This window comes from Plectropomus leopardus, chromosome 5, assembly GCF_008729295.1.
Source record: "Plectropomus leopardus isolate mb chromosome 5, YSFRI_Pleo_2.0, whole genome shotgun sequence".
Lineage (NCBI taxonomy): Eukaryota > Metazoa > Chordata > Actinopteri > Perciformes > Serranidae > Plectropomus > Plectropomus leopardus.
In genome coordinates this window covers 14,539,394-14,611,482 of record NC_056467.1, presented here as the reverse complement: position 1 = coordinate 14,611,482, position 72,089 = coordinate 14,539,394, and the positions used below count along the sequence as shown (strand labels likewise).

General features: G+C 40.2%; 2 protein-coding genes across 2 annotated transcripts in view; both read left to right on the top strand.

The window, feature by feature from the left end:
• Positions 1-4,365, top strand: part of cwf19l2 (CWF19 like cell cycle control factor 2) — a 28,621-nt gene extending 24,256 nt beyond the window's left edge. Inside the window, 6 exon segments of the mRNA XM_042487245.1 lie at positions 1,334-1,546; positions 2,151-2,267; positions 2,445-2,600; positions 2,708-2,788; positions 2,912-3,013; positions 3,606-4,365. Of these exon segments, the coding sequence (XP_042343179.1) occupies positions 1,334-1,546; positions 2,151-2,267; positions 2,445-2,600; positions 2,708-2,788; positions 2,912-3,013; positions 3,606-3,746 (810 nt within the window). The 3' untranslated portion in view covers positions 3,747-4,365.
• A 7,680-nt stretch (positions 4,366-12,045) lies between these two features.
• gucy1a2 (guanylate cyclase 1, soluble, alpha 2) lies at positions 12,046-59,367 on the top strand. Its single transcript, XM_042486715.1, has 9 exons — positions 12,046-12,841; positions 22,158-22,219; positions 24,667-24,791; positions 28,734-29,644; positions 44,287-44,499; positions 46,380-46,652; positions 50,466-50,609; positions 57,444-57,598; positions 57,711-59,367. The coding sequence occupies exons 1-9, from the start codon at positions 12,530-12,532 to the stop codon at positions 57,928-57,930; spliced, it is 2,415 nt and encodes an 804-aa protein (XP_042342649.1). The 5' UTR covers positions 12,046-12,529; the 3' UTR covers positions 57,931-59,367.
• Positions 59,368-72,089: the final 12,722 nt, after the last annotated feature.

The window sequence follows — 72,089 nt, the reverse complement described above, 5'->3', positions numbered from 1 at the left end:
TTGCGTACACATGCATGCGTATAAAAATATAGATATGTACTGCACCTCCAAAGAGGGACACTAAAAATACATCTACAGTTACCATGGCAGGGCTTCTATAAATACCAGTTTTATCCATTGGTCAGAGACAAAGTCTGTTAGCAGACTAGCATTGTCTGGAGATTTATTGTATCCTATTTTTTTCATAAAACATGAATACTAAGCCAGACATGTCAAGCCCTTCGACTCTCCTGCTACGTGCTGAATTCACACTCTAAAATTTAAATTGCATTTAGCACGTGTCAATCGAACATATAGTTGGACAGCACAGATGTTTTTTACAGCCATATTTTGTCTAATTAATCCACATGTATGTGCGATGCTTTGTGGGTGTGCATGAAAATAAACCTGTCTGCTCTCAGACAAATGCAGCATGTGCTGCTGTACACTTAGGTGCAGTCCAATTGCGCACCCTCACTCCTACACACACACACACACACACACACACACACACACACACACACACACACACACACACACACACACACACACACACACACACACCCCCCCACTCCCTCCCTCCTACACTGTCACTAAACTAATCCAAATTTCACTCTCACTCACACACTCACTCCTACACAGCGAGTCATGCACACACACTTCAGCCTTGCTTGCCTCTCGCTCTCTCACATGCACACAGATTCCAACCTGTTGCCTGGTCGCCATGGTGACAAGACTCAGACGTAGAAACACCAGAGTCGATACTCGGCATCCTGCCTTACTCTGTTAACACACACCAGAGACACACTTGCATACAGGGCAGTTGAGTGCATCTCTCTCTCTCTCTCTCTCTCTCTCTCTCTTCTCTCATCTCTCTCTCTCTCTCTCTCTCTCTCTCTCTCTCTCTCTCTCTCTCTCTCTCTCTCTCTCTCTCTCTCTCACACTCACACACACACAAAATATGGCATGGAAACGGCACAGACGGTAACATTGCGTCAGCACCTACATACACCATTTAATAGAGCTACCACCCAGTTTCTAAGGACAGTCAATATTTGCAGTGGATTTCTTTCCTGTTTTGAGATGTGCCAGTGCAGACACCTTTTTGTTTTATGCCCGGAATAAAAAGTGAAAGCTACATTTAGTCTCGTTATCAATAAACAGTATCCATAACATACTTGAATACGCCACGTATACATACAAGCGTGTTCCCTAATCATTTTTTTGGGAGAAAATCCACCAGTTTTGGCCAAGAATGATAACACACTACTCACAATTTCTCTCTTCTTCCCTGTCTCCTCTTTTGTCCCCCTCGTCTCCGTCATCACCACTTCCACTCCACACAATTCTCCAGATGATGGGGAAGACAGACGGTGACAACTACACGCTGGATGACATGTTTGTGTCGAGTGCAGCGCAGCGGGAGGGCGAGGGCAGGGAGGAGGAGAGGATGAGGAGCAGAGCCATCGTGGAGAGTAGGAGGCTGGCTGCCTCCATGGATAAATGCCAGCACTGCTTCAGCAGCCAACAGCTCCAGAAGCACCTCATTGTGGCAATAGGGAGCAAGGTAAGGCCTCCTGAATTTTACGACATGGAAGTCACTTGTTGCTTCATTTATTATTATGTCAACAATTTTGTCAATCAAAGTAATTTGTCAAGCAGAAATGCAAATCATATACTGTTTCATGCCTCTCAAATATGGTATTTGCAGATTTTCTCCTAAAATAGGGCTGATTGGACTGATTATTATTTTTAATATCACCTCACCTTTTTGCAATTAGCTGATTGATCATGTAGTCTATAAAATGTCAGACAATTGACAGTTTGAAATTAGTACATTTTTCCTAAAAGTGTTGTCTTTACCCAAATCCCAAATATATTCAGTTTACAGTCATAGAAGAAAAGGACATAAAAAATACAGTTTATAAGTTGAAAACAGAGATTTTTTTTTTTTGGAAAGACTCTAAATGAATGATTATTAAAATGGTTGCCAATTGAATTTTCTGTCAATTGCAAAAATAGATTGATGGACTAATTATTGCAACTACAAATTGATAAACTTTAGGTTTTAGACTGTTGGTCAGAAAACAAAAAAAACTTTAAAAAAAAATAGATTGATGCAATCCTGAATTTTCTCAGTACAGTGTGTATGTTTGCCATCTTGTGTCCAGGTGTATCTTAGCCTGCCTGCGGGAGTGTCGATGACAGAGGGCCACTGTCACATCTGTCCTCTCCAGCATCACTGCTCTGCCACAGGACTGGATGAGGATGTGTGGTCAGAAATGCAGGTTAGCGCTCTAAGTCTGAAGTCTGAAGTGACAGCTTCCAACTATATGGCTGTTGTTTAACAGCAGTGGTAGATATAATCAGCACCACACGCTGCTTTCATCTTCAGTATTAACCTCAAACAAAAATGATGAAAATTTACATTTGGGTTCACTTCTGTGCTACTTTGCTGTCCTCAGCTGTTCCGCCGTACTTTGGTGCGTATGTTTGAGTCCCAGGAGCTGGACTGTGTGTTCATGGAAACTCACATGAACCCACGCAAAAGACAACACATGGTCCTAGAGTGCATCCCACTACCCAGAGAACTGGGCGATATGGCACCTATTTACTTTAAGGTCTGTCTGTGACTATATGTTGACTCATCATTCTGATTAAGTTCATTTTTTAAGTTCAAAGTATTTTAGGGACAGATTTGAGCTGTGTGGTGTCTGTGTGCCTTCAGAAAGCTATCATGGAGTGTGATGAGGAATGGGCCATGAACAAGAAGGTTGTCGACCTCTCTTCGAAAGACATCCGCCATGCTGTATGCCCTCTTTTTACTGTCTTTCTATCAGTCATTTTTTCACTCATTTCTGTAATATTTCTGGTTTTGTCTGGCTCTCTGATCCTTGTAAATTGGTGTTAATTGTTTGTGAATGCCTTATAGGTTCCTCGAGGTCTCCCCTACTTTGCTGTAGACTTTGGCCTCCAGGGAGGGTTTGCTCATGTCATTGAAAATGAACAGAAGTTCCCCCATTACTTTGGCAAGGTCAGTGTGTGCATAAAGGCTATTGTACTTGGTGCATCATTATGTGTTCATCTTTTTTAGTAAGTGAAAGTCATTCTCTTTTAGTTCCAGGAGTTTCACAAAACTTGTGCATGTGGTGATGTGATAAAGATGCATTAATGACGTGAAAAATGCAGTGATACATTTTTTCTATTTACCGACCTAGAGTAGTTATACCAGGCATGTCTTAAGTCCGGCCTCAGAGTATACTATATGTGGTCTGCCACACGATATTGGTAAATCGAGCAAGATCAGCATTTGTTCAGTTTTTTTGCAACAGCTTCACCAGTGAGGGCCACCGCTTTCTTTCAAACCTTTTTCAGCTAATTATGAAACAGCTGTTTAATCTGTATTTTTTTAGTAACCAATATAATGCGAGAAGCAACTGGTCCCCAAATTTTTTCCATCATCTAATCTGGCCCCCATTCGAAAAGGCTTGGACACCCCTGAGCTATACTTTAGTGTCGTGCCAATGTTGCTTCAAATGATCTTTGGAAGGATTTTTTTTTTTTTTAATTTTAGAGTAATTTTACAGCAATATATCAATATGACCAAATGCCTCTTGCCCTCACAGGAAGTGGTAGGAGGCATGATGGACTTGGAGCCGCGACGTTGGAGAAAATTTATCAGAGAGAACTTTGATGACCAGAGGAAAAAAGTCCTACAGTTTGCGCAGTGGTGGAAACCGTACGACTGCACCAAGACTGAGGGCTAGCTGGACATACGAGCAGAAAAGGGTATACTTTGCTGAATAGTGAAGATTACACACACACACACACACACACACAAACACTGTGGTGCAGACACTTTGCACCTACTTATTCAAAATTTAATGGAAAATTCATTTTAAAGGTTTTAATATGAGAACCTTTTTTTTATTCAAATAAAAAGTCAAATAAAAAACTACTTTGATTCAAGTATTTCGTTTTCTGAAGGTATTTCAGCATCAAATCAGACTCTTGGGAATGCCTTTGTTTTAGCTTTTTTTTTTAACCAGCATGCAAATATACAATAGCATTTGAAACAAATACAATGTGACTTTATTGAGAAATTCTCTCACTTCATGCCACATATACGACAAGGTTAGTGGATTGGGGCATATATCTGAAGCAGTGTCTCGCGGCCAAGACCTAAATTTGGTGTCATGCCTGTGTGTCATACCCCCTTTTTTGTAACGCTTCTCTTGCCAGTGCTGCCCTTTCCTGCTCTACGGCCCTGGCATTTCATTTCTTACTCTGTGGCCTTTTCATCCTTTCCAGCTGTAGCTTAATTCTAGGTTTCAGTGTCATCACAGCCACATATCGATGTGTATACACGAGCAATCAGACACCTTGCCCTGGCATGTGACCTCATCTCTTTTTACGTTTATATTTTATTTTGGCTATTGGCTCTTTGATTAGCTCATCTCTTCAGAGAACCACCTTATTTCCAGATGTCATCTCAGACACCATGTGGTGCATGGCTGCAGCTGGTTAGTTCGAATTTTGTGTGAGTCATGAAAGAGATAAAGTTCATTTGCTGTTTATTGCAATATCTATGTATGTGGTCACGAGGGAAAAGTCCTAAGAATCAGGATTTCCACACTCTTATATGCTGTCTGACCCGACTGTTCTCCATAATGAATTCACTCTTATCAAAAACCTAAAGGAGACGATATCAGGGAGAGTCGGCGTAGATCCAACAGGTAGATTCTGTAGTCATTAATATCTTAATATACATAGGATAATGTGTTAATTTAATCATCATTTGTGGTAAAATGTAAACCCCCAATATTTGGGTCTCTCTCTTTATATGGTTTCTGACTGCCTCTTGTGATTTAAATATATATTGGAAAGTATTTCTAACTTACACAGAAAATAATGGACCATCACCCTGCACTATTTTTTCAATCCACATGAGTGAAATGTTGGCTCTCACTATCTCTTCAACACTTTTAACGCTTGGGCCCTTTCATTAACATAATTATTAGCATGCACCTCAGTTTGCATTATCTCAGTGTCACACTGCATGAGAGCCCTTGCTTAAAGTAAAGTTTTTTGAGTGTGAACAGGCACATCAGTGACACTCAACTTGGATGGGATGCTAGATGGCTCACGGCCCAATTTGCAAGTCATGCTGAGAATAAATTGATTACAAAAAAAAGAAAAGAAAAAGGCAAAGTCTGCACACTAGATTATGCTCCTGTGAATCTTTAATATAATTTCTAACGATGTGATGTTTCAAACTACTTGCTCTTCATCAAATAAGTTAACAATTCAGACACACACCTTAAAAGTACTATGCCAGGTCACCTGGTACTCAGTAGGCTTACATTCATAAATACATGAAGAAAAAAACATTAATAGATAACATATTGATCTTTTGGCATGATATTCAGGTTCTGATTGACCCTTGTTTACTGTACACTCAGCTTGCATTTGAAACTAGTGCTTTTTCACATCATTTTGCTAGCGATTTTGTAGTACTGTACGCTGGGGTTATGTGTATATATGTAGATATTTAAATTTATCTGTATATGTGTATATACACATTTTTGCAAATTTATCTTTCTTTTTTCTTGTCATCACATTTCTAATCCACATTTTGTTAAGATGTTAACTATTAATAATCAACAATCTCTTGTCCAGCACCTCTCTTGTGTGCACTTTTCTGATTTTTTTGTGAGAATAAATTGATATACACTGGGATTTTTTGTACTTAAAATGTAAATGAAGCACCTGAGAGCATAGACAAAACCCATCAAAATACAGTAGAGCTTGTTTATCCAAAAAAAAAAGTGCCTACAAACAGAGGTCCGAGCTAAACCCAGATTGTCTTCAAATTGTAGAAATGACCTCAGGTACACCTGACCTAATGAGTGCATGTGCCTTTTGGTAAAGATGAGTGAGGACAGTGAACATCAAAAGGTTTAAAACAGGCAATTAATTTATTATATATTATGATGTATATTATGAATGCTTGTTTATTATGTGGCCCCTTGCCCCCTTGTCATTTTTCAAATTTGGGGACCCTGGGCAAAGCAAGTTGAGTATCAATACATGATGAGAGCAGGGAGGAGGTCCTTTAGTTGGACGATCCAGGCTTCTGTCACTGTCAACACGGACATAGGGGCATGGACATGATCAATTTCCTTGAGGAGGAGGAAGAGTTGTGTTTTGTTATTATTTATTATTATTATACCGTCACCTTGGTAAGACCTGTTTCATTGTAAAGATCAGCAAGCCATGGCGACCATAGTGTCTCTGCTGCTAGGCAGTCAATGGACTGTGGATTATTTATTGTTATATGTGCATCAGAGAGCCACCTCCATCATAAGTCAGCAGTAATTCAGTTTGTCCACTACCTCTGTTGCCCACCGCTTGAACACGATGTAACTGCTGAAAATAAATACCACAATCTAAATTCAAAGGTCGATCTTAATGTGATCGTTATCAGGAAATTCAACTGAATCCGTCGTGCAGGTTTTTAGTGTAGCACCACAACATGCAATTTGTTACTCTTTAACCTGATTTGTACCTTTGAAATTGTCCCTTGGGATGCTACAGCAGGTTATTTCTATCATGCAAGTGACAGAGAGGGCCAGGTTCATGGTTAATAGCTGCAGAGTGGCGTGGAGTGATGTATGGTTATGGCCAATTACATCGGCTGGGGGCAGATTTATGACCGAGACAGCCGTCTTACTCTCTCTCCCTGTCTCTGACACACACACACACACACACACACACACACACACACACACACACACCAGAGTTATTTTGCAACACTCCCTGTATCATGCTGTTTCAGCCTCTGTAGCTTTTTTTTCATTCACTTATTTGCTTGCTCTGCCTCAGGTTCACTCATCTCATCATAATTGTTTCATATTCTCTTTTATATTTCAAGCACTCATTCTTTGTCAATCAAAGGCAGGAGATACATATTTGACAGAAAGATGAGGCAATAATAAGGGAGACATGATGCATTTACTTGAGAAAGAAAAATCTGCTTGTTTTTTTAGCAAGTTTATTATTGTGTTTTTCTCAGAAAAACAAGATGCGGATTTATTTTCCATGAAAATTTTTCTCAGATTTCTCAGGTAATAATCTTGTTAATTAAACAAAGAGAGCAGTTTTTTTCATGTGAATGCATTATGCTTCCATAAATAATACAATTTTTTTGGTGTCACAAAATCAAAACTGATGTGTTTGCCAATACTGACACAAAAAACACAGAAGAACTAAGATTTCTGAAAGCTCTAGTGAGAGGTACACAGTATTAAAATGCTTGAGTTGTATGTGTCTCTGTGTGTTGTGTGGCAGGCAGTGGATGAATGTACGTGTTTTATGTTTGAGTGTGTCTGTATGTCTGCTTATCTCTGTGGAAAACCTGGTTTTGACTCACTGGTATGTGTCACCAGGCTGAACCTTTTCTTATTTTTCTGCATTTCACCAAGACGCATTTGTCAGATTTTTTCAGCCGAAAATCTGCTCAATACCGTACGTGTGTCTTCTCCTTGGCGCTTTTGTCTATATATGGATGTTTTTCTTTTTTGTACGGATTTATTTGAAATATCTGTGTATGTGATTGCATGTTTCTCTCTCTCTCTCTCTCTGTGTGTGTGTGTGTGTGTGTGTGTGTGTGTGTGTGTGTGTGTGTGTCCTGCAGGCTTTTAGACTCTGTGTAAATATGCAGGGTTGTACCTGAGGTGACACTTTAAATCTGTCAACAAAACATGCAAGTTATTTCCTCCCTCTCTTTACATGTATATGTAATGTAGTCTTATTTAATGTGATACTTGTCAAATTTATTGCTTAGGCTCAATATTTTTATACTTTCTTTAACCTTTTAAAACTTAGTTTGACATTGTTTTTCTTGTGCTGCGTTCGGATGACTCATAAGCTATTTAACCCCTGAAACCTGAGCAAAGTGGTTTGATTTCTGTGAATAACATGACTGTGACTAACTTAGCAAGAAATATTGCAAGAAATTAGTAAAATGTCACAAGAACATTTTCTAAAGACTACATTTATATTTATAATTTTTTTTATATTTAAATACTTTTTTGGACTGAAGGTCTTTTTTGTTTTTGTTTTGTTTTTACTTTTTTTGGTGCATATTTTCAGGTAATTTTCTTGTAACTTTTTTACAAATTTTTTTGCTAACCTTTGGGCGATGTCTTGTTAAGTTTCTCGTTAACTTCTCGCCATGTTTTTGAAAGAACTCAAGCCAATTTGCTCAGGTTTTAAAGGGTTTAAACTATAAATATGTCTGGCTTAAAGGTGACTTGTGTTGCTTTACAACACAAGTCATTCTGATCTAAATTGTAGATAGTTTAGTTCTGTTCAGTTTGTTTTGAGAATTTTCTGTCATACAACTCAAATACACACACACACACACACACACACACACACACACACACACACACACAATGAAACAACAACAATATTTATTTTTAAAACAATTATACCAATCATAAATCATTACTTTTTGAAGCAGTGATATTCCGAAGCAAGTTATGCTGACCAAAAAGATGTAGGCTGAAGCCATAGCTTATTGCACTAACCTTTTTTTACATTAATAGTCTTGTATTGTTCTCTAGCTTCATACAGTGAAAATGAACGAAACAAGAAAAACAAAAAATAGGAGTATTGTGTATATACCCCAAAGTCCCAAACAAATATTCATATACACAGATAATTTGATAATTCAACTATCCAGGGCAAAATAAAATTATAAAATGTTTACAGTGCTTTTTTGCATTCAAATGAGTTTTTTGGCATGTAAAGTCTTGAAATAAAAGTTGGCAATGTGCACAAAATGGTATTTTCCTGCAGAAAAGGTTTATATTAAATTCTAAATCACTGACTCAGTATTAGAAATTGTACTCATCATATCTGTTAGAACATAAACACATACGGACAAGCACATGAACTTTTCCATGATACACCCACCAGTCCAGTTCAGTTATAAAGAGCAGTGCCACTGAGACTTGGGGTTGGACTGCTGCATACTTCATTTCCATGGTAATGTTATTAAAATGTGATGTCATCCATTTTAGATGTACCTATTGAATTAGATTAGCATGATACCCAAGGAAGTGCCCTTTTCTATTTGTTCTAATTCCATGACTGCACAGTTACTGAGCTGTTGCCCTGTCTGCACTCAGCTATAGACGGACGGCTGCTAGTGGGCTTATCTCCTCTGGAACAGTGTTTTATTCCATTGCGGTGTTGGCTTTATTAAATGCCCACATTATTACTGATGGATGGCAGACTGATTGCTAAGAGCAAGCGACCAGATAAGGAAAGAGAAAGAGAGACAGAGACTGTGTTAGAGTGTGTGTAGCAGTGTGTGAGTGTGGGCTACTTCTGAGAGAAAGAGAATGTGTGGGTGTGTGTTATAGAGACAGAAGGAGCAAAATTCTATGCAATGTATTGGGGTTGTGCTGCTCCGGAAAGTCAAATGAATTTCGTAGGCAACTCCAGGAAATTACACTGTGTGTGTGTGTGTGTGTGTGTGTGTGTGTGTGTGTGTGTGTGTGTGTTTGTGTGTGTGTGTGTGTGTGTGTGTGTGTGTGTGTGTGTGTGTGTGTGTGTGTGTGTGTGTGTGTGTGTGTGTGTGTGTGTGTCATAGGCACTTGTATGATGCATCATGTCTCTTTCAGTGTCTTTCTGTCTTTGCTGGTCCCTTTGGGGCTCTTAATGAACGGACATGCTCTGCCAATCGAGGTCAAGGTCATGGCTGTTATTAGTGCCAGACATGAGCATCATTCTGTTCTCTGATGGGAGGCAACAAGCGTATGCGGCTGCTGCCAGCTCCATTATCTGTACGACGAGCCATGTTTGTCCTTGTAAACCCATGTTGAACACATTTGGCACATTGCCACGAACTTGGCTTATTGGCCATGACTGTTGTTTGATTATAATCAGATGTTGCTTGATTGCCATTTCCTGTTAGTTAATTGGGGAACAAGCACCTGCTTATCACCTGCCAAGATTTTACAATGATAGAAAACTGTAAATGTCACTACGTTGGAATAAAGAGGAGTAATAGCCCAACATTTCTGAATGAACCTGATGTATCTCCACACACGTCTTTAAGTCGAACACAGACTTTATAGTGCATTATAGTGCTTCATCTGAGGATGACTTTGTTATTTTCTGCATGGAAGTTACTGTATTGTATATAAACACTGTGATTTGAACAATTAAGCTTTTACCAGCTATTGGAGTTAACTCATTTGCCATGGAGATGGATATGTTTCATGATCCATGAAAGCGTATTCCCGACCATTGGTTCCCAACTGATGGGTCGTGTTCCAAGTTTGTCCTGGGTCTATATGAATGGACTTCACTGACTTGTAAACTTCTAGAGTTTGTAAAAAACACAACACAAAAAACAGTTTATTTTGAAGTACAGTAAATTTCCGGCACAGCTCTTTCATTTTGAAGTGCCATTTCTGTTTCTGCTTGTAATATGTTTTATTTCTTTATGTTTTAAGCCAACATGTTGCTCACATTTTACGAAATCAAACTGAATATGTGAAAATGTATTAAATGTGTGGACTATAGAGAAATATGGACCCCGTAGTTGGACCACTTGGGAACCACTGTTCTAAACATTGGAGACAGTATTTTGAAACAATCCTGTCTCAAGGTCCACTTAATTGCTTTCTTTGGAGCACTCAACCATTGCCTGATAACAGAATTTTCAACTTGTTGCACTTTGTTTCCATCTTCAGTCTGGCATTGTGTCCACTCAAACCGATTTCCATAGGGGAGGGAGATTCAAAAAGTTTTGCTTAGCTTCAGGTTTTCTGTTACTAATTTGGCTTTATTTGCTTACATTGGGAATATGCACCATGTGAGCACAATGCAAACTAAAATATGAAAGACTTAAAGTGAGATCTCAACAGTCATGCAGTGAATTTGGAACTTTTTGGGGCCCCTAGGGTAAGGACCACCACAAGAACACAGGGTTAATTTATTCAGTATTGTTTCTATAGGCAAAAAAATGTTACAATAAGCTAAATCAAAAACACATAAATGTGAAGAGGCTATATTTATCCATCTCACAATGTAGAGAAGATTTGAAATTGCATTTCAGCATTTTGATAATCAAAGGAAGACAGGCAGAAAACATGATTGTGGCTAAATACATAAATAAAACTACAGATAGAATTTTTTTAAACACAGCATCATTTTTTTAAAAATCGGTTTCAGTGAAAAATTTAAAGCAAGGGTTACTTGGAGTAATGACAGGATGTGCCCCATTTTTGTCATTGTGGACACACTGTATGTTCCACCAATTATGATAATACAATAGCAACATATCAACTGTAGCTCATCTGTCTGTCTGTCTGTCTGTCTGTCTGTCTGTCTGTCTGTCCATCTATTCATCAAACCAACAGAACAGCACTCGGATGCATAGGCTACTTCACAGCGCGCGCTCGGCAGATCGCGCTGATCTCCTCAGACCGTCGCCGGCGCGTGCAGCTGTTGGCTGACTGCGCGCGCTCTCTCTCTCTCTCTCTCTCTCTCTACGTGTTCCCCATCTCGCGCACCTCCACTTCAGCAGCCACCTCTTTGCCCGCACTTCAAGCGACGACCAAAAACAGACAGGACGAAGGAAAAAAAACACCAGCAGCGGTGGCGAAGGAGTACAAGTGAAAGATGGAGGAATGATGAGAGGACGGGTAGCTGGCGGACAGACAGGAGAACCGCTGTCGCAGAGGACGAGGAGGAGGAGGAGAAGGAGAAGGGACGGAGGAGAGAGGGAAGCAGTCACATCTGCCGTGACTTTGGGGGTTTCTCTTCGTCAGAGTGGGGGGCAAAGGAGGAGACGACACGTTTTTTGGATGCCAAAAATGCGCCGCGTGTGAGAGGAATGATTAACATGTGTCGGAATTACCGTGGTGGACCAACATGACGATTTTGGCAACCTTTTGGCGTTTTTGCAATTTCGTAAGTTAAGGTAACGTCTGCTTTAACATACTTGCGGCGCGTGTCATGTTCCATTGTATGTCAGCTTAAAAATACTGTTGCTAGGGCTCTTTATTTTAATATTTTATTTTATGTCCTATTTATTTGCATCCCTTTGAAGAGTGTTTGGCCTCCCAGGGAGCTTTGTTTTGGGGGTAAAGGAGGACCGTTTTTGACGAGCCACCTCCTCATCCCCCCCTTACATAAATGTTTGCGTGCCGTTAGTGCTCTCGTTCTCGGTCAACCCCCCTCTCCCTCTGAATAGGTTTGCTGAGTCTGACACGCAGACATCTCACAGGCCCATGCACACATAGACACAGGCAGACCTGGACATTATCTCACGCGCACTCAAACACTCGTATGCATACATAATTGTACAGACGGACCTCAACCTCCTCCCCCCCTCACCCACCAACCCTCTCACCCCCCACTATCTGATGACTTCCCGGCGTAGATGTGGACGTGAAACGACTGTAGCATCATCATCATCCTCAACACTGTCATCATCACCATCCTCCTCCTCTTCCTCACTACCACCATGTCCTCGTCGTCGCGCAAGATCTCCTCCGAGTCGTTCAGCAGCTCGGTGGGCTCGGACTGCGGGCTCGAGAGCCCCGGGGGAGACGGAGGAGACGGCGGGTTGGAGCCGGCGGAGGAGAGCCGAGGCTGCCCCTTCTCCTCCTTCCACTCCTCCCACAGAGCGGTGCTCTGGAACGGACGCAGCCCCGCCGAAAGGTCGGCGTGCCCGGCGGGCGAGGAGCAGCAAGTGCCCCACAAGAGGGTCACCAGGAGGAGACGGGTGAACCTGGACTCGCTGGGGGAGAGCCTGAGGAGACTGACCTCACCCACGGTAGGACCCCTGCTCAGTCTGAAGAGCTTTACTGTGCCCTAATGAAATATCATTTAATATTCCTAAGTTGTAGTGTTATATTTACAAACCATAGTGTCTCCCAGTGATGGACGAAGTATTCAGATCCTTTACTTAAGTAAAAGTACTAATACCTCGCTGTAAAAATACTCTGTTACAAGTAAAAGACCTGTATTGAATATTGCTAAGTAGGCTAAATATAATGGGGAACATATACTTAAAGCATTGAAGTAAATGTACCTCCAGAAAAAAAAAAAAACAACCCAAAAACTTAAATTTATTTAATTTACAGGGTTCCAATGGTCATTGAAAAACTGAAACAGTAATGAAACTTCCCAATCGTATTTCTCAGACCTGGAAAAGTCATGGAATTGATAAAAATTGTTGAACGTTTTGGTAAAGTCATGGAATTTTGTTGTGTGTAATGAAATTGTTACCGTATTCTAGGGGAATCAGCAGAGATCTCATGATACAATATTATAACATAGCTCTTATATGTGTCAATGTGTGATGAAATTATTTTTGAAGAGAATTTGACTCTGTTAAGTTTGAAATACAATTGGCAAGGGGTGCGAGATATTTATATTTCTCATTCCACCCCTGGTGTCTCCTACAGGACTTCTCTAATATTCAATATGGGTCATACAAACCCGTACAACCTACCTAAATTTGTAGCTTTACCATGAATCTGTAGAACATCCTTTAAGTCTGTTATAAGTGTATTCCATCTATTTTGTTTGCCATTCTGTGTACAATTAAAGCTGGATATTACTGACCAGATCAATGACGGTCGGTCTTCACAAGACACAGTGATTTTTTTCTTGAGAAACAGTCAATATGATGACTAAACAGCCTGAGGCATTTATTCCATCCCACACAGTTGTCTCCAAAGTTGAGGAGACAGCCTTTAAGTCAACATTTAAACTATTGCACCACCGTATGATTGCCCAAAAACCAATGACAATGTTGTTTCTCACATTATGATGTGACGTGTGCTCCGCTGCTGTCTATGAAAAAATCCTCTTTTTATCCCTCACTTCTGACAGCCTGAATCATCTGGCAGATTACATAATAAATAAGTTGTTGTGAGGGAGAGGGAAAGAGAGAGGCACTCCTCACATCATAGATGTGAGTGTGATGAGTGAGCCTGTTTCTGTGTGTCTCAGTTGTATTACAGGCTGTAATGTAATAAAGCAGCTAGTAGAACTGAGCACAGTTGTGATTGATGGTATGTGATTAGGGCATTTACTTGTCCTTTGTGACAGTACATCAGTTTGGGATTTGATTGCATCTCCTGTAATGTCACCTTTGGTATGTAGTAGTAGTGCAACAATAACATGAGAAAGTATGTCAAAATATCAAAGAAGTCAAATTCCTGCATAAACTGCAAAATGTAAATCTGCATCTCAAAATTTTGCACTTTGGTGGCTTCAAAATGGGAAATCCAACTGAAAGGTGATGTAATGTTAATTGACTAAGAAAGCTAAAACACATCTTTTTTCCAGCACTGACATTATGTGAATGCTTTATAGTACCACAGAGACCAAAGATGTGGCAGGGGCTAGATGTGATAGTTTTTATCAAGCAAAAACTGTGAAGGAGCTTTCAAACATCAATAGGTAGACACTTTCGGAAGATTTAGCTGTAAAATGTTGGCTTTCAAACTGACAAACTCTCTGGGAAATATACCAAGTATTTTCTTTTCATGCTATCAACATTTATGGCCAGAATTTGAGTGAACAACTGGCTACTTACACCAAAACAGAGCAACATGAGCATCTCATTGTAATCATGCTGACTACCTGCAGAATGTAAATGCAATATAAGATGTTTAACACGTTTGGTGTGTATATCACAGAGAAAAATATCTCTCATTGGCTAACATAATGTGCAGCTTTAATCAGCAGTCAGTTGTAAACTTGTGTTGTCTGCAATTTCATGCCGGGCATGTAGAATATCATAAACCACAGTCAGCTGTGACAGGTTGGCCATGGTATAATGTGAGGTGGTTAGATAAAGCTGCAAAGTATGATGTTGATTCTCAGTGGTACCAGCAATGCTAGCAAAGATTTCCCTTCTGTGAGCCATTTGATTCAATGTTGATATCCAAGATATTGCATAACTCCTGATGTGTATCCTAGTTTCAATTTCACAATAGTTTTTCCATTTAGGAGATATTAAGGATTTAAGAGAAGACTGTTTTTGAGTATTGCTTGCTTGGCTGATAGGTGTCCCAGCCTTTTTTTTTTTGCCCCTTGCTCATCTCAGTTTAATTTGTTTTACTGGCTCCAGTAATAGCCAAAATGGCACTAATTGGTAAACAAAGTTAAGACATCATACATTCATATATTTCTGTTGTCTTACTCAAAGAAAATCCCTGAAATTAATCAAAAAATAAAGCCATTAAACTGAAATAATCCACAGTCTGTGCAGTGCTCCATTGCTCAAGCAGTTACATCTTGTTTGAGTCAATAAAAGCTTTGTTTCATTTACCCCTGAAGTTTCAAAAGTGTAGCTGGGAATGACCTGATCAGTATACAGCACAACAATTGGGAAAACCAAGTTGTTAGCAATATCAGTTCAAGCCAGGTTAGCCACTGTTTGCAATACCAATTGATAAGAACTCAATACGCTGTATTTCTGTGTAAGAAGACCACGGCAAAAATTCCACAAATAGAATTTGGACAGTCCTGTGTGTGCGACTGAGTGTTTATTAACAGTGTGTTACTACAGCTTTCATTACTGTTGATGCACAATGCAGCAATCTTGGATTTTGAGGTTGGGGTTGTTTAGGTTCCTCTGACTTTGCGTGGCAGAAATCTGGCTTCATGGGGTTTTCCATTTGGAATTTGCAACTGGTAACTCAGAAAATCTGACTTCCTAGTGCAAATGGCATGCAATAATAGTCCACAGACAGAGACAGAGATGGCTTGATTGATTGGTAGATGGATTAATAGAAACCGAAAGATAGATAAAAAAGATTTTGTGCTGAAGTTATTCCAGGTTTGTTTATATGGGTTCCCCACATAATAAGAGCACTGCTGCTTTCATCAGAACGTTGGGGGAATAGATTTCTCCAAATTGCAATTGCTCAGACCCTCTGGTCCTGTTCCTGGGAGAAATACTGTCGATGTTGTTGGAGAGAAAAGACGATAAAGGCGAGTAGTGATTGCCAGCCTTTTTTTTTTTTTTGCTGCCCAGCCACAACCTCTCAAAATAATGAAAATTAACTGCACAGCTAAAAATCTGAAGTATCACTGAGAGGCAACTTCAGCTCTCAGTTGCAGCTCTTACTGCTCTTAAAAACAGGACAGAGGATCACTTAAAGACAGGTTTCTATAACACTCAGCAATGATAATATCTAGCATTGCAGAACCGTGTGTGTTTGTGTGTGTGTGTGTGTGTGTGAGAGAGAGAGAGAGAGAGAGAGAGAGAGAGAGAGAGCAAGTATGTTTTTGTTTGCCTGTAAGTGCAATTACAGGCATCAGTTGGGCATCAATGGAGCCTTATAAAATTTCAATATATAAGGGTCATTATGGTGTTGTGCTTTCATCTCAAGGACAGGGAGAATGTAAATGACAGAGGTCTTTTTTTCAGTGTATGAAGGGTGTTAATCTGTGTGTATGTTAGGCTGGACTGTGATAATGCATTTTACGCTCTCTGCCGAACAGCCATACAGTGCATTTCTCCCTAAAGCGTTTGTTTGTCCACTTTTAAAATATATTCATAATGATGGCACCATAAAAAAATATTGCTAAATCAATAGGAACATTAAACTAGCAAATTAGCTAAAAGACACATAAACATATTCACTCGCACACTCACGACACAAGTTCCAACACACTGTTTGTTATCTTTTTTGTTCTCTCTCACACACACCAATCACACACACAGTGGCTGCGTGCAGGGGCAGTGTCTGTTGTTGACTGCAATGGACCGTGACAGAGAGAACAGAGCATGCTCTCTGTGGTTGTCTTCACCCTGACCACACTGACCCAGCAACACACACGCATTTACATGTGTGCAAACATTCATTTTCTGCCCCCCCCCTCCCCCCTTAGTTTCGTGCATACACATGGAAGGTGGCCATTAGCGTGACCCATGACGCTGATCAAAAGGCCACGAGTGTTGGTTGGATATGAAAAGTGTGAGACGGGTGTGTGTCAATGTGTGTCTTCTGGTAAATCCACATCCAGAATCTGTGGTCACATCTTCCCTGTCAGGGACCAGTTAAATTAAGGAGTATATTGTCTACCTGCCTAGTTAAATATGCGGTTTGGCCATTGTGCTGTGGACACATGCTGGCTTGTTCATGTATGATTTGTTGAGTTTACCTGTTGGAGCTGGCTGCAATCAACCCATCTCTATTGTTTGTATACTTTCCAAGAATGGGGTTAGTTTCGTAGAGTCAGGAAACAAAGTATTGATCTATAAACCCTCCATTTCTGGTGATTTCTTTCATACCAGAGGAGAATATTTATTCCTAACTCCACTGGCCATTTTTTACTCCCCAAAAAATCTTGTAAACAACATACTGGTATCGATTTTGGAAAGTGACCTGAACAACATGTCAGTATTATAAAAAATATTTTCAAACATTTTATCTGTAACCGAAAAAATCAGCAAAAAACAACATAGCCTAAATATTTCCCCTTAACCACAACTTGATTATACCATTAGTGCAGATAATGAAAAACATTTTGTAATTTACAAGTTTTGAAATAACTCTTCTTGTTTTCTGATAAATTGATTTGTTATGAAACTTTCAAGATGATTTTTTTTAGCATTTTCACTTTTATTGGACAGTGACAGTGAAGCTGAAACAACCAACGAGGGGATGTTTAAAGTAGTAAAAGCTACTGTAGAATTTACAGTTGAACATACAGTAAGTGGGTTTACACCTACCAGTTTATGAGCCTTTTACCAGGTATGATCATATTTAGGATAAGGTCTTAACATGAGCAGAGAGAAATTGGGTCATTCATATTCCTTGTATACATGCAAACTGTTTACTGCAGTCTGTCTGCGCATACACTGTGATATTCACAAAAACAGCAACAATTTGCGATGAGAGCAACAGGAAGTATCAGTAAACACTACACTGTAGATTTACTTCTACTTTAAAACTTAAAAGCTAAATTCTTCTCCCCTCTAACTGCCAACCGCTGTCTACTCTGAGTGCATTTATGTTTCTCTATTTCTGTCTCTCTACACACACACACAATTATATTTCTTCATCGCCCCTTAACTGAGACCCTTTTTGTATTACTGTTGTATAATTTGGCTAAAGTTGTGCCTGCGCAGGTTGTCGTCGGCTCTCAATAACCAGTATAAATTGTATTAATTCAACAAATTCCCATTTTCTTTTGGTGTACTCCAGGGAGCATAGCAAAGGGCTTATCTGAGTTTCTAAAAATGGGATAAGACATTAACATGCTTACAGAGAAATGGAATACTCCAAAAACTCAATCATAAATGGGTTATACATGTCTCTGTAAACACGCTCCATGACTAATGAGCTTTTGAGTAGCCTCGGCTCAAGGTTGTCATCAACGTCCTGAAAAAATTAGAACTACAACATTATTGTCTCAGCTAGAGGCCAGAATTCACTTACTAAACTTAAATCATACAAACAAAATCATCAATCATGTCCGATGCCCTGGCTGCATTATATCGCTGACACCGCAGTGCTTCATAGTCACGTTATTTGCTGAATTGTACTCAGAGATAGTCTCAAAATCCTGATACAAAGCAGATTGCAACAGAATTGTTATTTTTTTTGTACCCGCTTTATTACTTGTCTCCTCCCTGACCGAGAGGCGAGTGTCTCATGCTGGGAATTATCTTGCAGGGTCTCATCTGGTGTATGAGTTTCTATTTTCTTTAGTTGTGGTGGCAGCTCCCCAACTGTGCTGAAGCATCAGTGCCCACTGCTCTGTGACCATAGACTGCATCAGTTCAAGCTAATGGAAAGTTGGAGGAGGAGGATGCAATAAAAAGAGGAAAGGAATCAGTCACACAGACAGACAGACAGACAGACGGGAAAGGCAGGTTCACATACAGTAGAGAGAGTGGGAATGAACCTCAGTGGGAAAGAAAGACAGCAATGCAGAGCCACAGAGCAAGCGGAATGAAGTAAGAATGGGTGAGATTCTGCTCCCCTCCCAAGGTAAAGAAACAGAGCAAACAAAAGAGACAAAGTGGTTTGGATAAAGACCACAGGAAAACAGAGAAGGAGAAGGAGGGGAGCGTGTTTTAAAAAAGACAAAGTTTGATTTTTACCCTTAAAAAACAGATTTCCTACAAAAACATGAGGAGAAGGCAACCAGACATAGCCCAAAAATTAGCAAGAAATTAGAAAAAAAAAAAAAGAGAATTAGCTGAAGATAAGCCAAGAAAAAGAAAAGAACAAAAAAGAAAGAATATTACCTGAAAAAAGTTTTCAAGATTATTTGAAAAAAAAAAATCTATATTTATTTTTATGACATAATGATTTTATGATTATAATAATTAGAAACATAGTTTTCTGGACATTTTTGTTATTAAAGTTTTTCCTCCTTTTTTAAACTAATTTGCAGGCCATATTTGGCAACCTTTACCAATTTCTGTCGGTTTGTGGGACATCTCTTGGCAAGTTGCTCATTGCTCATTTTGCTCAGTTTCAAAGGAATATGCGTCTTTTGAAAGGCATCTGAACGCAGCAAAAGAAAACGGATGTCAATCCAGGTTTTAAAGGATTGGTTGAACACTCAACTTGAAATGTTTCATTTTAAGGAACATTTTGTTTTTCTAATCTCCTCCCTCATACCATTTCTCCCATCTAAACACTGTTATCATTGCAATTATTACATAATGACTTTAAAAAATATTTATTGAGTTACATGAAAGCACTTAATTTATTACCATAATTCTGTTTTGCCATGTGATAATTATGTTTTTCTAATTAAATCATGTCAGTGTAGATGTAGTTTTTATCAATCTATCATAAGTACCGGGCCTGCCATCTAAGCAGGTTTGTGTGTGCGACTGAGAGAGATAAATGTGAGCTGGAGTATCGAATTGTGTGTACAGTAAACACGCCAGCGATTGCAACAATGCAGCTTAATGATGATGTATGTGCACAGTTTGTTTGCACGTGTGGCCGATAAGAGTTGTGTGTTTGGCCATGTTGTAGGAAATCTTATGTGCACACACTATTATGTGCATACTCTGTGGTCAATGAGTAGCAGAATCAAGGACGCAGTAAGAGGAGATTGTCATGAGAGAGCACCATTTCTGTTTTACACATGCACACCAATGTGTAAGCAGGGAATAGAGGGGTGACGGAGTAAAAGCAGGTTTTTTTCCCTCACAAATAGACTGCGAGGAAAACCCAGTGGGTATTTTTTAGCTATCATGTCTACACATTGGCTTTTATAAAGTGCCCATCTAGCTCCTGTTCCTGCTAAGTTGACGTATGGCTCGGTGGTGTAGCTAAAAGTGAAAATGTTTTTGTGTGAGCGGGCATTGATTCAAGTGTCTTTGACTGCTACAGTATTCTCAGTTGTTAGTGTTGTTGAGGATATGGATCTAAATACAGCAAAAAGAAAAATGAGTCAGCCTGAGAAGAGGAGCTTCAAACATTTGCAATACTTTGCCCATTTGGTTAGCTATAATCTGATTTTTGTTTTAACCGGATAGTGAACTACGTCGACCCTTTAAAACACCTGCTGCCTGACACACATGTAGATGTGTTCTCTGACTGCACACACATCTTTTTTTCTTGCTGTTTCATGTTTTTGCTCTACAACCCTACAACTCACTCATCCCTCTCTGTCTTGTTTCCTACTCTGTCTCTTAACACACACACACACACACACACACACAAAAAAAAAAAAAAAAAAATCAATCCTGTATCCCTGTATCTGTCCGAAGTGGACAGGGCCTCAGAATGACCTCTCCAGCTGGCACACTGTGTCCTAGTATTGCCACTACAGACTTGCATTTGAGCTGTATCACAGATAATCACATTGGACCCGCCTCCTCAAGCTTAGGCTGTCAGTTACGCAAAATACGCCAGCTTCTCTCTCTCTCTCTCCCTCTCTCACTCACTCACTCACTCACTCACTCACTCACTCACACACACACACACACACACACACACACACACACACACACACACACTCCAGCAGTGCGTTATAAGCAGTGCATTATGTTTTTCTGAATATTTTTATCTTTAATGCCACTTTTTTTGTATTTGCAGAACTTTGATGAATTCAATATTAAATTCAACACACAAAAAGATCTGGTTTGATTGGGGTAAATGTATTTTTTCCATCAGTGCTGGGCTATTATATGATATTCACACATATAACATGAAATTGATAAAAGTAATTTTAGGTTTAGTTAGTATTTACTCAGACTCAAGCAAAATATTTTTTTTGTATTATTTTACAATTATTTATAGATTTTGCCCCAAATGGAACAAATGTGCAGTTATATTCTACTTTTAGTTATGAAGTCTTCAGGTTTACAGGTGGACCTTTTACACAGCAGACATGTCATGGTATTAACATTAAAAATGGCCCTGTCCTATATTCAAGTGTCCCAGTAAGCTGTGAAGTAAGCCAACATGCACAATAGAAGGGCCACGAAACCGAAGCAGCTAAATGGAATACAGCCATCACTGATTTGATCATTTACACCTGTGGTTGTCTTGCTATGACACATCAAAATGTCTTCTGTGAAAAAGGAATATTAAATATGAATGTGTCTTGGCTGTGCAACACTTCAGATGACACTTTGGCAGTCTGTTTGTCTGGGCGTGTGTCATGCTCTCGTAGGCCTTCACAGCGAAAACCATGTATGGAACACCAAAGATATATATATATATTTACATATGTTGATTTACTAAAAAAGTCTTGTATTGATGTTTAACCCTTTAATACCTGAAACAACATCAATTTGGTTGGTTGGATTTGATTTCTTTCAAAAACATGGGGAAAAACATAATGAGCTACAACTGTATTGATAATTATCTTAATTATATATGTAAAATTGTGTTACAGAAAAAAATAATTTTCATTTCATTCATTTACTTCATTTTCTTTCTTTTTTGTGCTTATTTTCTGGTAATTCTCTTGTAACTTTTTCTAATTTCTTGCTAATTTTAGGGCCATTTCTTCTCAAGTTGCTCATCACCCTCCCATTGTTTTGAAAGAAATCAAACCAGTGTGCTCAGGTTTTAAATGGTTAAAAACAAAAATGCACACACACAAATACACATATGCTTCTCTAATATTTCCACCTCTTCTTGCAGACATCGACTGTTCAGGAGGCTCTGCAGCGAACTCTACAATTCTACAGACAACAAGAGATCAGGTAAAACTGTCTTTCCCAATTGCTGTCTGTATCTCTTGCTGGTTGTCTTCCCAGTCCTCTACAAGGTTTTGTGTTGGAGTTTGTTATATTCCAAATTTTTAATTTAAGCAGAAATATTTTCATTTTTGTTGTAAATGCATATTGGTTCCAATATCAGTTATCGGTCTCAGTAAGTGCTAATAATCTGTATCGGCCCTGAAAAACCAACATCTTTTAACCCCTATTAAAGAAGCACTCGTTGCTGTGCTTCATTCAGGATTCATTCAACTCAGGAGACAAAGTTTAGTGTCTTAGGTTCCAGCCTGTCAAACCAAACAGTGTCCACAATGAGGAACCATGCAGATGGCAATTAATGAAATTCATGCAGCACAAAGACCACCAAACAGGCATATCAGGAATCAGTCTTCACCACTCACATGCTGTCTTGTCTAAGCATCCCTATCACTCCTTTTTCCCCTTCCCCTTTCCCCTTCTGTCTGTCTGTATCACACCTGTTCAGTCTCTGTGAGCCTCTCACTGTCTCTGCTACCCCTCATTTTCCCTGCCTCTCTGTCTTTTTCGGTCACACAGACAGACACACACATAGATAGATGCACTACTTCACCTCTTGTCTCTGCCCCTCTCTCACTGTCCCTCGCTGTCCAAACAGTAAAGCTCAGCAGACAGGATTCAGCCAGGCACAACGCGTACTAACATTGTCCTCGAAGCACATACTGAATATAAATATAGGCATCGGACTGGGACCTCTCTATTTTTGACTTTTTCTCTCCAGTCCTCTTTCCTTCACACTTGTTTTTTCCCTCTTACTCTTTGTCACTTAGCTGGATTCATGCAAGATTGAAATGACCCCTGGTTTACTTTAAGCAAATCATATATTGACACACATTTGTGTGTTTTGCAATGAAGGTGATTTTCTGTGGCCTTTAGAGGCATATTTTTGTTACTCTTGTCTCTGTGCGGGGCAGCACAGTGGTGCAATGTTTAGCACTGATGCCTCGCAGCAAGAAGGTTCCCCGTTCAAATCTGCTGGTTTGAGTTTGTGTGTTCTCCCCATGTTAGCTTGGATTTTCTCTGGGGTTTCCACAGTTAATTGTTAACTCTAAATTTCCTGTACGTGTGAATGGTTATCTGTCTCTATGTGTCAGCCTACTATAGTCTAGCGATCTGTCCAGGGACCCCTCCAGTTGCCCAATGTCAGCTGGATTCGGCTACAGGCCCACCTGTGACCCTGTATAGTAAAAGTGGTTACCGAAAAAGGGTGGAGGATGGCATCTTTGTGTCTCTTTGAGATAAGATTGAGTGACTTTAAAGTCATAACAAGTCTGAGTTTAACAGGAATGTGTGAATATGAACATTCTTAGCTTAGAAATGAAGCTTGTAACCAGTGGGTATCCAGTCTAATTCCTAAACTGAAACAAATCTGTGTGGAATGTGAAAGAGCATCATACACTTCTTCCTTATAACAACTGTGGAGGTGACCTTGAGAACATTTCTCTGCCTTTGTGAACCCACACGCATGAATGAAAACACAAAAATGTATATTCTTCAGTGTGTTTTACCTTTTATAGAAAATAACTTGTCATATTTGCTGAAACTGTCACTGTTTTTCAAACAGCAGTAAATGTGACACGTAATCTGTGACACTCATATTCCTCTGTCTACTCCATTGCCTTGTATTTCTTATTATGTAGAAAGCCTACCAGTCAGAGTTGAGGGGTCTCTACTGCAGCTGTCAGTCATTGCTAAACTACCAACTGCACTCAAATAGTCAAACTAGGCAGCACTGTTAAAATATGAATCAAAATTCTGTTATTGCATCATCTATTTCTCACCTCAAATGTTTTGAAATTCACAATTTGAAATGAATCTCAATCCATATTGGACCAGCACGGCCTTGTTCTGTCTGGTTGATTTTGGTGCACCAATAGAAGCAGTAGGAAGAGGAGGAGGGACATGATTTTTCAGACTGTCTCATGTACTACTTTAAAGATATGGTGACAGTTTTAGCAAATATGATACAAAGTTATTTTCATAAAAGTTACCAACTGTAGCCTTAATAGTACCTGTCCATGTTGATAGAGTCTCTGAGATTTTTTGCTACCACCCCAACAAAAAGGAATTGAAAGGAGTTCTGTTTTCTGAGCTCGTTGTGCTGGAAAATTGCTTTTTGAAAATCTCAGCTGCAATTTTCCGGCAAAAAAAAATTTAGTGTCATTTATAACGACCCACAACAGCCAAGGGCTTCTCAATAGATCTACTTTCTGACACAGTTTATAGTGAAGTATTATGATACAGTCAAATGGCTTTTGACACAAAAAATAATTATACACATTACACCTTGAGGGGATGGAGGTTCATCGTGTCATTAGTTTATAAGCATGTTATTAGCTCTACTTATTTAAATGCAATGGCTAACCTTGTGCGTGTTTGGTTTGTATTTTTGACAGGTGTCAGGAAGTTGGCAGTGAGCAGAGACGAAGAGAGAGGAATGAGGAAAAGTGCCCATTTCTAGAAAATTCTGGTTCAGAAGAAGATGTCCTGCAAATCCTGCAGTACATGGCCACCATACTGGGTAAGTATGTGAAGTAAAGTAAATTGGGTGGATGACAATATGAATGTGAGACTCTATGGGTGTGTATGTTTGTGTGCTTGTGTGTATATGTGGTCTCCTCTGCAACTCTCTGTTTTCTTTTTGTTTTGCTTTGGATCGATTGTACTGTACTGTTATTTTTATTACATGCCAAGACACTCAAAGGCACAGCTTCTCTCTGTTTCCCCTCTTGCTTGTCCTTCAGTATTAGGGTTGTGTATGTGTGTGTACTTGTGTGGACTCTTACAAAATCAAACAAAGCCATCCCCCAGAGGCTAGACCTCTAAGACACAATGTAGACAATTTTTAATGAAAATGAGAAATATGGTATCATAGCCTTGGTAGTGCGCATGCAGACACAAATATTTATATTTACACATGCAAAAAACACACACCACACTCATTGTATAACTCACTCCTGAGGCTTACATTGTCTTGATGATCTAATATGAAAAACACACACACACACACATTATCCTGGTGAGTCACTTAGCACAGCTTTGTCCTCCCTCTGTACCATCTTAGATCTTTTCCTGCCTCTTATCTACAATATATTTTGCCTCCTTTTACTCCTCCCTCTCTGCGCTGTTATTCTGTCGCACAGTGCTAACCACCACTGTATGCATTAACTGAACTTCACTGTATTTGTTAACTCATCTGTCCTTGAATCATCTTCTTATGTGTCTGTTTATCACCATTACTCTCCTGCAATCTATGTGCAGTTATAGAACCTCTTTTAGAAAGGGAGCAGCTATGTTGCATCATCTTCACCTGATGCAGCCTCCCCTATGCATTCTGTGAGTAAAGCAGGACTCACTATTTGCAGTTTATCCATTTATTCATCCATTTTATGGAGCTTATCTGGATATGAGTCATGGTGGCAGCAGGCTAAGCAAATTGCCCACACATCCTTCTCCCCAGTCACGTCTTCCTGCTCCTCCTGTGGGATCCCAAGGTGTTCCCTGGCCAGATGGGATATATAATCCCTGCAGCATGTTCTGGATCTGCCCAGGGATCTCCTCCCACTTGGATGTGACTGGAATACATTCATGGGGAGACATCCAGGAGGTCGTGCTGCCAATGAAGGCACCTGTGCCCAAACCACCTCAACTGACTCTGAATCAGAATGAACAGTTTTATTCTACTCTGATGTCCAAGGTCCATATTTTGTCCTTAAGGTTGATACCAACCGTCCTGTGAAGAAAGTCCTGGAGCTTGATTTCAAGGACCCCAATAGTTTAATATTATGCCCACATTTAGGGCTAAACAATTTTGAAAAAATGTAAAAAAATGTCTTCTTCCGCCTGTAGAATATGAGGTGCAAGTGAAGACATCTCTGCAGCATGACAATATTTAACCTAAAATAGTATTTTGACACACATTTGGTCTTTAACAAATATTGTGTCTCCTGCCTTTTTGAAATTGCAGTAGGCCATAATGGGATTTCGATACAATTTTGATGAACTGGTCAGCCCATCAACCTCACTGCTGATGCCTCACCAATCTCACTGTCAGTATCATTTATCTGCTGTCCTGAGTTCCGTTATTGAACAGGCACATTGCACATAATGGGCTCTATTAAGACAATCTATAGCGCATAGTCTAAAGCGCATGGCTTAAATGTGTTTAGTGCGTGCATTTTGTCCATTTTGTCCAGTTAAAGTCCATTTTGCTAGTTAAACAGCTGGACGCCACTTATGGTGCAGAGGGATTGTATTTAGACTCTGAATTAGTCATGGCTGTAGTACATGAATGAACCAATCTGTGCTTCAGCTCCCATTCCCTTTAAAAGTCTGGTGCTGATCACCAGGTACTGATCATGTCACCTTTCAAAACTCGTCTCGAGCTACGTGCCGAAGAGATGTCCAAGAGACATCCATGACAACCATGAGGCATATCAATGTTGTGCAACACACAACATGCCACAAAGAATGCTCCGACTTTGAGGGCTGTATTGGGATGTTCCACATGACTAATCCAAACATCTGAACCGCATGCAGGTGCATCTCGCCATCTGAATAATCCGCCCTTTAAATAACAGGAAACAGACTGCGCCTTTGACCTCAGACCAGCTTTTATTTGGTCAATGGCGCATTCGCTTTCTGTTGCCTCAAAAAAGCAATCCACCAACAGTGCGCCTGTCCACACCTCACGTGAAGATGGACACGCCCAGGGGCGCACAAATGGACGCAAGTACGTTTGTTATTTAAAGGACGTGGCAGGCATTAAAATAACAACTGCGCTGTCTGATGCTTATAATTACACTTGCGTTGTGCCGTGCACTGCCTTTCGCCGAGCGTAAGATAGAGCCCAATGTGTCTTTGAGCTAATGTGACTTTTTTGAGCACAGTGAGGTGTCTGCTGAGGTCTTTACAGGATTTGACACTGCAGTCACTGTGCCTGCACACCCACAGTACGGCCCTTGCCACGAAAATACCCAAATTTCTTCTGTTGTGTTTGTGTATGTAGAGTCATTTTCACCCTGGTCTCCCCTCCAACTTGTCAAACAACAGCACTTGGTCAGCAGCCCATTGCATCAGATACCGAGGCGCCCTTAAGCGGCGGTATGAGATGCACCATGCAGGGGCATTTTGTGATGCTCTGAGCAACTGCCATTATATGAAGAGCAGGAAAGTCTGCATAAGACAGGCGGGATGGGACATAGACGGGTCAAACAAACTGTGGACTTTTACTCAAGGAACCGCTGTTCATTTCCCATGTCAAACCAAAAGTCCATCAAGTTATCTTGATAATGATTTAGTGTGACAGTATGTCTAGCATACTACGATAGTGATGTTTGTCATGTGATATTACATGACCTTAGTAACACATAGTTATTTAAAGCCAAAACATGTATTTTTTTCCTCTAAATGTAACTATGCACTTTTGTTGTCTCAACCTAAAGAAGTTAACCAAAAAAATTAAGTTTCATTCCTATGTTCTAAGATAATTTTGATAAGAGACTATATGCATTCAATGAGTGGAAACTTGCCTTTTCTTGTGAAAAGTAAAACTGTTTATTTTGAAAAGATACAACACATGTAACAAGTGTAAATTGACACGTCTCTAAGTGTCCAAAACTGACACTGCAGGGGTACCTGGAGTGTAAACGGCCACTGAACAAGCATTGGTATCTGATGAGTTGGGAGTGAGAATGTGTTGATTGTTCATGTGTGGACACAATGCCAAAGTGTGTCAAGATTTAAATCAGCATTTGAACTTATATCTTTCTACTGACGCTAATTTGACAGGTTTTTATCACAACATTTCTGAATTGTGTCGTAAGAAATGTTGCCACTTCCTGCATTGCATTGATTTCAGTTTTCTTTCTGCAAGTCTTTATAGCTGTGCTTATCTAAGTCATCTTCAATGCTTTTTTTTGTTTATTTTCTGCCACATTTTGGATGTTACTGGTTTTGTTCTATTTTCTGGTGTCAAGTTTTATTTCTATTAAATGTCAGTTTTAATCCTTTAATCCCATTTCTTTCATAAAATTCTATTTGTAGGCAAGTGACATGATTATTTTCTACATCAGTATTCATTATTTCAGCGAGGCTTTGATGTTTGATTACTTTGAACAGTATTATTCTTTGGTTGATTATGCTTAAGATTATTTTTGCTGTAGTCAAATGTATTATGGAGCAGAGGTAATACTTGGCTTTACTGTATGTAAGGCAGTGGTAACCGGAAATTATTCTATACAGGCAGGCTAAGCGTTCAAGTGCAGGTTTATTGACATGTCGCCTCAGTCTTATATCTCATACTCATGTGAAGGTTTTTTCAGTGTGCATATTTGATTGTGTGCATGTGGGCAGGTTAGGTGTACTGTTGTGTATCATTCTATGACGTTGATAATTTGTTTATCCTCATAAGAGTGCTAGTCTGCACCGCTGACATCAGTGTTTTGCATCCTCTCTCTCGCAGGAGTCCCATTTTGTGAGCTGCGAGAGCATTTCGGAGAGGAGTTCTTTGGCCTCTGCTTTGAAGAAAATGAACGAGTGCTGCGGGCCGTAGGCGGCAACCTCCAGGACTTCTTCAATGGCTTTGACACTATTTTGGAACACATTCGCACCTCCACGGGGCGCCGTGCCTCATCAGAGAGCCCCTCCTTCCAGTGCAAGGATCCCTATGAGGAGGAGAAGGGGAGAAGAAAATTGGACAAAGTTGGAGAGCGCAGAGAAAGAGATGGGAAAGGGAAGGTGTTGCTTCTTCATTGTTTCAACCCTGCCCCTGTTGTTGGATTGGTCATGCCAGGGTTGATCAGAGCTGTTGCCAGGCGAATCTTTCATTCAGAGGTTGAGGTGGAAGAGGTGCCACCTCTAACTCCCTTATTGCCTAATGAAGATACAGAACACACAGACGGTGAATCCACCACCCCCACCCCAACTGCGTCCCCCACTGCCTCACCCTCCTCATCCCCGTCCCCTCCCTCTCCTTTTCCAACCTCTGTTCCCACAGTTTGCATATCCTTCCAAATCCAGGAGACAAGTCCTCCCTCCATCTCCTCTCTCCCAAATGCTGCCTCAGTGAGCTCTAAACGTCCCCCTCTCTCACTCTCCACAAACCCCAGTGATCTGCGCATTGGCCTGGCGACATTTTGCCGTGCCTTCCCGTTTCACCTTGTCCTGGGGCCTTGCATGGAGCTACTGCAGCTCGGAGAAGGACTGAGGAGACAGGCTCGCATTGAGCCTCACCGGAGCCTGTCGTTCAGGGACTGTTTTGAGATTGTCTCACCCAAAATGGAGCCTTCGTTCCAGGGAATCCTGCTGAGGCTTGCATCGCCGTTTACCATCCGTACCAGGCCCGATACCACACAGGCTGGCACCAAGGAGAAGGTAAAGATGTAATACCTAACAGACATGACACTGCTACACAAATCTTACATATTACCACACAGTATAGAGAAAATTTGTTTTCAAATGTTAAAATATAAGACTGCTGGTATCTTTTATTTATCAACAAATCGTAGTCTTAGAATAATAATGTTCTATCTGAAATTTTTGTCAAATTTGAGTTATTAATTATTCTGTGACATCTTCTTATTTAATACAATACAATTATGTTATGTTTTTTTTAAGTTGTATGCATTTTTGGACTTTTTTCTTTAGTAAAAAAAATGGTTCATGTCATTTTCACTGTTTGGCAATAATAAAAGATCAAAGAGAATTTGATCTGCCCTGAATGCAGATAGAACTTTGTAATTCTAAGGTGGTGAAATCCCAAAGAGACCAAAACCAGCAATGAATTTATCCTAGAAACAAGTATTGGTTGTGTAGCCACATATGGATATAGTTCAAGCCACTGCACCATGAGAATTTTTTAAACACATTAAAGAGTTAGGTTTGTGCAATAGGTGACATATTTTGTTTCTCAAATGAACATGACTGGAGTAATTTATTTGAAAAATGTCTCTGCCACCCCATATTTGATCACTGGAGTGTATCTCCATGTCGGACAGATTGCTCAGTGTTTAGAGTGCTGAAAGAAGAAAACTACACTGGTTATGCTCATTGTTATTGCATGTCATTGTTTTAGTTTTGGGACAGTAAGAATCTACAGGCTATCAGACTTTGGCAATGCCGATATGTGCAAGTAGGACAATTCATTTTTGGCGTCTTTTCACAAATTGGTTATAAAAATATAAAGTATCAGCATCCGTATCCCCTAGGTCATAAAAATGTTAATGAAATCGCTACAGTAAGTTTCACCATAACATCCACAGATTTTGCACATGTAATAATTGCTAATTTGGTTTATAACTATATCTTTGTTATTATAGGATGTACAACTGAGAGTACTCCATGTCACTGTCAAAAAGTACAGAACTTCCTGTACTGGAAAATAAGTACAAAAACACTGTATCAGTACTGTTATTTTACCATTGATGGCACTCTGTCTATATTGAATAATGCTCCACATCGGCATGCCTGTGATGTTTTTGCATGGCAGGAATGAGGTTTGAATTGGTTCCAATTTGCCAGAAACAATTAATCAATCTGAGTTGTATGCTATATCCAGTTCTTTATTGATTGGATGCTCTCCGCAGGCTCTTAGTGTCAGCGCTAAACACCCTGATGCTAAATAGAACTGACAGAGAGGAGATAGATCAGTCTAGCCGCTGTGCTCTGTGTGCGTGCGTGCGTGCGTTTGTTTGGTGGGGTGGGGTAGTGAGTTAGGTATGCCTCAAGTGGCACATTCAAAATATTATAGAATATTTGTATTGCAAAGCCCCCATTGGAGCAGATGTGTGAGACATTTGACTAAGTTTAGTTGCACTTACTTTCATATAGGAAGGCCCATCATTTAGGCTAGGCTGACAAACAACTTTTAAAATCACTGTTTCTCCTACCACTGTATATATTGTATTGCTAGCCCTGCCGATTCTGAGGCAGCTCTCAGTCTTTAGTTGAACACCATTCCTCACAGTTGTAGCATTTAGTGGTTGTTGAGGCATTTGAGGATTTGTTTTTACATCCGTGTTTCTCTCTTCTTGTGCTATGCTTCTGTTAAAGGCATTTGGTCTAGCTCTGTGAGTGAACCAGGTAAAATAAGCTTCTTTGAGAGTGACCTGCACAAAGGTCTAGGTCTTAAGCACACAGACTATTTTGGCATTTCTAAACACACCTACTATTTTTTGCTCATGTAGGCATCACTATGAGCAAAAAAAAAAATGGCTGAATATGAATGATATATGAAAAGGGTGGTATGAAGGTAAATCATACTTTCATCTCATTTTGTGCCAATTCATAGTGGCGCAAAATTGGCTCACCAATGGAGAGATGGTCTCTCTGAATAGGAAAATGATATTATTTTATGTATCATACAGAGTGGCAAGATGTGAATAAACAGCACCAGAGATCTTCAGCCAAAGGCAGATGGTGCCGTTAGAAGTCCTGTCATGTCATGTTTTCCTGTCATCGTGGTGTTTGCAGTAGTCTTTGGCCTGGCACGTAAACAGAACCCACAGACAGCTAGCATACTCACATGGTACACAAACCAGTGAAAGGACATTGTTAAACAACCCTGATACAATTAGGCCTCTCAGATAATGTCAGGCAGTTAGTTATAGTTTATGGCAAGATACAAGATGATTAAGGTGGGCTGCTGCTTCGTTTCAGTTTATGTTATTTTAGTGCTGTAGAGAATGTCTTATGTTCAGGATAACAGATGGTAATATATCTTGTGTAAATCTAAATATTGCATGTAAGGCCTACTGGGCTTTAATTAGTGGTTATTTTTATTATCAATTAATCATCAACCATAATTTCATATTTGATAAAAGGTTTTGTCTATGACATGTAGGGAAATAGTGAAAATAATTATCTGCCCATGAAGATGTCTTTAAATGTCTTGTTTTATACGACTGACAGTCCCAAACCCAAAAATATCCAGTTTAATATACATGCATGATAAAGAAAAGCATACAATTAAAACATCTGAGAATCTGGAACAAGCAAATATCTTGAGAATTTGCTTGAAAAATACTGAAAGGGTATTCAGTCAATTAAATAGTTGTCATTCCATTTTCTGTCAAACAACCCATCAATCAACTAATTTATGCAGCTCTCTTATTATAATTATATTTAAATAACATTTTTAAAAATTACATTATCCCTGGTTTAATGAGATTAGAAGTGGTAGTTAGTATGTCCCAAAACTCATATGGACTCTTCTCATGAAGGCTGTTTGCACTGTGGTGTGTGTGCAGTGCTACTATATTCATCTTGGTGAACACAGAACTCACACTTGGGTGACTTTGGTGTTGCTTTGTCCAAAAAAACCCAATGGTTTTATGCACAAATCTGAACAGATGACAGCCAAACACAAATTATGTGGCTGAACAAATTCTCCACACAAGCATATATGCACATAGTAAGGCACTGCGATGCCCACAGCCCACTTGCCCTCAGAAGTATAGCTGCAGGACTTCCCTATTCACAGTCAGACCTCAAGGACCACTACAATACATCTCCTCTTTTTGCGGTCATCTCCTCTCTGTCAGTGTCTCTCATAAATTCACTATCATTATCTCACCCTCTCAGCTGCTTTTTTTCTCACAATGTTTTCCCATTTCTCCTCTCAGATATTACCAGCTTTTACATTGTCTCCCTCTTATGCATTCAGATGAATTTAGAAACGGCTGAAGTTGTCAAAAGAGGGAAAAAAATCCACAATTGGTTAAAAATGCTTTATCTTTTCTGAGGCTTTCCAGGATTTCCAGTTTTTTATTAGAGCTTATTGATAAGAATTGACTCTGCTTTTTCTGGCTCACCTTGTGTCATTTGTTGGATTATATTTTATGCTCATTGCAATGAACGAACCACTCAAATATATGTAATATGTTTTAACTTCTAGTAAGCTTTTACAGGATGTGATGGATTTTTGTGGATCAGAGGAAATGTAGTTTGTAATTTTAATGTAATCCTTCATATTTCAGGAAGTTAAATACCAAGTGAAGATGAGGTTTCTCATCCAATAGTTATTGTTTACTTTTAACCTCAGTATAAAATTACAAGACACAATAATTTTCTTTGCTTTTTGATATATTAATTACATTCATCATATGTTACAGTAGCCTGTCTAAGTAAAATAGTATGTGTTTTTGGCTCTTAACACTGTTAACAACAAAGTGCTTTCAAAATAACCATTTGTGTCCAGTAAGTGGGGTTGGCAATGTTCGTAGGTTACTGACAGAAAGCTCAGTTAGAGGATTGTTAGCTGATGGATCAGTATTATGGTTTTCTGTGTTGGCCTTGTATCTGTCGTTCTCACCTCTCCTATCCACAGACCGCTGGTTAAAAAATGCACTTCATGCTGGTTTCAGTGAGTCATTATCGCTGCCTTTTCTGTTTGTGTCACCAGTGATCGGACCTGGCACTGCTGAAGTTTAACTTAGAAACTTGAAGGATTTGTGGTGCAGTGTGTGTTTATGGAGCAGGGTGGGTGGACATTGTTTTTCTTTTTTTTCCCCATATGAATCTTGTGTCACCTAGACAGAGAAGCAGAACAAAGGGAGAGAGAGGGAGAAAGACAGGCTGACATTTTCACTAGAAAGGGCAGCAAGAGAAGGCGACAGGCCAACGTAAAGAGGCCACAAAAGAGCACCCTGCTGTGCTGCACCCTGTGTGTGTGTGCCTGTGTGTGTATTCAAGTGGCCTGTAGTGGATTTTCAGTTTAACTTCCTTCCTCTCTTCGCCCATGGGCTGTGCAAGACATCCAAAGGAAAGGTCAAATCGTATCTCTCTCTGTGTCTCCACTCAGTGTGAACACTGTGGTCAGCACACAGGGGAGTTTACACAGGTTGCACTGTCAAAAACTCTCCTCTAACTAGTGCATCTTCTTGTTCATCGTGTTTGCCTTACACCACAGTTTCCTGTATCCTTAATGTGAATCCTCTTTTCCTAGTCTTGCTTTATCTGTCAAACAGAAGTAGAGCAGGTTTTGACACACACATTAGCTTGTCATGTTACACTGGCTGGACCAGATTTTAATGTCATTTCCCAATACACAGCAAGTTTAAAAAAAATACAAGGAACTTAGAGAAAATACATGCAATAAAGTTTTATCGTGACCTGTTTAACTGATGAGTTGTTGAACAAACCCAGACTCACTGATTTATCAAGTCAGCTTTGTGGACAGTTAATGAAAGATGATGACTTGGTCTTGAGTCAGACTTGAGTCACAAATGTCATGACTTTCAATTCAGCTTGGAAAAAAAAGAAAGACTTGCAAATAGGCCTGGACTTACACATCAGTTAGTCGTGACTTTGCTTGGACTTGAGCTTTTTAACTCGAAAATACTTCCGCAAAGCCCAAAGAAATATGTTGTTTAAAAGATTTGTCATAAATCAATTGATTTTCCATCATTTCCTGAATCAACTAATATTAACATAATTAACATAATGTAATGTTTGTTTTCTTTTTTATACCCGAATGAGGTATATTTTATTTTAGTCTTCTCACCTCTGAAAGAGAAGATTTACCCATATACTCAGAATAGTGATTGATAAGGAGCTTAATATGACTTGTTCAAAAATTAAAAACTCAAAGTTAAGTACTTTGGACTTGAGTGCCAAGACTTACTTGTGACTTGCAAAACAATGACTTAGCCAGAAATAAGCATAAATTTTTATTGGTTATCAGACATAATAACAAATTAACACCTTAATTTTATGACGCAGTGAAATTTAGCCTACCCGATGTATAACATGAAAAATGTAAATACTGAATGCTGTTTGTTTGGCCCACGTTGTGGATGAAGGTTTACTTGGATGATAATATTTTCTTTATCTTAAAAATAACAGGATGAATAAGACAGAGAATCCATGAATCACACCTGCTTCCTATGTAGTGATGGCATTGCTGTAAACATCTAAAAGCTCCCAGACTCTTTGGGTCATCAAGTCAAAAAAAATAGTTGAGGATGAGTCAGTGCTTTTTTATGGCTCTGAAAGTCTAAGTGAACAATATGTGTGGAGCTGGAGCCTCGACTAGCAGTTGTCTTAGCTTCAGCTGATTCTTAGTAGTTGCTGACAAAGTGGCTTGTTCTTGGATATTTGTACCCACTGTAATAGGCTAGTTAAAAAGGGCGACTGAGGACAAGAAAGATTTGTGAAAGCTGATAAATACCTGCTTAAGGAACCATCGGGATGTTCAAATTTGCAATGTCATACTTTTTGTATAACAAATATTTCTGTATTGCATTTGTAGGGATGGTGAATGAGCTTTGTTTGTGTGTGTGTGTGTGTGTTTGTGTGTATGCACCTGCATGTCCAGGTACAAAGACAATCTTGACATAAGCACCACCTTTGATCTGTTTGTAGATAAATCACTGCTGTGATGGTGTGTCTGTTCAGTGGAAGATGCTTTGAAAATCACTGCCCTCTTTGTCCCTGGCTACTTTTGATAGATTTAACAAATACAGAGAATGAAAATACAAAGGGGTATTCAAGAGAGGCATAGAGGCGAGGAGACACCAGTAGGTAGTAGGCTAATGAACATATTTTTAGTCTGATTGTTCAAGCAAAGATAAAGAGAATAAAATGTCTTGACATATGTATAACAAACTGCATGAATAGATGTGACCCCTGTAGAATACCATCAAGCATTTATTTCTTTGAAACCTAAATACAAACACAGCACTGGGCATTGCCCATGACGTTTATATTCCCTGGATCTTTCGAACAGCCAGGTGAGGAGCCTAAAGCCAAGACGTTGTGTGTCTGGTGACTACAAGTCTCTGCTACTGCAGTCATGAAACTCACTTAGCAATATTGCCTCACTGTTGTGCCTGAGCACTGTCAGCTATGCATCCTGTAGCAACTGTAGCCAGTCTGGCTCCCTTAAATGTTGGCTTAGCTGGTGCTTGGCTGTGCATGTGGTCTTATGCCCTATATATTTGATATTTAAAAACTAACATTTTCTTTATTATTTTGCATTTTGGCATATCTACACTATAGGGTTGATCAGTACTTGCTAAAGGATATTGTGCTCTAAAACTGGACCAAAAGGTATCATCAGTATGTCAACGGTGAAAAACATATTATTTTTGCATGAAAGGAAAAAAGAATGATCAAACTGCATGACGTCTACTGTGTGAAAGAAATATATTCACCAAAGCTGTTTGATGCTATTTCTACTTCACATAAAGTGGACTGTTTTTTTCCTCCATAACTGAGTTTCCAAAAGCAACAGGAATATGTTTCTCTCTTGTAAGATTATAAATAATCCTGAAGGATTTCATTTAAATGTGGCTCAAACAGTCCTATTTATTGATTACCTGTACCCAGTTGCTTTAAACAATGTCAGTGTTTTTTTTCCTCATTGTATTCACAGATACTGCAAAATGACAAGCGTATATTTTCCGAAGACTCATAATCAACCTCTGACTCATGTACAAAATGAATTTACATCACTTCACATAAGTTTTTAGAAATAGTTCATTAGTATTTTGAAGCCTCTATGGACATTTTCATCTGAAACAGCAACATACAAGCACATTCCATACAAATGTCTGAACTGTTTTTGTAATGTAGTGTTTAACTAGGCTACATGGTGTGTGAGTGAGTGTGTGCGTTTACTGCATGAGTGGGATGTACGAGTAAAGCACAATATAGCCAGGGTCTGACAAGATAAGAGCACTGCAGCATTATGTGTGTGTGTGTGTGTGTGTGTGTGTGTGTCTCTCTCTCTCTCTCTGTGTCTGTGTCTGTGTGTGTGTGAGGCAGAGAGGGATGTGAGAGGCTGACTCATTGACTCTTTGCTGCTCAGTGCTTGTTCATGCAAATGAGAGTGTGTTGACATGCCAGAGTCTGCTCACAAAAGACAATCCATTAGCTCTCTGTTCCACCTCCCGATTTCCTTCTTTCCATCTTTTTTTTTTTTTTTTTTGCTAAGTCCAGGTGTCTCCACCCCCCTTGTGCCCCTTTTTACCCCCCCCCATCCATTTTCACCTCTGGCCTTTTCGGCTGTTTTATCTCCTTCCCTCTCCCTTCTCGCCTTTTCATCCACCTTCAGCTCTTTGTTTGCCTATGGCGATAGCAACCTGAATCTGTACATTTAGATGATCTCAGTATGTACAATGTGAGCATCACAGCGTGTGCCTTGTTATTACATTATTTAATAATACACTGTTGTGAGGCATAACAACATTTGCATAAACTTGTGCAGTATAATACAAACCTCAACCAAGCATAAACACAAAATGCACAAATATGCACACAGAAGCCCCCTTTTTACACAGAGATCGCACTATTAGGCCGCTACTAAGTCCCGTTTTTATGCCTCCTTTGCACTTTTACACAGAACCAAGCGACGGTGGCATAATTCTGCTGCAGTGAGTGAAGTTAAAATGGTTTAAGCACTGCGAAACCAAAACAAGTGGTGTCTTGATACATCCAGGGGCGTAACAGGCATGGTGTTGATCATAACAGTGTCAGCGTCTTGTTTGACATAAAACACACGCATTGGCTTGGCTTTATAAACAATAACATGGCAATAACAACCATTTACTGTCTCTGTTACATGGCGGCTGAACTTGTCCTCTGCTTGGAGGGTGAGGAACACCGTATCTCATTGTTTTCACAATTTGTGTACATTTATGGATTCTGTTCTTTTTTTTTTTTAGTTACCTGCTAACTGCTGACAGCTACTTTTTAAATCTCCCGTGGAGGGTCACATGCATAACATGTTGTCAAAATGTCACACTCATCCTGCCTATTATCCTGTCCTGCCGTCTGTCCTGTAAAGGCACCATTTCGGCATTCTTACTACTTCCTGTGGCAGCTTAAATTTGAGACAACTTTGTCCCCTCATTCATCGACCTTACATATAGAATGGCGAGGCGGCATAATGGTGCGGTATTCAAGCCTTGAACAGGCAGTTTAAAAGTGGCTAGAGTGACCATAGAAGTCAAATGGCAGAAAGGAGATTCTTAAGGGCAAGTCACAAACCTTCAAGACAAAAGTTGAGCTTGATCCGAATAAGATAAAAAGTGCATGCTTTGATTAAATAGCACTTGTTGTGTTGACAAGTGTAGGTCGCAGGCACTTAGCATTAGGGTAAAAAGGTCATAGTTAGGGCTAGTTCTAGCCAATCTCGGATATTAGTGTTAAATTTACCAGCTCACATAAAACTCACATATGTACTGCTAGAATGTCTGGTGACATGACTAAAAGAGCAACATAGTCCATGGAAGCGTTTAACGTGTTGGATGAGTGGGTTAAGTACAGGGCTTTCACACAGGAGACTTGGTTTTGCATCCTGTGCGAGTCAAAATGTGCTTACTATTTTGTAAATGACTTACTTTTTTCAGTTGAAGGATGTGTAAAGCTGCTAAATTAACACTGTGCACATTAACTTTAGCAATTAGCATTTAACTTTAAGCCCCCCCCCCCCAAAAAAAAAAAAAAAAAAAAAAAAAAAGAAATTTAATAAACAAATAAAACTTTTGCTGACATATCATCAATTAATTATCTTAGATTGGAAAAGCATGGTGCCTGCTGGTTTTGTCATTATTGAAGTAGCTACACATTGACTGTTTAAGTGGATACATACAGTGTGTTACACATATACAGTGTTTGTGTGAACATAGCTTTGATCCCAAATGTGCATTTTATTGTATGTGCTTTATGTACAGGAAAAAGACTCATGTTTACTTGGTAAAATCATGTGTAAGTGAAGAGATAATCCCACTTACAGTGTATCTTTTAAAGAAAATAAAGCAAGAGTAGATTTTTATTTCATAATTTGTTGATTTTTTCTAACCAGGCTACCACTAAAAAAATATCTTTTTTTATGTTTCAGCTACACTCTGTTTCCATGCCTTGATATATATAATGCATTATAAGCCTTCCTACAAGTTGATTTGTGAACAATTCTCAGGAATTTCAGGTGCAGAACAACCTTGAAAAACATGTTATTTCCTCGTGGTGATGATGCAGTGACCTTGAACAAGGGCTCAGTGTAAATGTGTAACAGCGTGCTACAAAAAAAACCCACTAATGCACACTGACTAAGACAGGCATTTGCTTACAGTTTGCTGCATTCTTATCTGCTTTTATAAAATACATTTTACCATGTTTCTTTTCCTCCCTTAAGTTCAGTTCGGCAGTCTTCTTTTTCTTTCTCTGTTTTTCTTTACCTTTAACATTAAGCTATTTCTACAGTCTTATTATTTCTCTCTTTTGTTTTTGTTTTTGTTTTTTCCTTCCCACTTTACTTTTTCTGTAACCCATCTCCCCCACCCTTCCCCCTCATTCCATGTTGCTTTCTCTCCTAGCCACTATGCTCAATTTGCCCTTCATTCCATCTTTGTTCACTCACCTCCTCTTCCTCTGCACTGCGATGACAGAGATGCAGGCAGAAGGAGAGGAGAGTGCTGAGTTTAACAAAGACGCACAACTAGGCCAACACAAGTGCCTCCAGGGATGTGTGTATGTGTGCGTCAATGTATGTCTGTATCCGTGCATCAGTGCATCAGTGTGTGTGTGTGTGTGTGTGTGTGTGTGTGTGTGTGTGTGTGTGAGGGAGAGTATGTGACGGAATAAGACAGAAAAGAAAGGTGACAGAGAAACATAGACAGACACTGAGAGTAAGGTGGTGAGACACTGGTATAATTATACCAACTGTACATAATTAAAAAAACAACAACAGTTGTTAGATGGAAACTTTGACCTTCGTTGTGTAACAGGAAAAAGCAATGAAACAGTTACATAAAAACAAAATAGCACAGCAGTGAACAACTTTGAACCTAAATGGCAGTTGTCTTGCAGTCCTGAAAAGCTATGCTGGTCCTCAAGGATGGCTTGATGAAGTTGCTGGTCCTGATGCTGCAATGCAACACACATTTGAGGCACAGTCTGCACAGACAATGACTTAGTCTAGACTTCTTAGTGACACCATAAATTCAGGTCTTTTTAAGGGTTACCTGCATTTTTCCAGCTGGTGTTTGCCAAGTAAAAGTGTACATAGCAATTCTGGGCCTTGCAAAGGCAGGTTGCAAGGCAGGTTGCAAGGCAGGTTGCAAGGCCCAGCTGCACAGCCTACATTGTTGGTCATATTGATTGTAGCAAACTGAAAATTCTTGGGAGTGTCCCCTGAAAGTTGGGGATTTTAATCATTAGTTGGAGACATCTCCATTGACTGAGATCACTTCACATTCAGCAGTTGTTTCTTTGTTATTTTTTCATTTATTTGCAAGTCAGAGTTTAGTGTACTTTTCAGGTTGTTACGGTCCCCAAGTTTTTAGCTCCAGAGTGAGCGCTCTTTGGTACTGCTGTGTACATGGAGGCATATAACTTAAATAGGAGAGGCATTTGTGTTATCTAGGATTGCAAATGCATACTTTGCCCTCCACTCCCTCTAAGAGACTAATACTTGTTGCCTTGTTCATTTGCGTTGGTTAGGGTCAGGCAAGAGGAGTGGGATTGGTCAGGGTTAAGGTAAGAATGTTAGGGCAAGCCCACTCGAGGATAAGCAAGGCAGAGTAGGGCAGGGCATGTCTTCGCTACCCTAGAAAATGCAGATTTACAAATCTTAAATATTTTTTTGCCTTCTGAAGTAGTAGTGTATTTAAAGGTTGTTGCAACTTAATATGATACAGCCCCTGGCTTTTGTTTGATATCTAGTGTCTGCAAAAAATGCTGTTGCCCATAACTGACCCATCGTCAGAGTAGTTAGCTTGTTTACTATGTTATGTAAATGCCACTATCACCCGAAGCGTCCCGCTGAACGTTGTTCAAACTCTTGCTTTACTTGGAAAAAAGTAGCAAATAGTTGAATATTGAACAGCCAAATCTGATTCAAGTTACCATAATTCAAAGTCGGATACAGCCCTACATATACTTAACCTGTGAATACAGTCTCATTCCACATAATCACATTTATCTTGTCTATCATATGTGCACGCACACACAAACACACACTAATGTACAAAATATCAGACACATCCTCCTGATATTGAGTTGCAACCCACAGAGGGATACAAGAATAAACAGAAAAGAACCAATCTTTTTTTTATGCTCTTTTCTCCTTTGTAAATGAACGATTTAGAAGACCAGATAGATATTATTTTCGCAGTCTTGGCCATCATTGTTATCATTAAATAAATCCTACTACATCTTTTTGGTGTTGAAGGAGGACTTGAGGAGTCTCACAGCCTGAGAGGCTTCTCTGTAGTCTGGTGGTTCGGCAGCCGATACTTCTGTATCTTTTCCCAGATGCAGTAGGGTGAGCAGACTGTGGCTGGGGTGGCTTCTGTCTTTCGGTATCCTTTGGGTTCTGTGCAGACATCCCACTTCACTGAGGTCACTGGCGCTCTATAGATGGGAACCAGTGATGTTCTGGGCAGTTTTAATCACCCTCTGTAGAGCCTTCCTGTCCTGGGCCGTGCACAAACTATGCCAGTTTGTAATGTTTCCAGTCAATATGCTTTCTATTGCTCTCTGTGGAAGTTAACCAGGATCTTGCTCTGGAATTTATTCTTCCTATGTTTTTTGTAGGAAGTAGAGTCTTTTCTGTGCTTTTTTAAACTGGGTGGTGATGTGTGATGACCAAGATAGGTTCTCAGTGATGTTAAGTCCAAAGAATCTACAGCTGTTCACCTGCTCCACCTCAGCTCCACCCACGTAGACAGGGGTGTGTGTTTCTTTGCCTCCTTCTTTATAAAATCAACAATCAGCTCCTTGGATTTACTGACATTGAGCAGTAGGTTGTTCTCTGTGCACCACTCTGCAAGATTGTCGATTTCCTCCCTTAATGAACTCTCATCATTATAATACGGCCGATGATGGTGCTGCGGTCTGCATACTTCACAATAGAGTTCTCCTGATGTCTGGGAGTGCAGTTATGGGAGTACAGTGTGAAAAGAAGGGGGCTGAGCACACAACCATGGGGGGGCTCTGGTATTAAGCACTAATGTAGAGGAGGTGTGACTGCCAATCCAACTCTCTTGTGTCAGCATGTGAGGAGGCCCAATATTCAGTTGCATAGTGTTGTACTGTAGCCCAGAGTGTTAAGTTTTCCACTCAGCTTCATGGGAGAGATTGTGTTGAATGCTGAGCTGAAGTCATCAAACAGCATCTTGATGTAGCTGTTCTTATTCTCCAGGTGAGTGAAGACTGAGTGAAGAGCAGTAGATTTGGCATCCTCTCTGGATCTGTTGGTTCTAAATGCATACTGGTGAGGGTCCAGGCTGGCAGGGATATTGTCTTTGATGTGCTGGAGAACCAGTTTATCAACGCACTTTATCAGGATGGGGGTAAGAGCCACAGGGCGGTCATCATTAAGACCAGGCACAGCAGACTTTTTAGGTACAGGGATGATGATGGCTGTCTTGAGGCAGGAGGGAACAGTCTCTTGTGAGATCTGTCCATTGTGGTTATGTTGCTGTGTTCCAAGATCTCAGTTAATACTTTTGGGTAAATTCCAATCATAAATGAGCTTTTGAGTGGGTGTACTCACATGACTGTTTTTTAAACTCCCATATGACATAATGACTACTGCTGTGCTGGTGTGACTGAGTGCAGATGTTAGACATACTGTAGACAAACAGGCAAATGTGCTACAGTAATGTAGAATAACTGTGCCTGCTTTACTACTGAACAAATCTGTGTGTGTGTGTGTGTGTGTGTGTGTGTGTGTGTGTGTGTGTGTGTGTGTAGACTGTATGTATTATGCAGACCTAGGAGAGCCTTGTGCTATAAATAAAACAGGGCTGCAGTGTGCTCACTGGCGGAATAATCTATCTGACACTATGGAGACAGAGAGAGAGAAGAAATTGAAGAGAGAGAGAGAGAGTGGGAGAGAGAGAGATAAGGCAGCAACGAAAGACAGGAGAAGATGGGGCGAGAAAGAGAAACTAAAGAAAAGAATAGAACAGGGGCAAGGACTTAGCAGAAGAAAGAGAAATCGTACCTATGGAGAAAGACTGGAATGGCTTATCCACAGGGCTTCTCGTTGGCAACACTGTGAAACAGCTAAGAGACATATTCAGAAGGCCAGCAATTTCTTCCCTCAACATCTGGGTAATTAGCCACCCATGCCCATTTCAATCTCTCTCCTCTATATCTGAAAGGAATAAGAGGCAGCCTGTTTAGTTTGTACTCCTCACACTTTTGTTAAGGATATTCAGCAGTATGTGCACATACTGTCATCATGTTTAAGTGCTTATGAGCAAAATGTCGATAAGGTCGTGAAACCAATTCTTATTCATATTTTGCAAATACTGTTGGCAGTAATACTGTATTGTTGGTAGATCTGCGGCAGCGTGAATGCTTAATTTTCAAAACATTACAAATGTACAGTATACAATCCAAGTTCAAGCATCTGTTGCTCTTGAACATTCGGAAAGACTATGTGGGTCAAACCAGTGACATTATGATGATGACAGGATTTTCTCTTTGATAACCAGGTCGCCAGTTTATCCAGTTTTCACAGGCTCTTTCCATACAGGTCAGCAATGCATTATATATTAGACCTTGCGTTACTAAATGAAATCTACTATCAACTAAATGTACAGCTAGGGCCAGGCCTTTTGGAGAAAATTAAAATGTTGCGATATTTTATTATTATATTATATTAGATTATTACATATTTCATTAGACATTTATTCAAGAAGTCAAGTTTCTGTCAGTCAGCATTAAAGATCAAAAGTGTCATTCTTGATTTACACTTTATACATACATCGACATCCTTGTCGAGAGAAATCATTGAAGAAAATACAGTGATATGTCGTTATTTTCAATGTCCTGTGTTGGAGCATGTTGGTTCGAGAAAAGCAAGTATCAGGTGGACATGACATCCATAATAACAAAAAGCTAATTATGAACATGCTGTCTAAATCTGTTTTCCATTCCCCCTCCCCTCTGGCTCAGTGTATTTCTACAATCTGCATATAATCAGGATTGTCTGTAACGTTTTTACTTTGTCCAAGTGAAAATCCACATTTTATTTCCCATTTCATTGCTCTTCCCATCAGGTCATGGAGTTGAAGGGTCAGATGATCCATGTGCCGGAGTCCTGCTCCCTGATGTTTCTGGGCTCGCCCCGTGTTGATAAGCTGGAGGAGCTGATGGGCAGGGGCCTCCATCTGTCAGACATCCCCATCCATGATGCCACGCGGGACGTTATCCTGGTGGGGGAGCAGGCTAAGGCCCAGGATGGCCTGAAGAAGAGAATGGACAAACTTAAGGTAGAGTGGTTGCTTGTTAATTCTGGGTATATTCAAGGTGCATAACAACTAAAGAAACTTGAGTGAGAAAATCATCGGCAGCTAGTCAGATGTTTTGCTTCTTTGTGGCCTCTTTCTGTAAAACACACAAAACCGACATCAGAGAACTAACAGTGACGATAACCCCCTGCTGTGGTCCCTTCTCGTCCCCTTGTCTCAGCCAAAAATTTGCACATGAACACACCAAACCGGCGGTTAACTAGCACATACGTACATTCTGTGCCTGTGTGAAGGGAAATGCTCCTCCATACCAACAGACCGTCGCCTGTATTCATCATTCAAAACGGGAAGCCAGAAGACCGCCATGATGCTAGTTATCACATTAACAACACATCTGATGAACAGCATAACAGTTGAAAGAACAGCATATTTACCATGTTGCAGTGAACAACAACACAAACCATCAGGAAACAAGCAAGCTTACCTTATATAAGTTTGTTTCAACCTCACTCCCTCAGACTTTAGTACTTTGTTTACATTTTTTCACTTCCATTTGTCTTCTTGTGTGCTGAGCTAAACTGCCAATAATAGTGATTTCATTCACTAAGGAGCTCTATGGCCACCGCTGCTTGAACGTGCTGAATCGACAGAAAAAAAGCCATCGATGCTTGCTGTTAGCCCAACATGGGTGGCCGGCTGATCGTCGGTTTGGTGTGTCATGGCCATAAGGGACAACTTACAGTTTCCATGTGTGGATTTCTGCAATTGTCCCTTTTGATCCGTGTAGTGGAAATGTCGTAATCCACCCAGGTCCCGTGCAGATGTCCGTGTGCAGCTCATTTTTGTATGCACATGCATAGCAAGTGCACTGTATGTTTCAATCTCTTGTTCCATACTCCAGTCCAGTCCAAAACACTGTTTTTTTTCAAGTTGATATATAACAGACATTCTCTCTGGACCCAGTAGTGTCTTCTTAGTTTCAGTTTCACCCTATGTTGGCACTAGGAGGACATTAAGCCCACCTCCCATGCTAACATGGACCCTCATAGAACCACATGCGCTGCCTTGTGACCTGCGCTGTCTGCAGACGTTCTGTGCAGAGAATATGTCCAAACCCAGTCAATTTAGTGAACATAATGTATCCCACTTGCTGAAATATATTTTAACTGTTTAAATGTACAGTAAGCTGATCATATAGGCAAAAGCTTGTGTCACAGTACTGGTAGTACTGGTAAAATGAGTTGTTCTTAGATTTAGGGGTTTTGGTTATCACTAGGCCTTACCAGCTACTAACAGGCCACCACATACACTAAATGACCAGATGGCGACCTGCGACCATGACACTTGAAATGGTAAAAAATGTACAATATTCAATGAGTTGGGTAGGTCTTTATTTTGTTTTACATTATGCAAGTTGCAGAGCAGCTCACTAAAGTGAACATGTTGAATCCAATGTGTCGACCGCATTGACTGATTCATGATGGCTGGAAGAACGTAGCTCCTGGGACTTGCTCTTATAATTTGCTTTCAAAGTACCCTTGAGCAAATCACTGAGTCTTGACCTAATCCTATGCATCTGCTCACTGCAACACTCGCTCACTGCAACTACTCCCTCAGGCCGCTGTTATAAATAGCTATATCTTCGTTGACTTGCCCACTTGAACAATGGTATAGCACTGCTGCAGATAGATTTGGCATTAAGAAGCTCGCCCACAGACACAATTACGCATGCAGATACACACAATCAAAAATAAATCAAATTAATACACAAATACATTTTGTGCACCAGCAGTTTTAATTTGGTGCAGTACTCCCACGTCTCCTCGTCGTTGTCATCAGTGCCTTCATCAAAGCAAAGCACACAGAACAAAACGCCCTAATCTCCATCTCTTCTCTCCTAGGCCACATTAGAGCGGACTCACCAGGCACTGGAGGAGGAAAAGAGGAGAACCGTAGATCTCCTTTATTCCATATTTCCAGGTGATGTGGCTCAGAAACTGTGGCAGGGTCAGCCAGTGCCCGCTCGCAAATTTGATGATGTTACCATGCTGTTCTCAGACATCGTGGGTTTTACTGCTGTGTGTGCCCAGTGTACACCCATGCAGGTCATCTCCATGCTGAATGAGCTTTACACACGCTTCGACTACCAGTGTGGTATTCTGGATGTTTATAAGGTCAGTAGACACAAAATGCATAAATTCTCTTCATGTGATGTGGTAGTACCTGTTGAGACAGGATGTTGGGATGATGCATAATACACTGAGGGGACATTATAATCTGTGAAACAATAGAATCTCAGTAAAGGGGACTCTATACAATATTCAGAGCATGAAAATAGCAGCAAAAACTATGCACTATGTAACAATACAGTGAAGTAATGGTGTCCTGAGCAGAGCATGAAGTCACACTCCCCCTAGCCCTTTTTAGAGATTGCATGATAGGGCCACAACAAAGTCCCATTATTACATCGCCTTTATTTTTTTTATACAGAATCAAATAACGGCGGCATGATGCCGCCCCAATGTGTGATTTTACATATCATGCTGGTGTTCTGAAAGGGAACGAGGCGTGACGAGTGTGACATTTAACACAACAGAATCTGTCTCTTGTGTGACATGTAACATAACGTGTCTGCAGTACTTTGTAAACAATAATTACGTCATAACATGGCAAAAACAACCATTTACCTGTGATATGGCCGCTGATCTCATCCTAGGATGACAGATTCTCATCCCAAGTTGTCACATATCGCCACTTTTTCAGCAGACTTTTGCTCTATATATTATGGACGAGGTATCCTCCTGCATTTGCTCACTCTGGGATTCCTCAACGATCGGGGATGTCAACAAAAGCACATGGTTAGGATTAGACAGCAAAGGCAGGGGTGGTTAGGTTTAGAAAAAAACATGGGTTAGCTCTACATTTATACAGGAAGTGAACAGTAGGCATTTTCAGCTGTTTTTCTTTTCTTTTTTGTAGTTCGCTGCTAACTGCTAAACTAGATACATTCTGTCCATGATTCCCTCCTGCCAGCCGCTCCTTTTACACAAACATGGATTTTATTACCTTTGCTTCTGGGCTCAAATTAAAGCTTATAAACTTGGGATACCCCATGCCAAATTTCACACTTGATTATGACTGTTAATGCAATTGTAGTAACTTAATATTTGCATTTATATCATTTCAGCAAAAACATTTTGGGTTTTGGGCCCCCTGAGACCAGACAGCAAAGAGTTGGGAGTGCTTGTTATCATCTTGTGATGGCCCAAAGTATAGACTAACAGGAAATAATAGTAAAAAAAAAAAAGGTACATAAAATTTTCACACGAACTTAGAGCTCGCTCCTGCATGTGTTTTTTAAAGTGTTGGAAGTTGTATTTGAAGCAGAATCTTTTGGGTGTGTCATTGTCTGTATGTACTGAATATATTTGGGTATGTGTGAGTGTACTCTATGCATTGTGTGAATGTACTATCATGAATAGACGAGCATGTGTTGTGGAAAAAGTAACTTATTAATGGCCAGTCTATGGGAGCTTAACAAAGATGTGTCAATATTGTCCATCTGACAGTGTGTCCTAGTTACAGTGCTCACTGTAGGCTGCCATCCACAGAAATATCATGTTATTTCTCAGCTACTATCCTTCCCTCTTTTCATACTTTCTATCAGATTAGTACAGTTTTTACTCTTTCCCATCTTTGCTTCTTTCCATTATCATTATTGGCCTAATCTTTCCTTTCCATCTCATTACGTCAGTCACTGTGTCACAACAGCATACACTTGCCACTTTCCCATAAAAACGCACCTTTCCTCTGTGTTATCTCTCAGAAATGTCATGTATATGATGCCTGAAGAAACAGAAGATGAGATACAGGGAGGGTTTATGTGTAAAGCAGTTAAAGAGAGAGTGTGTATGTGAAAGAGAGCAAGCAGGAACAGGAGGACATGGTGAGGAGATTAGTGCACTTATATGTTGCCATTGTCATGGTTACTGTCAAAATGATTTAGCCGATGGCTGGACTAAATGAGAGCAGTTTGTCTCTTAGTTTTCTTTTCCCCTCCTCTTTCTTGTCTTTTGCTATCTTTTTTTTTCTTTATAAGGAATGTGTCAACTGTCAAGACACCTAGCTCAGTCCTTCAACTGGAAATATACACTTAGACATCCCTGAAAGTGGCACTGTTTGCTTTATTAACATGGTCATTGTGAATTTGGTTTTGGTAAGTAATTAAAAATAAGACTTACTATTACTGCAATAACTGGCATTGTAAACCGGGATTAGGAATGACTTGACTTAATGACTTAAAACTAAATTGATCTTTGTGTGCAGTTGTTGTTGAGGATGTGGAATGAGCTCTTTACACTATTTACTATCAGTCTTTTACTTTACTCTTGGGAATAATACCTGTGTTAATGTTATTGCTAAAGAATGAGGACTGGTAAAGCTTTGTCAAACATTTTGCCTTGTCAACAGTGTTTCCACTACAGTGTTTGAAAGGAACAAAGAATTAATACAAAAAAGCTCTTCTGGTGGGGACAAGTATTTTTGGTTCGTTTTATTTTAGATGATGATGATTGCACTAGATTATTCCAAGCAACTCTACCCACCTAATGATTATCATCTTGCACGAATCGAAGCAGACAAGGTGGTCTGTAATATATCAGAGCCTAAAGATGCCCTGTTACTAAAGAATAAAAAAAACCTTTTTTTTTTTTTTTTAAACCTTTATGATAATGCATTATTCCTGCTATTTAGCAGATGTCAGCTTTTGTACTATATAATATAGCCAGCATTTATGTTTAAAGTAATACTTCACCCACAAAAAGACTATTTGTATATCAATTACTCACCCTGTGATACCCTTGAATTTGTAAAGAAAACTTTTTTTCTTGCATGCGGCCATGACTCTAATCTCAAAATTAGAGAAGATTGTTGATGACTGGAGTAAATGGGGTCTACATTTAACAACAAAACTACATCAAAACATCAAGTTATAAACTCTGCCAAAACTCATGAAGTATAATCCCGGTCTCATTTACCCAGTCGTATGTTTAGCTCTTCCCAAACATGCATTTTTGCTTAAACCTTATTATTTAAAACACTTTCACATACAAGTAGCGCATCTGGGCAGGCGCATAAATTGAAATTCTGCTCATGGAGTTTATTTAGCAGAGTTCAAACACCCATGCTCGCCCAGGTGCGATACTTGTCCATGTGTGAAACTGTTTGGGAAGTTCTGAGTATACAACTGGATTATACTGCACTTGTGTGGGAGTTTGTAAATGGATATTTTGATATAGCTTTGCTGTTTATAATTGTGGTCCACATTTACTTCAATTCATCAACAATTTCTTCTTTGGATTATTCGTTCACTGTTGAAGCATATGAGAGAAAAAAGTTTTCTTCACAAATTCAAGGTAACATGCACTGAGTAACAGACATACAAATAATTAGTTTGTGTGAGTGAAGCATTCCTTTAATATTGCTTGTGTTTCTTACATATAAAAAAGCTACTTGTTTTATGTTGAAATAAATTCTGAAAAACTTGTAAGTGAATCTAAAAACATTCAATAAGATATAAAATTTTGCAATTATGGGCGCTTTTTATGTTTCAATAAGAAGGCGAGGTAGAATTTCAGGCAGCTTGTGATGGTTGCTTTAGTGAAAGATTTAATAGAAATGCTTTTTATGTTTGGGTTTCTGTCCTCTCAGACTGGGCCAGAAGCAAAGCAAGCTGCTGTAAGTGGCTTCAGTGAGATCCTCTCCAAATGCTTAGCACCTCTTGTTGTGAATAATGTAGGACAAGAGAGAAAAACACAGACACTGCAATTCTTATATTACAAGGGTAATAAAGGAGTGCTTTAAATTTCTTTTACTCAGTGGTGATGGTATGAGTGACTGAATGGCTTCTTTCACACATCAGCAAATTATGCTCACAGCTGCACTTATTCATTTCAGTTTCTGCCCTTCGTCCTCTGTTTCTCCAACAGATTGAGACAATAGGCGATGCCTACTGTGTGGCAGGAGGACTTCACAAGAAGGTTGAAAGTCATGCGAAGCCAATTGCACACATGGCTCTGAAGATGATGGAACTTTCTGAGGAAGTGCTGACACCTGATGGGAAACCTATCAAGGTGAGTTTTTACTTTTGTAACACAACTTTGCTGCTAGCACACAGAAACTGCACTGTAAATCAGACAAATTGATCTTACTTAAAATAATCTGGGAAAAGGAAAGTAAATAAAACGATTTACTTGAAATTTGTATTTATTTAATTTTGGGAAGTTGGTGCAACTTAAAGATGACAAGTGAAATGAACTTGTCCTTTTATAATTGTTAGCAACTTCGGTAAACCATCATGAGAAAGAGGATTTTTGCTAATGATGAAGTAAGGAGATCTGTGAGTCTGTTTTGTTAACATGTTTAAAAATGTACAAATATAACTGATGTATATGCTTGGTTTACTGAAGTTGCTGAGAGATTGATTTAATTAAATTTGAGATATTTAAGTTGCATCAACTTCACAAAATAAGTTAATAAAAATAAATTTTAAGTAAACTCAACAATTAGATAAAGGGTAAACATAAATTAAGACTTATAGTTATATTTTGTTACAGATTCAAAATAATCAGACAAATTACCGTATATTGTTTTCCCATTTGCTATTTTCTTTTTCATGCATTGATTACATTTCCTATTGCTGCTTCCCTTCCTTCCTGTATTCTACATATTCATGGTTTGTCTGCCTTAGATTTTTCTGTTCTTCCTCTGCCCATTTGGGAACTGATGTAAGACATTTAGATTATGTGGCTACATGACTTGTTTGCAGAGTTCAGTTGCTTTGTCTGTTTATGCATTTTCTTTTTCTGCTACATACATAACCATATATTTTGTAATCGGTGTCTGTGACCACCCGTATCTTATCTTACAACCGTTGGATATAAATGGTTTTCTGGTTCTGTTTTTGCACATTGTTGAATATTTCAACACACACTTGGAGTCAAGGTTACAGCACCACAGACCGCATCATGAGCAGTTGCCATGGTGATAACAGAATATATTATTGACTTGAAGGGTTTGTGTTATGATTGACATGTTTTGCTAAATATAAATAATGGACTTGTCTGAGCTTAGCAAATTCTTCCAACCCAGATGTCAGAATAGAGCCCATCACTGGTGCAGCCAAATCATTTTTCACATTTGAACACTTAAATTCTACTATGATTTTCAGTGAGATGCTGCACTATAGAGCATGGTGCTCAAGTGTTCATGAATATTCCTCAATGTAGATGCATGTTTACAGGGGGAGATCATTACATGTGCCTGTGTGCTGTGTGGGTGTTGGCATGTGATGTTTTGTTCTATTTATGTACCATATGCCTCTGAGTGTGTGTGTCTGTGTGTGTGTGCTTTGTTACTCAAGTCCATTCTCGCTCCATCTCTCTTTACTTCTCTCTGCCTCACCCATTCCCTTTTCCTAAATCTGTCCTTTTTTACTTTTTCCATCTTTCTCCATTTTATGTTACTGAAATATGATGTGTTCATTGAGCTATCCTTACTGTATTGACTGTACATAACCCCAAAAAGGTTGCTTGATTGACATTACTGCAGGAAACTGTTCTTTTAAAGTTGGTTACTTTTCTTTAGTTTATGTCTTGCACATGCAATTGCTGTATTTTCCCTGTGGAAATACTACACTTGGGTGGATTAACTAATTTTAGACCTTTTGGCAGCATGATACAATGATAGACCACCAGAAAATATGCTCTCTCTGTCCAAGCAGTGCTCAAAAATTGTTCAAAATATAGTTTGCACCAAGTTTGAGAGAGGGAGACCAAATCAGTAAGAGAAATTAAGAGGTAATCACTGTAACATTTTCACTGGCCTCCATGTTTCTTTTTTTAGTGTTTACTAATCTGTTGTCTGGCCTGTACATGATGGCGAAGTGACAAACCAGTAAAAATACACACACACACACACACACACACACACACAGAGAGAGAGAGAGAAAGGCATGCATGTCTGCTGCAGAGCCATGTACACAGCTTTGCACTACTAGCAATGGAAAAGAAGTCTAACACCTATTTTACCAGGTTTTCCCCGTGTTAGCACACACACGCTTATTCAGGTGGTAAGGGGTATGAGGGACATATAAAACAAATATGGCTCATAAATTAACTGCAGTAAAATGGCACATAAAAAATGCTTTAAAGGTAGAACTTTTTTTTGTAGATTTATTGTTAAGACAAGATTAAAATTAAATCCATGTCATGTGTCCACCTTGAACTGCATTTAACAGTATTTTATGTATTTATGGAGTCAGACAGAGATAGGCAACCTGCTAAAAAAAGATAGGTATATTAAGTAGGGAGGGAAGGAAAGAGGCACAACTGAGTTTAAACCTCTCTGGTTAATTGAGTAGATTTAAAGCAAATGTAGGATATTATTTATTTATGTCGATCCTCTGACCAGTCTTTGTTGAGGTCAACCATCACCCTTAGGCTGCCTTTGGTTGATTTGCAGGCCTGGGTTCTTACTTTCAGTGTCATAAATATGAGTCAGAGTCATTACCAACAGTAAATTGCATTTTATTTCCTGTTTGGCACAACCCACAAATGTTACATAATAGAGAGAGACATTAAGATCAATGTTGTTGTTGCGGTGTCTGATTATTCTGTATTCATCGTAAGCAAGATAAGGCTGGTGGTATTTAATATTTTTTTCACTGTGTGAACTCTTGTGAAATTTTAAAAAATGCACCACACAAAATATATTCAGAAGCACTAAATGGTTTTGGGGCTGATAGCTTTTTGGGAAGTACTGAGACGCTGACACGCCTCAGTATTGACACGTTTTCAGTATGAACGAAATTTAGGCTAACAATGGCGATTTTTATGGCAGTAAGTGCATTTGATTTTAACTTGCGCAAAAATACACATAGAGAATGACACCAATAGGAACAAAACATGTATGTGAGAGAGAAGCTAAGACAGATAGCTGCTGAATAACAGGCAGGACACTGTTCTGTGTCCTGCTCCTAACATTGTCCATTTGTCTCAAAATAGAAAGGCCTTGCCAAGCATTTTTGGCCTGCTCTCTTGCTCTTCCACTTTCTCTCTCTCTGACCCCCCCCCCCCAATTCTCTCCTTTGCAGCCTTGCTTGACCTCACTCCTTTCATTTTCCTCTTCTGTTTCTCACTTTCTTTTCCACTCAGTTTTTATTCCTGCTGCTCTGTTTTTCTTTATTTTATGCTGTCTGTTTTGCTCTCTCTTTCGTATCCGTCCTCACTTCATGTTGGTTTAAAGGGGAGTTATAGAGATATTCAGCACTTCAGCATGATAAATCCTGTTCAGTGAGTGCACTCAAACTCGAGCCAATGTTGCACTGTTATGCAAACTAGCATGAGAACTGTGAGAGAGAACTGAGAGAAAGTGTTTAGTGAGAGAGAAATACAGAGAGTGATCTAGAGACACAGAGAGAAATACAGGAGGGGTATGATGTCCAGAGAGAAACACATATAGAAACCAAACATTGTAAGTTGTTTTCATCAATATCACTGCTTCGTTTTTAGGCCTGTAGCATTATTTTTTTGCAAGTGTTTTCTTATGTGTATAAATGGGTGTATGAGCAGGTGAGTGCTTATCATGTCACTGCTAATATTGCTTAAAATGTGTTTATGTGGGCTTATGTACACCAAACATATATTATACCAGCAGTGTCTGAGACACTGCCATAAAACTACTTAAAACAACTCCTCTCCTTCTCCTTTGACAAACGTCTAACATTGCTTGTGTGTAGGTACATTTGGCTCAACTAAGGCAGTCTACCATAACGGTAACCCAATTGCCGAAAACCAAGGGTACGATAGATTTGCACCTTATTATGTAGCAGAAAAATTGCGACGTATTGTTTCAACAATGCTGTGGTCTAGGCACAAAGCCACTTGATGAGTTGTTAATAAAAATCATGTTTTGGCCTAAAATACTCGGTTTTGGGTCACAATCCGGGCATGAAAAGCAGCAGTATCCTGGTAAAAATAGTTGTGCTGGCACCGCTGGGTAGCTACAAAACGCCCACATTTGGAGCCGACATAGAAATAACTTGCTAAAACACAGTTGAGTGACAGAGTCAGTCCTTATAGACACCCATGTTAAAATGACCAACTTTTCAGCAGAAACAAAGGTGTTTACTGGCTGGTACAAAAAAAACAAAAACAGTTTTGATCTGTATAGCTAATTTCGACATGCATGACAACTGTAGGGGAGTTCACATTTTATTAAGTTCCCAAATTATGTGTATTTAAGAGTGGGACTGCTTAAGTGACAGGCTGTCTGTGATGCGTCGCTACTCTTTGTGATTCAGATCCATTCTTCACTACTCCGCAGCTCCACCCTGTCATCCAAACACGGTCATTTGTGCCCCCCCAAAAAACGAGATGACAATGGCCAAAATGCCGACCTCGAGGCTTCAATGTGTGATGTCACGGTAGCAGCGCCCATTAGTTATACAGTCTACAGTCTCTTAAAGAAGTCTGCATATATATTACGTTACTTTAGAAACCTTGATATGATACGTTATTACAACGTAATACAACGACAACTGAGTATATATGAAACAACACTAACTTTATAACAACTCCCTCATCTCTCTGTCTCAGTCTATCTCCATCCCTGTATCCTTCTGTCAGCTTGGCCAGAGGCTACAGTGTGATTGGTCGTTTGTGCTCCTGCGCCATTCAGTCATTGGCTGACTGAGAGCCATGTGCTGTGTGGATGCTGACTCATAGTGAAAAGGAGGGGAAGAGTGTATGAGTGTTACTGTGTCTGTGTTTTGAGACTAAGGAATAAAGAGGAGAGTGGGCGCTGGATGCAGATTTGTTTGTGTGTCTGTGAGTGGTTGTCTGTTGTAGAGACAGACAGACAAGTGCATAGCCATCTGTACACAGTTTAGCTAAAAAATAGGTCACACTAGTGCACCTACTAGCCCTTTCTCACTTGCTTTCTGTCTCTCGCTTTCTTTATCGCTCCTCTCCTGTGCTGTCAAGGTTTTGCCATCTAAATATAAGTTTATCTTTGTCTTTCTCTCTCCCTCCATTTTCTTTCTGTCTGTCTCTCTGTCTGTCTGTGCTCTTTCTACCTCACTACCCCCATCGCCCTGTTGTTGCCATGACTACCTTGTAGTGTGCTGGCATGCACACAGTGGCGTTGCGTACCTAGGTGATGAGATGCTCAAGTAGATCATTAGAAATCTACTGGGTTTCACTGGCTTGTGTGTGTGTGTGTGTGTGTGTGTGTGTGTGTGTATATGTTTGTATGTATGTATGTATGTGTATGTGTGTGTTGTGTGTGCAATGACTTGTTGTTTCCAAGTGAGGGAAATCAATAGTCGGTCGAGTGGCCATGAAGTGTTAGTGGTCGAATTGGAATGATGGCTAGATAGCTTTCATTCTGCCTCCAACCATTTATAGATTCATACTTCAGCCAGATTATAATATGAGCACCATGTTGCTGTCCTATATCTGTTGCCAAGAGGAGATGGAGGTAATTATTAGTTTTATTAATTTTCCTCTCTCACTCTTGCTATTTTAAGATTTTTCATCAAATCTGCTGCCACAGGATATCAGATTAGCTATTAACAGCTACACTAACATGGATCAGTGCGCACACAGCACTTCTGATTCAAGACATCATGGCCTCTGTGCTATAGCAAAGGCAGCACAGGAATAAATGGCATCAATTCAGCAGAGAGATATAATTTATGAACACTCAAAGCAGTGCCAGGTAAGTTTAGGTGCAGCTCAGGATGTAACAGGTTTGCCATTTTAGATGCCAGGTGTTTGCTCACAGTGCTCACAGATCTTCAAACCCAGATATGACATCGGTCACAGTGTGATCAAACAAGGACTACAGATCATTTTTATATTGATTAATTTCCCAATTATTTTCTGTATTAATTAATCTCAGTGTCATGAATGGTCAGAAAATAGTGAAACCTGTAATGCAGTTGTAGTTTCTCAAAGCCCAGTGATATTAAAAAGGATGTACCTGATGAATAATTTCCCCACCGTTTAAACAAAAGTTTAAACCAGCTGACTAGTGGAAAAAAAAGACAGTCAAAATTGAGCAAAATATTTAATGTATGAGGGTAAACACTATACAAAAAAAATGTTTATCATAAGAGCCATTTGAACTTGTTTACATCACAGTTTTCAGTCATCAAATCTTTATTTTAAATGCTGCTGAAATGTTTGGCATTTTACACTGTGCATTATGAGCATTGCACATTATCCTACAAAACAACTCACTGATTAAATGTTAACAGATAACATTTATTAAAAGCAATATTCTCTAGAAAACGTGGCTGATTATTCAACAGCATCTTCATTAGTTAAAAGAAATTGCATTAATAATAATAATAATAATAATAATAAATTTAACTGATTATATCTGTTACTGACTATCAACGGTAGCAACTTTTAATTCACTTGTTGACCATTTAAGCACATAGTTTTCATATGGCTTGTTTTATCTGATCAACAGCCTATATGCTAAAGAAAATATGTTTCTTTATCATAAAGTTCAATGGAAATAATTAAATCCTTATGTTTAATAAGCTGGAATCAGTGGATGTTTAAAATCTTTTTTTTAAGTGACTATGATTCACAAATTATTTTTAAAAATGCCTGTTACTTTTGTCGTTGATCAAATAATCAACTAATTATTTCATCTCCAGATCAGACTTTGTTGATGAACAGTTAAGCTTTATGCACATTAAAAATGTGATGTAGACACAGATTTCGATGAAAAAACAGAAACAACTGCAGCAGCAAAACTTCCATTTTCAGGCCAAGTGAATGTGCGTTGTCAAGAAATGTATTTGAAACACAATTTAATTTCGTTCTTTATCTCCCATTTAACCTCTTTTTTCCTTCTCTTTGATCCACCATCTTCCTCCCTTCCTCTCTCAGTTAAGAATAGGTATCCACACAGGTTCGGTGCTGGCAGGTGTGGTCGGAGTTAAAATGCCACGTTATTGCCTGTTCGGGAACAATGTTACGCTGGCCAGTAAGTTTGAATCGGGGAGCCATCCGAGGTGTATCAATGTCAGTCCCACAACTTACCTGTAAGTAACAGCATTGTACATGAACACAAACATATACGTGTTGTTGTTTTTAACCATGTCGCAATGGCAATAGATGCTGATGGTACATTAACAAAGTTTCTCATCTCAACAGGTTGCTGAAAGATGACCGCTCTTTTTCATTTGTCCCCCGCTCGCGGCTGGAGCTCCCAGAGAATTTTCCCAAAGAGATCCCAGGGACATGTTACTTCCTGGAGGCGGGCACATCTCACAGCCATGCCTCTTTGACCAGTTCTCGCTCCGCTCCCCCAGCCTCTATGAGGAAAGTCTCCTACAGCATCGGGACCATGTTTCTAAGAGAAACAAGTTTGTAGGTACCACACACAGACTAGGATACGCAGTTATTGATTATGTGAGAGGCTGGATTTGAAACTGTGGGACATGCAGGAAACAGATCACACAGATCTTTGGATATGCAAATGCGTTCTGTGAAAACTTGCATTTAGACCTGTGGGATAGCCTATAGATGACACTTAAAAAATACTGTCATTATGGGTGGAAAAGAACAACATGCCCTCATCTCCCTTGGGCAAGGGAGATATGACTCTAATGACTCTAAAGACTTGAGGAACAGCAACTGTGCTCATCTCACATGAACCCTTCTCCAAGGACAATGATGGGGGCAATTAGCAGAGAAACCCTGATATAAAACTTAGTGATTTAGCTGGATTCCTCAGCTCCATACCTGGTTCTCTCTCCCAGATAATATCTTGACGTTGGTCTACAGGCAACAATGTTCGGAGAAAACCTGGAGAAACCATTAACATGACCAGTGTTGCACCCATCGTAAAGAACAAATCCACTTTCCATTAACAAAGTGGATGCTGAGGTATGAAGTTGTGTGAACTTGGCAACATTGTCACAAATGTTTGCTGTGCATCATGGCCTCTTGTGCAAGAAAGACCACCACTGAACAACAATACAACTCCCATTCCTCCCCTTCCCTAAATCATGTCATGCTTACCAAACATCTGCTGCTCGTTACATCCATCCAACAACCAGTTGGTTGATGTTGAAAGAGACGGAAGAGAGGCGCAAACAAAGAGATAGGTTTATATAGGGGTCATCAAAGGACAAATGCCAAAAACACTAATGCTAAGCTGATCTTAGAGCCTTCTCTGCTGCTAACCTACAGCAAACTATAACCCACAACAATCCAGCCATTTCATTGCAGGTAATATGTTTAGGACTGAAAATTATTCCCAGCTCAGTGCCTTTTTACTGCTCAAATCAGGACAAAGACAAGATGAATTAATTTTAAATATTTGAAAATAAAGAAAAAAAAAACATTAGAGGCGCTTAATTAACTTTATTGTTTCAGACTTTTTATGGCATTTCTGTGCTGTTAGCTTCACCAGAGAGTGATAGATTTGATTGAGGAATGGCATGTGCCAAACGTTATGAACCACATTTGGACCTGTGATGTCGCAAGTAACGGCAGGCCAGCGCCTTTTCCCACCAAGCCACCAGGAGTCCCAACTGTTTATTTTTAGACAGTCATAAGTAACTGGCAAGCTAAATCAAGCGCTTCTCAAATAGTTCAAGTATTTGAAATTCTATTCATCTGTTTTTGTTTTTAATTTTTTTGGTCCAGATCAACAAATAAATACATACAGTATAGTACTAATAATATGTGCTATACTAACTTAGACACATAGTCACAGTGTGCATGCCTGACACAGTTCACATTAACATAATGTTTTTTAATTGCATTGTTTTTTTTACCACTCTGATATAAAGTATACATTAGCCCCATACAAATTTAACCAAGGAAACTCTAATTCAAGTGAACTAGTTTGCTGGTGGACTGAGTATAATTTATGCAGTGAAAATCTCAAGCCTTCCAAACACTTCAGCGTAGCTCAGTAGGGCAGGCGGGACAATAATTTTTATCTAAAATAATCTTCATTTACTGCCATCATAAAGTGGCAAGTAGAGTGTTAAAGTTGGATAAACTTGGCACATTTGAATACTTACTTAATGTGACTTGCATTACATTGCCGCTATTGTTCTCTTTGGTTGTTGACATCACATACAAATATATGGGACATCAGTGAAGTACTAATCATACATCAGGCTTGTATCAGTTTGAATAACTGGTTGTTACAGGCCCACAGAGAGAAAAAAATGTAGATGTTGGTTTCCTTGAAATGTTATAACTGTGATGCTGATAGAAATGTTTTTAATATCAAGGTACACATATTTGTCAAAATCATGAATCCTAATTTAAATTTATTATTTATGACCAAAAAAAAATGAAATAAAAGGAACTAATCTAGATTGTTTAAATCTGACTAAATGGTACTGCCAGTGTGTGCTTACTTTCTTGGTGTAAACAATAGTACAACATCACAATATGGCTTATATAACTGACAAAACAACTTAATATCTAAACTGTTAATAGCTGCTTTTCAAAATGGCAGTTAATATATGTGTATATATATTTTTTTTAGAAATCCAGCAGAGACTGTAATTCACTTTTAAATCACAATTCTCCACCAGAAATAGGAAGGGAATAGCATGTTCATTTTCACTTCATCTTGCCAAATGACATACTGGTTGCTAAACCTCTAAAAGATCAAATAAAATGTGCCAATTATATTCTGATACACTACCAGCACAGGCTAGTCTTGCTTTTAGTTAGAAGTTTCGCTTCCTGCTGTCTGACTGTGTCCAAGTGCAGTTGGTAAGGGCCGGACCAGCACATTCTGACAGCCAAACACTTTGTCAATTCCTTGGCCTTGGTGGGATTCACCAGGAACATATGCTGGCTATAATATGTAAAACACAGCATGGAAGAAAACATCAGAAGGGTTATTTACTCCAGACATAAAAACTAATGCTCATCTGGCCAAAAGTTTCAGCCATTTAAGTGCATTGTGCCCTTTCACTGACACCAGCATAGTAAAGCAGTGTGCCATTTATGAGGAGAGGATGGGGAAATAGAAAAGTTAGAAAGATTTCCTTTTAACATGCCAGTGTTTGAACCAGAGATAGTTTAAAAGTGCTCCAAACGTTGGTCATTGGTCATTATTGCCATAAATTACTGGCGTCAGATTCTTTGACTGCAGAAGCATCAGATATCTTGAAACTCTTTACACATTTACAGTATATAAAGGATGTGATGAGTTTTAGCAATGAAAATGAACATTTTTAAGAATTTTTTCCATAAAACCAAGTTTTATGCATATTTATTGTAAACAACAAATTATTATCACCTATTTTCAAAATAGTTTCCTGTTACTTTACTATACAGCATTGAACTAATAATGGTCAAGACAATAAAACCTAACAATGAATCCAATCAAAGAAATCGGAGCATAGGTTTCAGCATAAAAATATAATAGGAATTATAACACAAATATAAGGTGTGTATTAACTCCTAATTAGGTGCCATTGTGAGGTAGGTTAACTTTGTAATCCTGAAACTTGGGAATTTATACAAATATAGTTTGTGTAAAGTTGCAAAAATTAAGTCTAGGTCATTTGACTTTTTTTGTTTTTTGTGGGGGCCTGCTACATCCGTTCCGGAGCAACATAATGTTCACATTTTATTGCTTTGTTGCAGAAAATTCAATACAGTCCCTGAGACCAAAGGGTCTATAGTATATATGTCTTTTGTGATATTCTAGAGAACCAGAATCTGCAGCACCTGCTTTGGACATCATTTAAACATACAGCAGCAGTGTATGTAGCCTGCACATCAGTGGTTTAGAGAATTATCACTTTGACGTTTCTTCCGTATGATGTTGACATGCCTACAAGTCCAATAGTGTCAACATAACTGCCAAATTCACCTGGAAAATTTTCACATTTTACCAGAGCCTGAGGGAAGTATCCCATGTCTTTCAGATCTGGAAAAAATGCATACTGCTTATTATTATTTGTGCCTAATCAGTGGTAGGAAACTACTGGGATCTTCTGCATTGTGGAGCACACAGAGCAAGCACACTAGAGACTTCTGGCAGCGGAGCAGCTAACTTTTGCTGACCGAGTGGCTTACTTACAGTTTGGTGTTCCACTAACCTGAATGGGGATAAAATGAACAAATCATGTATCCCTTCAAGACTTTAACAATGTTGTTGGACGGAATGGATCAAATCCCAACAGTGAAGTGATTAATTTCTTGTGGGTTGTTCACCAAAAAAAACCCAAACATATCAGCTCATTTACAGGCATGTTTTTCACAATTTAAGTCTATGGGAAGTCGTCTTTTTGGGTCCAATTGCAACAGATGACAGAACCGCACGTAGTTTGGCCGCTCGATATAACTGACTTCAAAGCCCGGCGCTATTCCTGGGGGCTTGTATATTACCAATTAAAACTTTTGCACCATTTTTAAATTATCTTTGTTGTATCCTACAGGTGTATTTCACACAAACTAGACTACACTGCCCCCACAATGTCTGTGGAACTGCTCTGTTCTGGGTATCTGTAAGGTTTTGGAAAAGATGCGTAAATACATTCAAAATACATGCAAAGTACGGACAGATGGCTGCGCCTGTGTCCATACACATATCTAACGTTGAGCATAAATTAGCCATTACAGTATTCTCCAGTCCAGGAAACAAGCAGATATGAGATAGATACATATACGGGAGTAATAATAAGGAGGTGTCAATCAGTGATGGTGAACTATGACTACAATGTTAATGATGTTTGCTAGTATAGCAGATTAGCTGCCGTTGAAGATGCAGTCTGCTGTGTTTGACTGTACATGGAAAAATCAGTGCATGCAAACTACTACAGCATTTTATCCAGCACTGAAAAAGGAATCCCTTGGGTCCTTGTAAGATATATGGACCACTCTTTTATTCGTCAGTTTTTGACTGGCACCCTTGGAATTTTCTAAAATGCATACATGCATTAATGTGTACTTAAATTCATTGTAGCATAAATGTAGTGCGTCATTTACACTCAACTTCAGCAGTGCCTGAATTCTGTATCTAGGCTTAAAAAAGGACATTACACCAGCGTTACACCCACGCAACTTGTGTCCAATGCACATGTCTCCAAGTCTGTAAATTCTCAGCATAATATCAAACATTTTAGTCACATCTTACAAGTCTTGCTCTTTATGATGTGGAGGTGTTGCAGGTACTGGTTCATGACGGTGTTTTTAAAAATGTATTTTAGGTGTAGAGCTAATTGCAGTCATCTGCATCAGCAGTCCCTTGGCACACAAAAAAGAAGAGTGTGAGTGTCCAGTGAGACAAAGCCAAGTACATGCTGGAGACAAAGCCATGTACTTGGCTTTGTCTCCAGCAACTGTGTGTGCATGAGTGCGTGTGTGCGTGTGTGCGTGCGTGCGTGCCTACGTCCGTGCCTGCATGTGTGCCTGTGTCAAACAATATACAAATATTGAGTTTGCAGGTGTACAAACATAATAATTAGATGATAAAGGCCTATATCTGTAACAAATCTGTACAATCTAGATCTATTTACTGTTTTAAAACGGAAAAGAATGGAAATTATACTGCAGATTTCTTTTGGTATACTTCACAAAATGATTTATCACATCTCACTGCTTTGTTGTCCATTTTCTATCTCAGAAACTTTATGTCAGTGTATGTGCCATCTAAAGCCGAGCTGGTTTTCCCAACATGCCATTGTCCCACAAAACCCTGACACCTCCAAGTCATCTCTTTTTTCCAAGACAAATAAAAAAATGTAGATTTTTCCATTGACACTTAAGTATTTCTCTTCATCCTACTTAAATTTTTGAATGGTTTTCTTAAATGATGGGTTAATGAAACATTTTCTTCAACTGAATGAGCATGACATTGTCATTTTTACTGAAAAATAAAGTTGCTTAACATACATTTTTTTGCAGGACATTGTTGTAAACTGTCATGTTGCCAAGATCAACTTCACTCTCACTGACTTGCAGTACAATGGGTCGAAGCTGATGGGAAACTGGTCCCAATTTGTTTAGCCTGGTTTTAACAGCAGAAACAAACAAGGTGGATGTTCTCTCATCCGTGTCCTTGGTCCGCAAAAAACAAAAAACAAAAAAATAAACAGCCCTCCTAAAAGATGCACACTATTCCTTCAATCTTTAAAACTTCATCCACATCAGAATTGTAGCTTTCATTACATTTTTTTACTAGCTCAGTTTAAAACTAATAAAGTGTTTGTTACATTTAACAATTCAATATTTGAGTGGGATCTCGCTCGGACGTCATCCCGGGAACCACTGGTTATTGTTTTGTACTTAGATGTCACGTAAACATACAGAGCTGACCCTGGACATTAAACTCTGTTTAAGCCTGCTGTTAGAATCAGGTGTGTATGTGGATGAGGCTTGTTGACAGCTGTTGGTTTTTGACTGACATTCAAGGGCACATCTTCTGTCTTATACAATGTAAATAAAAACACCAAGTATCTTTAATAAGGAAGAAAGACTGTGACTGTTACTGCAATTACAGGATATACACATTTATGTATGACTGATGAGCATCTGATTATGCTGTAATATTTTAAAGCAAAAAGAGTGCATACAATAGATGTTTGTCAAGTTTGTGTCAATTGCGCAGTTTCTGATACACAAGGGCTTCTTTACTGGAGAAAGATTGAAATACGAGAAGTTATCAATGCATCTGCAGCCTAGCATGAATTCATGTAAACCAGTGTCAAAATGTTCACTAGGCAAAATTATTTGGATGAGGCAATATTTTTCACTTTTGTGGTCAAAGATTTAGATACATCTTCTAGTGTCTGGTGTGTTTGATTTTTATGTAATGAGGTCTGCTGCCCCCAGCTTCATTACAACTTGTTGGTTTTAACACAGCTTGTCATTCACTCCCGACCTGTGTCATTGTTGCAACATATCAGTTATATCAGTTTGACATTGTGTGTAATCAGTGTACGGCAGGCCATTTTAACATATGTTATATTTTATGATGACAGCCTAGGATAACACTATTTCCATAGTAAGGTTTATGCTCCTTCTCAACATTCAAAGATTAAAAAAAAATTTATTTTGGTGAAAAAAATCTTTATACGCATTTGGTTCTGTCTTCATAGGTTTCAGCTAGTAGTGTGATTGTAAACATTGTTGTCTTTTTTCCTGGTTTCATCAGATTGTCACCTCCACTTTCACCACATTATTTGCTTTCTGTTATCTGCCCTAGCTTTCATGAGCACTTTCAGCACAGCGCCGTGTGCTCACGCTCTCACTAATAACGACTAACAGAGGTCAGGTGGTTGAAATTTATCTTGTTTAATTTAGTCTCCTAGTGCTCTCTTGTCAGTGTGTGTGAACAGAAAAGCACTCATGCTTGTGTAAAAGAGAATATGTAAGCCATTCAATCTGACTGTTCAAGGACGCTTTCAAACTTTTCATAATTTTCAGCCTGCATACAATGTGGAATACAAATTTGGTTGCCATGTAAACTATTGTGACCAGCACCCCCCCCCCCCACCACCCCGCCTTTTTTTATTGCTGTCCCTATTTATTTTTGTTATTTTTGTGCAGCTCTTTGCAGAAATTCTACCAGACAGTGCACCTTCACTGGGAAATTAGTAATAATAGTCAAGTAACACTGAAGCCAGAAGCCAGCAAAACATTCAGTGACGATTTCAGTGATGTTGTTCATCATTTCCCTCCCATGTATTTTCAGTTTACTGTTTTCTGTTGTATCTTCTCCTCTATCCGTCCTTTCTCTCTTTATCTTTTACCTCCTCGCACCCTCTGTATATGCAAATATGTCCCCATTACACTAATTGGCTCTGGGAGGTTTGAATATTTCACATGGACCATCTTCACTGCACAGGGCGAGTGAGTATGGGCTGGAGCATAACATCGCACAAGCCAGCATGCTAATGGAAATCACACACGCACACACTCAAGGTATGAATGAGTGAACAAAGGTCATGTAATTTACACACTGTGCTTGTCATATTAGCCAAATGAAGCAGGGCTGAGTTATGGGGTGCTGACAGCATTACAGGTTGACAGAGTTATGATGGCGGTATGGGGTTAAGGTGTGTGTATGTGTATGTCAGACCACTCTGCATCAGAATGAATTATGCAGCCATTATTCAGGGACGCATGTGTAGAGGAGATGCTCTCTGATCTGTGTGTATAGTCTGTAAGGAATGTTGAGTGTGGTTTGTTATGTTACCTTGCCTTAGAATTTCTACAGTAAGAGATTTTTTTCTTGTCTTTTGCCAGAGCATTACTGTAACCTTAGTTTTATATATTTTTAAAATATTTATTTATCTATTTTTTTTTCAGAATTTATCCTCATACCTTTGGGGAAAAAGATGTCCCTTGATGCTGCTCTGGTCCAAGGTCAGTTCAACAACACTCACCATTTTGACAAAGCAAACAACCCCAACTCCAAGTGTGCTAATTTAATACTGTTTTCAATTGTAGTCTTCATCAGTGATTGGAGTTTGCACAGTTGCCATTGAATATCTGCTGATATGATTACTATTTAAACAATAGCAGTATAAGCTCTCTGCGTCCCTGTTTGCTTGGTTAAAAGCTCAAAAAAAGCTCATACTGTAATAACACCTTTATAGAAGATCACTATTTGAAGATTGTTTAAATAATTGATGTAGCTATCATGACATAATCTGTTGGTTTGTGAACTCCTGTTCTGAGGTCTCAAATTCAGTATTTCGGCTTTTGCCATCTTGCTTTTTTTAGGGCCAGAAGTGACCATATTTGGATGAGAGGTTGGTACTATGGGGTGAGTCAGTCTTAAAAGGTGAGGACACTATTGGCAGACAGTCTGTTATTCTCGCCTGTAATTATGCATAACTCTAAGACTTAATCAATTGTAAATTGGTGTGTTATGTAACCCCCCCCCCTAAGAATCTAGCTGATGCAGAAGTGCCAAAACCTGCAATTCATCAAATGGCCACTTGAGGCTGGCTCCAAAACAGAGTAATTCCCCATAGACCCCCATGTTAAAATACCCAACTTTGCAGCAGAAATAAACATTTTATAATTTGCCTGATAACATTTTACATACATATTTATTGGCACTACTGCTTAATAGGCTCAATCAACTACCAGATTCAACCCCTGCTCCTCCAAGGCTCCATCCTCCAAATATGGTCACTTCCTGCCCCAAAAAGACAAGATGGCGATGGTTGAAATGCTACACTTGAGGCTTAAAATGGCAGTCCACAAACTAATAGGTAGCCTCAGGTGGCCATTTGAAGAAGTTTTTGGCACTTCTCTGTTGGCTTCATCTTTCAGCCCCAGAGGTTCCCACTTGGCGCTGCTGACCAGTGAAAGTGAAAACCAACCCAAAATTCGCTTGTTTTGGAATGAGCTTGGCATTTCGCCTGGATATGTTTGTTGTTTTTTTTTAGCACTGTGTCCTCAATTTTAGTAGCTTACTTTTAGATGCACGCTACTACCTGGTCACTATCTGTTTGTGAAGTCCCAACCTCAGCTGTGCGCTGTGCTCAGGATCATGCAGAAAATTGGAGAATAAGAAAAAAATAGGAAACTACAAGCAGAGGACAGAGTTTCTACAGAAAAATATGCTGTCACACACTTCTAGTGGGTCATAAGTGCTGCTTGAGAGGAATAATTTTGTATGAGACCTTACACAATACAGGAAAATTCTTCATAGTATACCTTTAAAGGCCAAAGAGACAAATGTATTGAAAACTGAGCATACAGTCTCAGCCCTCATCGACCTCCATCAGATTAATATGTAGGCTGTAAACATGTAGATGAAGACAGATGAAGGAAGGACTGACCTTCATCTTCCTCATGGTTCTTGCTAGGTAATAAACTATCAGATACTCTCCCTAACGGGGCGTATCCGCTCACGCCCACTGGACCACCCTGCCAGCCTCCTCGTGCATGTGTGTTGTGCATTAGTTCAGTCGGGGGATGTGATCCTCGATAATGAATCACTGCCGCCTTCTCGCTTGTTGTCTTCTTTCATCTGTTCTTTCCCTTCATCTTTACTACATTTCTCCCTCAGCTCTTTCACAACACTCTCTCTTTCTTCCAAGCCAAGTCCCTCTTTCATCAGCTTGCCCGTAAATGTCCCCGTTGTTCCACTATCATTTTTTTACCCCTTGAGCTGCATAAGGCATTCAACCATGGTTCATGTACTGATTAATATCTCCTCATTTACTTCCTCCAAATCATATTTAAGCTCTGCTGCTCTGCAACATATTTGACTTTACAGTATTCACTATATTTCCTTGAGTCTGCAGTGTAACATTGAACTTAAATCTCTTCAATGATGCACATTACATCCAGAAATTTTCCATTTGATGAGATGACACAGCTATAAAACACTTGATCAGTGTAAACATCAGAAAGCTTCAGTAACTAGTTGGAAACAAACTGATACAGAATAAATATGATACTTCATCCACTACTGTGAAATAAAATTTATTTAACCTTAAAATTACATAATGGCAAAAAAAGAGGAGAATGTGTTCAAGTTGAACTGTGTGAAATCTTTCTGAATCTTTGTAAACAGTAAAACAGATGACTGACAAACTGAAACTTCACATGACTTCATCCCACTAAGCAGTAATCCACATCCTGCCTTGCTCTGATATTTTCCATCAGGGTCACCAGAGTGGAAAGGAGATGAGCAGGATTGGGGATTAGCGTTGATCCATGCAAATTAAAAGATCATGGAGGCAACATCACAAGGCCATGTGAGTAGGAAGCCCTGTGCAGGAATCTGCATGTGTTTGTGTGTGTATTTACAGAACAAGAGTGTCTCTGTGTGACAGCATGTAACCACCCCCAACATGTCCATCTCCCTACACATTTTCATTTTATATTCACGGCTGTATACATTTGTTGGACATTTAGCTTCCGTTAATCTGCAGAGAATGAGCAAAGTGGTGTCTACTTGCATACTTTAGTGGTCACCCATATTTCATAGTTAATCTCAGAAATCTGTCATATATTTGGAAAAGCATTTTGCCTACAGGTTTAGTACAGTAGAAAAGACAACTTTAGCTCCAGTATAGCAGCAAACAGAAACTCTACATAACATTTTAACATCAATATATCAAATTGTCCATCCATCCATCCATTTTCTTCCACTTATCCGGGGTCGGGTTGCGGGGGCAGCAGCCTAAGCAGGGAAGCCCAGCCCTCTCCCCAGCCACTTCGTCCAGCTCTTCCCAGGGCATCCCAAGGTGTTCCCAGGCCAGCTGTGAGACATAGTCTCTCCAGCGTGTCCTGGGTGTTCCCCGGGGCCTCCTACCGGTGGGATGTGCCCTGAACACCTCACCAGGGAGGCGTCCTGGAGGCATCCTAATTAGATGCCCGAGCCACCTCATCTGTCTCTTCTCAACACGGAGGATCAGCGGCTTTACTCCAAGCTCCTCCCAGATGACCAAGCTTGAGCCCCTCCCTGAGCTACCACCTTATCGTGGCGGAGGGGTTTGCGTGTCCCAGTGATCCTAGGAGCTCAGTTGTCGGGGGCTTTATGTCCCTGGTAGGGTCACCCATGGCAAACAGGTCCTAGGGGAGGGACCAGACAAAGTGTAGCTCACCAGACCCTTATGATGAATAAGATGAATGGTCCAAAAGCTCCCTCGCCCGGACGCGGGTCACCGGGGCCCCCCTGGAGCCAGGCCTGGGGATGGGGCTCGATGGCGAGCGCCTTGTGGCCGGGCCTTTACCCATGGGGCCCGGCTGGGCACAGACCGAAGAGGTGACATGGGGCCTCCTGCCCATGGGCTCACCACCCATAGGAGGGGCCATAGGGGTCGGGTGCCGAGCTTAGTCCTTGGCAGTCCGATCCTCGGCTGCAGAAGCTAGCACTGGGGATGTTTAATGTCACCTCTCTGGTGGGGAAGGAGCCTGAGCTGGTGCGCGAGGTTGAGAAGTTCCGACTAGATATAGTCAGCCTCACCTCGACACACAGCGTGGGCTCTGGAACCAGTCTTCTTGAGAGGGGATGGACTCTTCCACTTGGAGTTGCATGGTGAGAGGCGCTGGGCAGGGGTGGCAATACTTATTGCCCCCCAGCTCGGTGCCTGTACATTGGAGTTTACCCCAGTGAATGAGAGGGTAGCCTCCCCGCCTTCGGGTTGGGGGACGGATCCTGACTGTTGTTTGTGCCTATGGTCCAAACAGCGGTTCAGAGTATCCACCCTTTTTGGAGTCCTTAGAGGGGGTGCTGGAGAGTGCTCCTTCTGGGGACTCCCTCATTCTGCTGGGGGACTTCAACGCTCACGTTTGCAATGACAGTGAGACCTGGAGGGGCATGATCGGAGGAATGCCCCTCCCCCAATCTGAACCCGAGTGGTGTTTTGTTATTGGACTTCTGTGCTCACCACAGATTGTCCATAACGAACACCATGTTCAAGCATAAGGGTGTCCATATGCGTACTTGGCATCAGGACACCCTAGGCTGCAGTTCAATGGTTGACTTTGTAGTCGCATCGTCAGACTTGTGGCCGTATGACACTCAGGGTGAAGAGAGAGGCGGAGCTGTCAACCGATCACTACCTGGTGGTGAGCTGGCTCCGATGGTGGGGGAGGATGCCGGTCAGACTAAACGCATTGTGAGGGTCTGCTGGGAACATCTGGCAGAGTCTCCCATCAGAAGGAGCTTCAACTCCCACCTCCGGGAGAGCTTTCGACCATGTCTCTGGGGAGGCAGGGGACATTGAGTCCGAGTGGGCCATGTTCCGTGCCTCCATTGCTGAGGCGGCTGACCGATGCTGTGGCCGTAAGGTGGTCGGTGCCTGTCGGGGTGGCAACACCCAAACCCGCTGGTGGACACCGGCGGTAAGGGGTGCTGTCAAGCTGAAGAAGGAGTCGCCGAGGCAAAAACCCGGGCGTGGGAGGAGTTCAGTGAGGCCATGGAGAACGATTCCGGACAGCTTCGAAAAAGGTTCTGGACCACCATCCGGCGTCTCAGGAGGGGGAAGCAGTGCTCTGTCAACACTGTGTATGGTGTGGACGGGGTGGATGTGGATTGGTGGAAGGAATACTTCAAAGACCTCCTCAATCCCACCGACACGCCTTCCGGTGAGGAAGCAGGGCCTGGGGACTCGGGGGTGGGCTTCTCTATCTCTGGGGCTGAGGTTGCCGAGGTGGTTTTAAAAAGCTCCTCGGTGGCAGGGCCCTGGGGATGGACGAGGTCCACCCGGAGTTCCTCAAGGCCCTGGATGTTGTGGGGCTGTTGTGGTTAACACGACTCTGCAACATTGCGTGGGGGCAGTGCCCTTGGACTGGCAGACTGGGGTGGTGGTCCCTCTTTTTAAGAAGGGGGACCAGAGGGTGTGTTCCAAACTACAGGGGGATCACACTCCTCAGCCTCCCTGGTAAGGTCTATTCGGGGGTACTAGAGAGGAGAGAGTCCGCCGGATAGTCGAACCCCGGATTCAGGAGGAGCAATGCAGTTTTCGCCCCGGTCGTGGAACTGTGGACCAGCTCTGGACCCTTGACAGGGTCCTTGAGGGTGCATGGGAGTTTGCCCAACCAGTCCACATGTGCTTTGTGGACTTGGAGAAGGCATTTGACCGTGTCCCTCGGGGAATCCTGTGGGGGGTTCTCCGGGAATATGGGGTTTCGGACCCCTGATATGGACTGTCCGTTCCCTGTATGACCGGTGCCAGAGCTTAGTCCACATTGCCGGCAGTAAGTCGAACTCGTTTCCGGTGAGGGTTGGACTCCGCCAGGGCTGCCCTTTGTCACCGATTCTGTTCATAACTTTTATGGACAGAATTTCTAGGCACAGCCAGGGTGTTGATGGGGTCCGGTTTGTGACCTCAGGATTTGGTCTCTGCTCTTTGCAGATGATGTGGTCCTGTTGGCTTTATCGGGCCGTGACCTCCAGCTCTCAATGGATCGGTTCGCAGGCGAGTGTGAAGCGGCCGGGATGAGAATCAGCACCTCCAAATCCGAGGCCATGGTTCTCGGCCGGGAAAAGGGTGGAGTGCCCCCTCCAGATCGGGGACAAGATCCTGCCCCAAGTGGAGGAGTTTAAGTACCTCGGGGTCTTGTTCACGAGTGAGGGAAGGATGGAGCGGGAGATCGACAGGCGGATCGGTGCAGCATCTGCAGTAATGCGGACTCTGCACCAATCTGTCGTGGTGAAGAGGGAGCTGAGCTGAAAGGCAAAGCTCTCGATTTACCGGTCGATCTTCGTTCCTGCCCTCACCTATGGTCACGGGCTTTGGGTAGTGACTGAAAGACAAAGATCGTGGGTACAAGCGGCCAAAATGAGCTTCCTCCATAGGGTGGCTGGGCTCTGCCTTAGAGATAGGGTGAGATATGAAATTGTCATTATCACATTTATGCTTTTGTGCAGATTTAACAAAGGACGTGTAACATGATGAATAATGACATTTTTCTATGCTCTCTTCAATCATTAAATCTATTTAGACTAATACAGATTTTACTTATTTTTCGTATATATGCTATGTGTCCCCATTATAGGCATATCCTATCTCGATTTTTCCATTAAATGTGAAAAGTAAGCCCTCTATTTGCGTGGTACATTTTGAAACA

What these genes read in the sequence shown, in the direction of transcription:
- gucy1a2 (XM_042486715.1), top strand. Translation starts at nt 12,530, where the DNA reads ATGTCCTCGTCGTCGCGCAAGATCTCCTCCGAGTCGTTCAGCAGCTCG. An exon ending in GGAGACTGACCTCACCCACG is followed by an intron (nt 12,842 to 22,157) that starts GTAGGACCCCTG and finishes CTCTTCTTGCAG; the next exon opens with ACATCGACTGTTCAGGAGGC. An exon ending in GTATTCTGGATGTTTATAAG is followed by an intron (nt 46,653 to 50,465) that starts GTCAGTAGACAC and finishes TTTCTCCAACAG; the next exon opens with ATTGAGACAATAGGCGATGC.